General features: G+C 38.8%; 4 protein-coding genes across 4 annotated transcripts; 2 read left to right on the forward strand and 2 right to left on the reverse strand.

Annotated features, from left to right (window-relative positions):
- Positions 1–20,154: 20,154 nt before the first annotated feature.
- LOC104212108 (uncharacterized) lies at positions 20,155–25,688 on the forward strand. Its single transcript, XM_009761295.2, has 3 exons — positions 20,155–20,527; positions 21,381–21,645; positions 25,276–25,688. The coding sequence occupies exons 1-3, from the start codon at positions 20,375–20,377 to the stop codon at positions 25,341–25,343; spliced, it is 486 nt and encodes a 161-aa protein (XP_009759597.1). The 5' UTR covers positions 20,155–20,374; the 3' UTR covers positions 25,344–25,688.
- Positions 25,689–26,519: 831 nt separating this feature from the next.
- Positions 26,520–30,517, reverse strand: LOC104212107 (probable small nuclear ribonucleoprotein F). Its single transcript, XM_009761294.2, has 5 exons — positions 30,427–30,517; positions 29,491–29,578; positions 29,337–29,374; positions 27,817–27,881; positions 26,520–26,879 (listed from the first exon to the last, which is right to left on the reverse strand). Exons 1-5 carry the CDS (start codon positions 30,430–30,432, stop codon positions 26,810–26,812), a joined length of 267 nt encoding a protein of 88 aa, XP_009759596.1. The 5' UTR covers positions 30,433–30,517; the 3' UTR covers positions 26,520–26,809.
- Positions 30,518–32,167: 1,650 nt separating this feature from the next.
- LOC104212105 (co-chaperone protein p23-2) lies at positions 32,168–39,718 on the forward strand. Its single transcript, XM_009761293.2, has 6 exons — positions 32,168–32,320; positions 32,403–32,586; positions 36,382–36,538; positions 39,121–39,143; positions 39,226–39,271; positions 39,520–39,718. Exons 1-6 carry the CDS (start codon positions 32,316–32,318, stop codon positions 39,552–39,554), a joined length of 450 nt encoding a protein of 149 aa, XP_009759595.1. The 5' UTR covers positions 32,168–32,315; the 3' UTR covers positions 39,555–39,718.
- Positions 39,719–40,554: 836 nt separating this feature from the next.
- LOC104212104 (ABSCISIC ACID-INSENSITIVE 5-like protein 2) lies at positions 40,555–47,261 on the reverse strand. The gene is made up of 3 exons (XM_009761289.2): positions 45,484–47,261; positions 45,329–45,400; positions 40,555–41,108 (listed from the first exon to the last, which is right to left on the reverse strand). Exons 1-3 carry the CDS (start codon positions 46,327–46,329, stop codon positions 41,028–41,030), a joined length of 999 nt encoding a protein of 332 aa, XP_009759591.1. The 5' UTR covers positions 46,330–47,261; the 3' UTR covers positions 40,555–41,027.
- Positions 47,262–71,865: the final 24,604 nt, after the last annotated feature.

The raw sequence follows: 71,865 nt of genomic DNA on the forward strand, positions 1-71,865 counted from the left end.
TTTGAACTGCACAGGTTATTTGGAGTCTGGTCCTAGCCTCGTCACTATTTCGCCGAGGTTAGGCTGGACACTTACCAGCACATGGGGTCGGTTGTGCTGATACTACACTCTGTGCTCTTTTGCACAGATCCAGGTCTTGGACAACAGCAGTAGCGCGGGGAGGGAGGCAGCCTTCAGTCCAGTGATACACTGAGGTAGCCTTGCAGGCGTCCGCAGGCCCGGCGTCTGATCGCAGCGGACTCAACCTAAGGAAGAGTGGGCGCTAATACTTTTACCCAATAGCGGTATCGGGGTCAATTTTCCACAGGGAGCTTCAATTTGGAGTTGAGTGTTTGTATGGTCTAGGACTATGTTTTAGCTCCTAATTGATCTTCTAACATTTTCGGTTTTCTTTTGACTATCAACTACAATTTATCAACTACAAGTTTAAAGCTAAGTTAGGCTAAGATATAGATTCTAAGTTGTATGCAATATAGAGAAAGGCACTAGGGTCGTGGCATGTACCTAGGTGGTCAACTAACGGGTAGAGATTACTAATGCAAGAATGATGAATATGGGACTTATGCTATAACCGTTGCACTTTTGCACCCACTCTCACACCTCTCGGTAGAGAGAGTGAGTTTGCCCAATTGACTCTCTCGAGACCAATTGGGTAGGCCAATTTACCCAAGCAACTTATGGTTCAAGTTGGGTAATTACTCTCTCGAGGTTTAACCCGTTAATTGGGACTACCATCCTCATGGGTCCATCCCAATTCCTCGTTGGAATTAATTTTGGGGTCATAGACTCTCTTTCTCAAAAAGAGTCAAGACTCACTAAGCTAGACTTAGTGTTTGCAACCACCAAATCTTAATGAAAATATAAGATTAATCCAAATAACAAATACCCAACATCATTTATGTACTAAACAATCACACCCATTAATTACCCACACTAGGGTTGAGCCACAACCCTAGCTAATGGGTTTAGCTAGCCATAATAGAAATAGAAATTGAAGAAATAGTAGATGAAATTGACATAATAATTAACTACAATGTTGATCTACTCAAATCCACATTAATACTAGAAGAAATTGCCCAAAACAGGCTAAAACCATGAAGTCTCGAGTTCAGCTGCTATCTGATAAAAACCAAAACTGAAAACTACACCTAAAAAGTAAAATGTTCTATTTATACTACACAGGAAAAACCGGACAAAAATACCCCTGAGGGTCTGGCGCTGACCGCGCACAAATGACGCGCGACCGCGTAGGGGTTTGGGTCTTCATATCTTGCTTCTGACACTTGGGGATGCGGACCGCGCAAATGCGACACGCGGCCGCGTAGGGCGTTTCCACGCGGACCGCACTGATTAGGTGTACGGCCGCATGGGCTTTTGCCTTGAATGACCGAGTCTCTAACACTCTTGGGCGCGGACCGCGTGGAAAGGAGCGCGGACCGCGCATCTTGACTTGAAAATTGCATGGTCTCTGAACTATCCTGCGCGGCCGCGTGGCAAAGCAGTGCGGACCGCGCAGGTTGACCTGGAAATTACCCAGCCTTTGAACTCTCCTGTGCGGCCGCATGACAAATCAGTGCGGACCGCACAGGTCATTTTGTTCCCCACTTCAGTTTTCTTTTGACACTTGATAGATTTCACTCCTTTTTTTGCCGATCTTTGGTATTTGTCATCTTGTCGCTCAAACCTGCAATCAAGCGCAACTTGTAAGCATTTTGGGACTAATTTATGGCAGTTAATGCACAAAGCTTAGGTAAGAATGGGTATAAAACATGTAGAAATCACAGTTATCGGCGTCTTCTTTATCTTTTATTCCAGTTTGTTATCTCCTGTATTTCGAGACAAACAGCTTATATTTTTTTTTCTTTCTTTCAAACGGTTGTATTTAGTACTCTTAGAAGTTCGTGAGTAATGTGTCACCAGCTCTTGGGTAAAGGCATATGTTAATTCTCGCATTATTGTCTCGTGTTCTTTAATTTGAGTCTTCCGCATAATTATTTAAATTTTGTTGCTTTCATGTTGCCACTGATAATTGTTAAAAGAAGAAACTGTTAATGAAGTAAGCAGTTAATGATTGACTTGCCTAGCTCGCATTAGTAGGCGCCATCACGACTCCCGAGGGTGGGAAATCCGGGTCGTGACACTTTCTCCTCTGATTGTTGTTAATGGATGCAACATTGTTGTTGCTGGATGGAGAAGTCTTAGTTTTTGATGCACTCCGATCTCCCCAACTTTTGCTTGGGCCACTATTGCTAGGATGGTTCCCGTTGAATCCCCCTCGGACAGGTGATTGGGTCCTTGATCGCAGCGGACTCAACCTAAGGAAGAGTGGGCGCTAATACTTTTACCCAATAACGGTATCGGGGTCAATTTTCCACAGGGAGCTTCAATTTGGAGTTGAGTGTTTGTATGGTCTAGGACTATGTTTTAACTCCTAATTGATCTTCTAACATTTTTGGTTTTCTTTTGATTATCCACTACAATTTATCAACTACAAGTTTAAAGCTAAGTTAGGCTAAGATATAGATTCTAAGTTGTATGCAATATAGAGAAAGGCACAAGGGTCGTGGCATGTACCTAGGTGGTCAACTAACGGGTAGAGATTCCTAATGCAAGAATGATGAATATGAGACTTATGCTATAACCGTTGCACTTTTGTACCCACTCTCACACGTCTCGGTAGAGAGAGTGATTTTGCCCAATTGCCTCTCTCGAGACCAATTGGGTAGGCCAATTTGCCCAAGCAACTTATGGTTCAAGTTGGGTAATTACTCTCTCGAGGTTTAACCCGTTAATTGGGACTACCATTCTCATGGGTCCATCCCAATTCCTTGTTGGAATTAATCTTGGGGTCATAGACTCTCCTTTCTCAAGAAGAGTCAAAACTCACTAAGCTAGACTTAGTGTTTGCAACCACCAAATCTTAATGAAAACATAAGATTAATCCAAATAACAAATACCCAACATCATTCATGCACTAAACAATCACACTCATTAATTACCCACACTAGGGTTGAGCCACAACCCTAGCTAATGGGTTTAGCTAGACATAACAGAAATAGAAATTGAAGAAATAGTAGATGAAATTGACATAATAATTAACTACAATGTTAATCTACTCAAATCCACGTTAATACTAGAAGAAATTGCCCAAAATAGGCTAAAACCATGAAGTCTCGAGTTCAGCTGCTATCTGATAAAAAACCAAAACTAAAAAAACTAACACCTAAAAAGTAAAATGTTCTATTTATACTACATAGGAAAAACCGGACAAAAATACCCCTGAGGGTCTGATGCGGACCGCGCATAAATGACGCGCGGCCGCGTAGGGGTTTGGGTCTTCATATCTTGCTTCTGACACTTGGGGACGCGGACCGCGCAAATGCGACGCACGGCCGCGTAGGGCGTTTCCACGCGGACCGCACTGATTAGGTGTGCGGCCGCGTGGGCTTTTGCCTTGAATGACCGAGTCTCAGACACTCTTGGGCATGGACCGCGTGGAAAGGAGCGCGGACCGCGCATCTTGACTTGAAAATTGCATGGTCTCTGAACTATCCTACGCGGCCGCGTGGCAAAGCAGTGCGGACCGCGTAGGTTGACCTGGAAATTGCCCAGCATCTGAACTCTCTTGTGCGGCCGCGTGACAAATCAGTGCGGACCGCACAGGTCATTTTGTTCCCCACTTCAGTTGTCTTTTGACACTTGGCAGATTTCACTCCTTTTTTAGTCGATCTTTGGTATTTGTCATCTTGTGGCTCAAACCTACAATCAAGCGCAACTTGTAAGCATTTTGGGACTAATTTATGGCAGTTAATGCACAATGCTTAGGTAAGAATGGGTATAAAACATGTAGAAATCACAGTTATCAACTCCCCCAAACTTAAACCTCTACTTGTCCTCAAGCAAATAAAATGAGACCTACCCCTCAATGGAAAACACCAAAGTAATTCCTGTTTATCCTAAAGTAACCTCAACAAGCATCAATTGGGACTAACAATTGCCCTCAATGCGAATGCATCATTAACACATTTAAACTTTGAAAACTTTTGGATCAAGTGTGACACAAGAGCATCAAGAGTTGACACATTTCATCAAGGAACCTTTCTCAATTTTTTTGGTCATTATGGAACCCAAACTCACACATCCTCGACTTTACCTAAGTGAACCTCACCTTTTTTGAGTATTTGCACACAAATCGAGGTGAATGGACTTCTCTCTCATCTCTCACAAAGAAAAGGCCCTATGTCCGGCTCTAAGTACCATATGCTTGCCCCTTATGTAAGTATCCACTAATGTAGGCTTCCCCTAACTCAAGATCATATAGAGCTTTTGAGAAGTCATTGTGAAGGCTTTGGGTAAAGGTAGAACATGTTTTTGTTCAAATGGGTTCAACCTTCCCTTAAACACTTCTTTTGATTTATTTTGGCACACTTTTTTGACTAAATTGAGTAATTCACTTCTTTCAAGGGGTTAGAAAGACACATTGTCATTCTTTCTTTTGCAATTCAAACCTTTTTTCCTTTTTACCACTTTTCCACACCTTTTTCACTTTTTTGTTGTCCTTGGATTCCCTTTTTGGTTCTTATTCATTTTTGTCTTTCTTTTTGTCTTTTTCTCTTTTTCATTGCCTTCCTTTTCTTTTGCTTTTGCGCCTTTTTACCACATTGATGCCTTTCTTGTCTCTCCCCCCAAACTTAGACATTTGTCATTTACTCAAGGGAAGATTTGGGTGCCAAGAGAGGGTCTCATTAAGAACGGGTATAGGCTTGTAGCTTGGTTTATGAAAGAAAAAGGTTTAAGGCTCAAAAGGGGTGAACTAGGGATTATTTCATTGGTAGGTCATGGAAATTGTTCAAGTTTTGCATTTTGGATCAAGTAGAGCCTATAATCACGTCTCAAGTCAAGTTCCACCTATGATTTCGCCTCAACAAACCTTCAGGGCAAGTTCTAGACCATCGGCTCAGTACTTGGGCTCACGATTCGAATTCTCACTACACACACTCAAGGATTGCCAAAGACTGAGTCAAGGGCCCACAACGACCTTAGATATGATTCAAGCGCACAATGGCCCAAAATGACCACATGATGATTGTTTAGTCAACACAAGAGTCTCAAGGCCACAACTTTCACCATCCTAAACACAACATAATGTCTTTGACCATAGGATCAAAGGCAAATGTGCTAGGCCCAAGTGAAACTTTGCCTGAGGTACCCTTAACTACAAAAACTTGAAAATCAAAAAGAAAAATCACAAACAGACTCAAACCCTTAAGAAGATTGTCACGCCATCTATCATTGGGAAGAGCCAGCCGGTTCGCACAACACTCTACCCTTGGAAAGAACCATGGCATTAAGAAAACCAAGGGCTTATTGCAAACACCAAAACAAAACAAAAAGGCTACGAGCCTGACTTTGCAACTAAAACAAAAAATTTTAACGAAAAATAGAAAACCAAAATGAAAACCGAATAAATATGTACAAAAGGGGAGTAGAATATACAACCAGGGGGGATGAATATATACATAGAGTTTAAGAGCATCTAGAATGAACAGTTATATACAAGCCATCTACAACTACGAATGTGCTGAAAGTAAAAGAATATATATAGTAATCCAACAGTCAATCAAAATAGTAGGGCCACACCCCCACGAATAAAAGCTAGCATTATCCCCAATGCTAACTATCAAAATAAGCACCAAAATGAAAGAAAGGATATATAAAGGCCCCTCAAGCCTCATCCGTCACCCTGTGCTGGTCAGTGGATTCTAAGTCCTCTATACTGGCGGGGACCTCAGATTGGTCCCCGGCCTGCTGCGGTGCTGCTGGGACAGGTGCCTGCTCAAGAACTGGCTCATCAACTGGTGGGGCAGTGGAGTGACTCTCCTGAACAGGTGCTACCTCAATCACAACTCCCTTAGTGCTAGGGAGTTTCCTCTTCTGCCTCGGCCTCCGCTCCTCCTCCTATACCTGTGCTACTGCTGGCTCTACAGCCGGATCCCCAAATAGTAGGTCAATTGGCAACTGATCCGCCATGAGCTTGTCTACATCCACTCTCAACTGTGTCACTGACTCCTTGGAAGCCTTCTGCTTCCTCAGCTTCTTGTGCTCCCGAGCTAATTTCTCCAACGCTTTGCTATATGACCCAACCGCCTTAGTCAAGGCATCCTGCGTCGCCATCATCTTTTCCTGGTTGGCCAGGATCTTCTTCAGTGCATCCTCAATAGAGAAAGGAATCTCAACAGTAACTGGTGCTCCCTGTGCCTGTACAGCAGTGGTCAATGTAGACAACTTGGATGTCGCAACTGACATCCAGTTGTTCAAACTGGCAAGGGAATGGGTGAGCTGGTTTGCGGTGAACCGGTGAGTCTTTGATAAAGGGACTATCGGGTCAGCTACAATAGAAGGACCACCTGCTGACGACGGACCTGGAGGCAATGCCTCATCAGTAGTAGGAATGGTGGAAGGCTCACTGGGCTGCTCAATGACCGCTGGCTCCTCAGACTGGCCAGGTGCGGTGGAAGTGGATGCCACATTCTTCTTGCCCCTCTTCGGGTTGTCTGGACCCAACTGACTATACCATGAGTACGGGGCCACCGGAGGTACCTTGACATCATATTTCTTTTTCTTCACTTTCAATTCTCTGAAGTACAAAGAGAGTGTGTTTGGGAAGGGGTAGTTTGTTTGGGTCTCATTACCAACTGTAGAAATCACTCTCGACATAATATTACCCACATTCAGAGGGAAACCCTCCATGATAGATGCTACCAAGACAGCACGAGGAAGGGGAATGGAGTGGTCATGTGTAGACGGGTCAAGTCGAATACACACGAAAGTCAACCACCCTTTGGCTTCAAAGTTCAGGGTGTTCCTAAAGATCTTTTCCTCTGCTTTCAACCAGACTGGGACTGTACCCAGGGCTGCCAAGTGCTCGGCCAACCAAGGACAAACCTCCTCTTTCATTTCTAGCTTTTCTAAATATTTTTATTCATCCTCTTCTTCGAACCCCAGGAATTCATTCAACGATTTGCCATCAAACACAACTGTCTTGTCCCTCACTTTAGTTGCTTTTGAGTCCCGAACTACATGGTGAACATTGCTGTAGAACTCCTTCACCATATGCTCATTCGCCATCTCAACACGTTCTTTGAAGAAGCTCCAACCCTCTCTAGTACGGAATTGTGCTTGCACATGAGGGTTGAGAGGGACAAGATCAGCATCTATGAACTGCCTCTCCGGAATCAGTTTCCTTTTAGGCCACCACTCCCGGAATCTGTGGAAAGCAACCTCACTAACAAACCTGTCTGCCCATGCCTTCGGTTTTCTAGTACGCTCTATCCCCCCGACCTGTGGCTCACCTCCCTCAGCATACCCTCCACTCTCCTCTGATAATGAAGTTGTGGAGTATTGCTCTTCTTCTCTTGCTACGAACTCATCAGACGAGTCCGAGATGACATTAACCAGCTTCTTGGAGGAGGCTACATTACCATGATCCGGGGAAGGGGAATCATGGAGCTGAAATGAAGTGGACATGTGGGTGGGGGCAGACTCCGAGGTAATGCTCCATGAAGGTGCATACTCACTCCCCGTGGAATGAGATGCAGCTCTATCAGCTTCCCGGATTATCTTCCGGGTTTTCTTTATCAATTCCCTGGTTTTTGGAGTGGGTTTCACAATCCTCTTGCTTTTCCCCCCTCGGGAGGAACCACCTCTCCCGGGTTATTTTTCTTTGCCCGCTCATTTTTGAACTATTGTCTGCAAGGAATACATGTCTAACATTGTTAGTAGAAGCACATAAGGTGAAGTAGACAGTTCAGTTGAATGCAAAGAATGCAGACACAGTGACACAGACAGAGGGGCGCAGACCGCACCAAAAGGCACGCGGTCCACGCAGTATACTAACACCCATACATACCTTTCTGAATAAACCGATGCGGACCACACAGAAATGGTATGCGGCCGCGTTGGTTCAGCGCGGACTGCACAGAAATGGTACGCGGTCCACGTAGGTGAAATACCCAAATGTTGACCTCTCTGAACGCTTCACACGCGGTCCGCACTGTTTTGGACCACAGTCGCGTTGGGCTCACGCGGACCGCACACAAATGGCATGCGGACCGCGTAGAGAGGTTCATCATCTCTTAACCAGAGTCACGCGGACCGCGCACAAATGCTGCGTGGTCGCGTAGGGATAATTTAACTGAGTCGGGTGTTTGTTCAATTAAATCCAATTTTTGTTCACCTTTGTGGGTCCTAAGTGTCCCTACTCAGTTATTTAACAAAATTCCATGCCCATGATTAAACAAAAACACACAAAAATCTAAGCTAACAGTTAAACTAAGAAGAAAAAGATGAAAGTAAGAAGTTACACTAGTAAAAAGCAATTAAACGAAACAAAAATTAGACTATTATTGAAATGAATGAGAGTTGTTACCAGGGATTAATGAGATTTCAACTATGTGCACAATTAGTCTTGATGAACAGTGAAAACTATAGCTTAGGTGCAAATTTGGCGAAAAGGTTAAAATGAGGCCCAAGGCCTCTATTTATAGAAAAACCTTGGGACCAAGTACCTACCTACCAGCGCAGCCGCACAAAAAGGGACGCGGACCGCGCTGGATTTTGCATCCTATACATTAGTTGTTCAATCCACGCGGACCGCACTGTTTTGGTGCGCGTCCGCGTGGGACTTTGTCAGAGACTTTGTAATTTCAGCCATCCCAGCGCGGACCGCACTGCTTTGGTGCGCGGCCGCGTGGGACTTTGTCAGACATGTAATTCTGGGTCCTCCAGCGCGGACCACACAAAAATGTCATACGGCCGCGCTGGGTCTTCTGGGCCTTAACCTTTCAGCTGCTCAAACCTACGCGGACCGCACTGTTTTGCTGTGCGGCCGCGTAGGCAATATTCAGAGACTGACCATTTTGCACTTTTGCCCTACACTGGTTCAACATTATCCCTGCAACACTTCACAAACTATCAGCTCAAACATCCTACTCTACAACAGAAAAACAAAGAAAAAGAAAAAGACATGGGTTGCCTCCCAAGAAGCGCCTTATTTAACGTTGCAGTACGACGCATGTTACCATCACAGTCATTTCAAATGAATGAGTACCACCACGTGGCTGTCATCAATCTTTCCCAAATAGTGCTTGACACGATGCCCATTGACCCGGAAAACTTCACCATTCTTATTTTTGAGATCAATGGCACCAAAAGGAGTTACACCAACCACTTCAAATGGGCCGCTCCACTTAGACTTCAGCTTGCCCGGAAATAACCTCAACCGGGAGTTGAAAAGAAGAACCATGTCACCAACTTTGAATTCCTTCCCTCGTGCATACTTGTCATGAAGGTACATCATCTTGTCCTTATACAAGGACGAGCTGGAGTAAGCATGAAACCTAAACTCATCAAGTTCATTCAATTGCTCAACCCGGAGATTTGCAGCGACATCCCATTCTAAGTTCAACTTTTTCAGGGCCCACATAGCCTTATGTTCCAATTCTACCGGAAGATGACAAGACTTCCCAAACACCAATCGATACGGCGACATACCAATCGGAGTCTTGAAAGCTGTACGATAAGCCCAAAGAGCATCATCCAATTTCTTCGACCAGTCGGTCCTATTTGCATTGACAATCTTGGACAAAATACTCTTGATCTCACGGTTGGACACCTCAACTTGGCCACTCACTTGAGGATGATAAGGAGTGGTCACTTTGTGATTTACCCCATACTTGGCTAGCACAGAGTCAAAAGCCCGGTTGCAAAAATGAGAACCCCTGTCACTGATGATAGCACGTGGAGTGCCAAACCTCGTGAAGATACTCTTTTTCAAGAACGCCACCACACTTCGAGCTTTATTATTTGGTAAAGATATGGCCTCGACCCATTTCGACACATAATCAACCGTTACCAAGATGTAGGTGTTGCCACAAGAACTTACGAATGGTCCCATAAAGTCTATCCCCCAAACATCAAAAATGTCAACCTCTAGAATCGTGTTAAGAGGCATCTCATCTTTCTTCGAAATCCCTCCGGCATGTTGGCATTCATCACATCTTTTCACAAAGTCACCGGCATCCTTGAACAAAGAAGGCCAATAGAAACCACAACTCAACACTTTAGACGCCGTTCTCGCCCCGCCATGATGGCCACCATAGGGCGAAGAGTGACAAGCTTCCACAATACTCAATTGCTCTTCTTCGGGTACACACCGGTGAATTACACCATCGGTGCAAATTTTGAAAAGATACGGCTCATCCCAATAGTAGTCCAAACAATCCCACTTGTGCTTCTTCCTTTAGTTAGAAAGAGCTCATACGGAACCACGCCAGTAACAAGATAATTGGCAATGTCGGCAAACCATGGCATGTCTAGCATTGAAACCGAGAGGAGTTGTTCATCCGGGAAAAGCATCATTTATCTCAAGGCCGTCCAAAGGCCTCCCTTCCTCCTCCAATCGAGACAAGTGGTCCGCCACTTGATTTTCATTACCCTTTCTATCAACAATCTCCAAATCAAATTCTTGAAGAAGAAGCACCCATCTTATTAACCTCACTTTTGAATCTTTCTTCGTCATCAAGTACCTAAGGGCGGCGTGATCGGTATGAATAATCACTTTTGCCCCCATAAGGTATGGGCGAAACTTCTCCATGGTAAAAACAATAGCAAGCAATTCCTTTTCGGTGACCGTGTAGTTCCTTTGAGCTTCATTCATTGTCTTACTTGTGTAGTACACCGGATGGAACATTTTGTTGATTCTTTGGCCCAAGACCGCCCCCACCGCAACATCACTAGCATCGTACATGAGCTCAAAGGGCAAGCTCCAATTGGGGGTAGTCATCAACTTTTGCTTTAGAAGCTTGAAAACCTCTATACATCTCTCATCGAACACATATTTGGCATTTTTCTCTAGCAATTTACACAACGGGTTAACTACCTTAGAAAAGTCTTTGATGAATCTTCGGTAAAAACCCGTGTGTCCAAGAAAACTCCTCACCCCTTTGACAGAAGTAGGGGGAGGGAGCCTTGAGATAACCTCAATTTTTGCCTTATCAACCTCAATCCCTCTTTTTGAAATTTTGTGACCCAACACAATTCCTTCTTCTACCATAAAATGGCATTTCTTCCAATTGAGAACCAAGTTTGTGTCTTCGCATCGGGCCAACACACGATCCAAGTTTTACAAGCATTCACCAAATGAGTCCCCAACCACACTAAAATCATCCATGAAGACCTCCAATAAGTCCTCCACCATGTCGGTGAAGATTGCCATCATACATCGTTGAAAGGTCGTCGGTGCATTACATAATCCAAATGGCATTCGAGAGAAGGCGAATGTGCCTTAAGGACATGTGAAGGTTGTTTTTTCTTGGTCTTCAGGGGCAATGAGAATTTGGTTATAGCCTGAATACCCATCCAGAAAACAATAGAAAGCCCAGCCCGCAAGACGATCGAGCATTTGGTCCAAGAACGGCAATGGGAAATGATCCTTTCTAGTCACCTTGTTCAACTTCCGGTAGTCCATGCATACCCTCCAACCCGTCACATTACGAGTCGGAATAAGTTCATTGTTGTCATTGGTCACCACCATCATTCCTCCCTTCTTTGGCACACATTGTACCGGAGAAGTCCACGAACTGTTAGAAATTGGATACACCACACCGGCATCAAGCCACTTGATGACTTCCTTTTTGACAACCTCTTGCATGTCCTCATTGAGTCTCCTTTGATGTTCAAGAGACGGCCTATCATCCTCCACCAATATTATCTTGTGCATGCAAAATGCGGGGCTAATACCCCGAATATCCGCCAAGGTCCATCCAATCGCCCGCTTGCGCTTTTGAAGAACCGCCAAAGTGGCGTCAACCTGCACGTTAGTCAAGCAAGAAGAAAGAATAACCGGTAAAGTGAAATTAGGACCAAGAAATTCATACCTGAGGTGAGGAGGAAGTGGTTTCAACTCCAACACCGGTGGCTCCTCAATAGATGGCTTGGTGGGTGGAGTTTTGCGATTTTCAAGATCAAGAGATAACTTCCTCGGTTCATAAGAATATGAGCCCATGCCATGTAATGCGTTCACACACTCCACCCTTCTAGCATCATCATCAACATCCATGTTCAATAGCACGGCCTCAAGTGGGTCCTCAACATTTGCCATTGCGCTTGTGTCATCCACTATCACCGTCGTGACAATGTCAACAAACGAACATACCTCAGTGCTATCCGGTTGCCTCATTGATTTGCACACGTGGAACACCACCTTTTCATCTCCAACACGGAAGGTCAACTCTCCCGCTTCCACATCAACCAAGGCCTTCCCCGTAGCTAGGAAGGGCCTTCCAAGAATGATAGGCACCTCGAAATCCACTTCGCAATCCAAGATCACGAAATCGGCCGGCAATATGAACTTATCAACACGAACAAGGACATCATCAATAATCCCCAAAGGCCGCTTCATTGACCGGTCCGCCATTTGAAGCCTCATAGAAGTTGGACGAGGTTGTCCGATACCCAAGGTCTTGAAGACCGAATATGGCATGAGATTGATAGTTGCCCCCAAGTCACATAGGGCTTTTGCGAAATCGTCACTTCCAATGGTACATGGGATAGTGAATGCGCCGGGATCCTCAAGTTTTGGAGCCATAGAATGCACAATTGCGCTCACTTGATGGGTCATCTTGATTGTCTCACACTCCATTGATCTCTTTTTTGTAACCAAATCTTTCATGAACTTTGCGTATCCCGGCATTTGCTCGAGTGCCTCCACCAAAGGCACGTTGATAGTCAAACTCTTCATCATTTCAATGAATTTCTTAAATTGGTTGTCACCCTTTTGCTAGGCCAACCTTTGAGGATATGGCGGAGGAGGTCTAGGCAACGGTGCCTTGGCTTTTGGCACCACCAATTCGGGCATATCAATGACGTGTTCCCTACACGGGTTCACGGCCTCTTGAGTCTCCTTCTCACCCTCATCAATTTCAATTCTCACATCATCACTTGCACTTTGTTCAACAAGATCCTCAACTACCAACAGGATCTCATCATTTCGTAACTCATCTTCATCTACCGTAACTTGGTTTCCTCGTGAGGCATGCACGTCACCGCCTCTTCCACTTCGCGTTGTCACTGCCATCACATGATTATTGTGCCCACCCTTGGGGTTTACTACCGTATCACTTGGTAGAGCACCCTTTGGGCGAGTATTTAAAGACTGAGAGATTTGGCCTAATTGCACTTCCAAGTTCCGAATAGATGTGTTATGCGAAGCTAATTAGGCCTCAAAATCTTGGTTCTTTTTCATCATCTGCTCGAACATGCTTTCAATTCTCCCCATCTCGCTTCCAGATGAACTTGGACCTTGAGAAGGAAAGGGGGTGGATCGTTCGGTTGTTGGTACATGGGGCCCCTTTGAAAACCTTGCCCCCGGTTGCCTTGGTTCCCTCCATTGTTCCACCCTCCTTGATTGTTGTTGTTGCCCCAATTATTGTTATTACCATGCCAATTTCCTTGGTTGCCTTGATTACCCCAATTGTTGTTTTGGTTGTTGTTATTCCAATTACCTCCGCCTTTTTGTTGATTTCCCCAATTACCTTGAGGACGCCATTGTTGGTTTGAGGTGTTACCTCTATTCCCTTGATAGTTGTTGACATATTGGACCTCTTCGCTTTGATCCTCATAGCACTCATTTGAATAACCACCGCCATCATTGTTGTTGTCATATTGTTCACAATTACCTTGAGGTTGTTGCCCTTTTTGCCACCTTTTCAACATAGAAACACCTTCCATTGAGTTGACTTGGCGCGGGTTTTGGACTTGTTGCAATTGCGCCTTTGCCAATTGATTCATAGTTGTTGTAAGCTCGGCTATAGCTTGGCCATGATCATGCAATTCCTTGTGCAAATGGATGACCGTGGGATCACCTTGGGGCACGTTTGCCATGCCGAATGCAACCTAAGCAACGCGCCAAAAAGTGATCGCAGCGGACTCAACCTAAGGAAGAGTGGGCGCTAATACTTTTACCAAATAGCGGTATCGGGGTCAATTTTCCACATGGAGCTTCAATTTGGAGTTGAGTGTTTGTATGGTCTAGGACTATGTTTTAGCTCCTAATTGATCTTCTAACATTTTTGGTTTTCTTTTGATTATCCACTACAATTTATCAACTACAAGTTTAAACTAAGTTAGGCTAAGATATAGATTCTAAGTTGTATGCAATATAGAGAAAGGCACTAGGGTTGTAGCATGTACCTACTTGGTCAACTAACGGGTAGAGATTCCTAATGCAAGAATGATGAATATGGGACTTATGCTATAACCGTTGCACTTTTGTACCCACTCTCACACCTCTCGGTAGAGAGAGTGATTTTGACCAATTGCCTCTCTCGAGACCAATTGGGTAGGCCAATTTGCCCAAGCAACTTATGGTTCAAGTTGGGTAATTACTCTCTCGAGGTTTAACCCGTTAATTGGGACTACCATTCTCATGGGTCCATCCCAATTCCTTGTTGGAATTAATCTTGGGGTCATAGACTCTCTTTCTCAAGAAGAGTCAAAACTCACTAAGCTAGACTTAGTGTTTGCAACCACCAAATCTTAATGAAAACATAAGATTAATCCAAATAACAAATACCCAACATCATTCATGCACTAAACAATCACACCCATTAATTACCCACACTAGGGTTGAGCCACAACCCTAGCTAATGGGTTTAGCTATCCATAATAGAAACAGAAATTGAAGAAATAGTAGAAAAAATTGACATAATAATTAACTACAATGTTAATCTACTGAATCCACGTTAATACTAGAAGAAATTGCCCAAAATAGGCTAAAACCATAAATCTCGAGTTCAGCTGCTATCTGATAAAAAACCAAAACTGAAAAAACTAACACCTAAAAAGTAAAATGTTCTATTTATACTACACAGGAAAAACCGGACAAAAATACCCCTGAGGGTCTGGTGCGGACCTCGCACAAATGCCGCGTGGCCACGTAGGGGTTTGGGTCTTCATATATTGCTTCTGACACTTGGGGACGCGGACCGTGCAAATGCGACACGCGGTCGCGTAGGGCGTTTCCATGCGGACCGCACTGATTAGGTGTGCGGCCGCGTGGGCTTTTGCCTTGAATGACCAAGTCTCTGACACTCTTGGGCGCGGACCGCATGGAAAGGAGCGCGGACCGCGCATCTTGACTTGAAAATTGCATGGTCTCTGAACTATCCTGCGCGGCCGCGTGGCAAAGCAGTGCGGACCGCGCAGGTTGACCTGGAAATTGCCCAGCCTCTGAACTCTCCTGTGCGGCCGCGTGACAAATCAGTGCGGACCGCACAGGTCATTTTGTTCCCCACTTCAGTTGTCTTTTGACACTTGGCAGATTTCACTCCTTTTTGAGCCGATCTTTGGTATTTGTCATCTTGTCGCTCAAACCTGTAATCAAGCGCAACTTGTAAGCATTTTGGGACTAATTTATGGCAGTTAATGCACAAAGCTTAGGTAAGAATGGGTATAAAACATGTAGAAATCACAGTTATCAGTCCTGTCATTCTGAGTTCCCAAGTGATAATCGCCAAGGCATTCTACAGCTTGAATGGCCTTGGGCAGGGTGTCTACCCGTTGTCTCTGTAGTTCTATACGAGCATGAGGTTTCAAACCTTTTATGAATGCGAAGAGCTTGTCTTTGTCCCCCATGTCGCGTATGTTTAGCATGAGTGCGGATAATTTGCGCACGTACTCCCGCACTGATCTGGTGTGGCGGAGCTCCCGTAGCTTTCTCCTTGCATTGTATTCCACATTTTCGGGGAAGAACTGCAGGCGTATGGCTGCCTTCAGCTCATCCCATGTCTGGAGAGTATCTTCACCAGCCCTGATGGCTTCGTATTTGACCCGCCACCAAAGTTTGGCATCACCCTGAAGATACATAGCAGCAGTTGCTACCTTTTTGGATTCTTCCAAATGGCCCACGACATCGAAGTATTGTTCGACGTCGAAGATGAAATTTTCCACTTCTTTAGCATCCCGGGATCAGTCGTATGTCTTTGGCTCCGGTATTTTAAGTTTTTGTGGAATGTGGGTGAGGTTTGCTGCATCCCTGATATGGTTGTCGCCTCCTCAAAGTAGGCTCTGTAGGGCAGCATTGACAATATTGAGCTGGCCTGTCAAGTCGTCTATGGTTTGCTGCATGGCAGTTAGTCTGTCTGCTTCTTATTCCCGATGGGCTAAATCGTCGACACGCTCCTGTTGGAGGTCCTCAAATTTGCCATGAATATTGGCAGTTTCGATGGCTGCCGTTTGTCGGTCATCCTCAGAGTCACGACTGATGTTTGCAATGTCATTTTCCGCCTGCCGCATTCGGCGGTCCAGGTCGTCCACCCTTTGCACTAGGTTGTTGTTTTGATCAAGCACCATATCCACGATGGGTCGTAATCGGTCAACCGTCTCTTCTAGGGATGTTAGGCGCTCCCCGTGATTCACCATGGTCAGAAATGGTGATGATGGCAAATGTGTTCCCTCGTCCGATGTCGAGCCTAGGCTCTGATACCAACTGTTACGCAACGCCTTCCTGATGTTCCTTGGAAGGGCAACGTAAGGCTAAGCAACCGATGTCAGTGCGGTTGTTGTCCGCCAATGAGGTCCCCTCCGCACGCTAGACTAGATTGTCAGTGTCGTGCAGGAAAACCAATGTCACGAGCAATTGCAGAAGCTGAGAGAGAATTGAGTTTTGAATGATGATGATGATTTTATTGATGAATGAAAGCTGATTACAAAAGATGCGGTGTCGAGGGGGAGAGATACCAGTACAAAAAATTGATTGCTTGAAAATGTTTGATTGCTTGATCCCCCCTAATAATGCTTAAAAAAAATAAACCAAAGTTACATGACTTGCCCTAATAAAGCTGTAGAAGCACACTGAATGAAAATAATGTAAACTAGCCTAAAATTACAATAAAAAGGACTTAGTTTATTACAATGTAGAAACAAGTCCGATGGCAGCAACTTTGTCTTGCGGGTCAGGGTCTGCGCGCGCGGTGCTATTGGCGCGCGCGACACTTGTTGTGTTTGCCTGAGGCTGGGCGCTGGTGCTTGGCATCAGGGTCTGTGCGCGAGGCGCTGCTGGAATGGGCTTGCAGCTGGGCGCTGGCGAGGCATCAGGATCTGCGTGCGCGACATTGTCAGTGCGCGTGGCGCTGTTGTCATTGGCCAGCCGCTGGGCGCTGGCGAGAGGCATCAGTGAGGCGACAGAGGCGCATGCGCGCTTGTCACTTGGCGCAGCCAAGACCACGGGGCCGACCATGGCGCTAGGCATTATGAGGCTTGCTAGGCCGCCATGGGGCGGCCAAGGGGTCATGGGGCGTGTCTGGAAAGCAGCCCATGACATATATATATATATATATATACAAATTTTATACATTTTTTAACTACCGAATATAAATAATTTCTAACACGGATTAAAAATTGTCCATAAATAATTTTGCATATTGATATTCGTTTAATATCACGACTTCATTTATGCATGGGTTTGAATATTTTTTCCACCGTTTGAGATAAGATTTTGATGCAATTCGAAGTTGTGCTACTTCTGCAAACTACTTCAATTCAACTCACATCACGTTTATACTATTCCCTCCGTCTCAATTTGTGTGGCAAAGTCCGAATCTTCAAAGTCAAATGAATTTTTATTTTACTGTAATTTTTTCATATGGCTTTTAGATATTTTGAATTATTAATGCCGGTGATTTATAATATTTTTTACGTAATTTACAAATATATAAATTTTGTTTTAAATTTTTTACAGACCCTATGTCCGAATTTAAAGTCAAAATTAAGAATTTGACTCACAAAATCCGAGCTCCAACACATAAATTGGGACAGAAGAAGTAATTATTATGTCGGGGGAATTCTTTTTTTTATTTCGAATGTATTTGATACGAAGAAAAATGTTATTTAAAAAATACAATCCAATTTTTATGTTTGGTTGGTGAAAATATTTTGAAAAATGGTTTTCTTAAAAATCAACAAATTAACTCCCTAGTTGAATTAGTGGAAACAAGTTCTCGAAGTGGCACTCGGCATTCCACGCTGATTGTTTTCTCCCAGCCCCCAACACCCCCCTCCAATCCCTACCCCTCAATAACCCATTCCTACCCTCGAAACCTCCGTCCTAACTCGCGCTTTTTGTTCCCGTTCAGAGGCGGATTCATGATTTAAATCTTAAGGGTTTAAGTTTTAAGATTTTTAGTATTGGACTCATTATATTGTTAAAATTATGGGTTTATATCTCCTATTTTTGTAATTATTATAAATTTTTATATATAATTTTTTACCCCGTGTCAAAAGTTATGAGTTCGGTTGAACCCATTAGTTCAACACTACATTCGCCATTGGTCCCATTCACATAATATTTACTAAAATTTTATAAAAATACTTTAAAATAATATTTTCTATTTACTTGCCAAACATTAGAAACATTTTCGTTTATACTAAAACACATCCCTTCTTCTTGTTTTTTCCTTATGTTGGGGGCGGTGCAAGGCCGGGAAGATACCCGGGCCCGAAATTAAGATGGACAAAATACAAAATTGACCGTTGGATCAAAATTAATTGGATTCCCTAGTTAAAAAGTACATAAAATATGTTAATTTTTGTATATAGTGTATAAATTATTTTTGGAATTTTTACCTCCTATAGCAAAGGTTCACACCTTATTTATTTTAAATAAATACCATTTAAATAAATTATATTCTATAGATACATTTTAAGGTTTATAGCAAAATATTTAATTTTGGTTACCTCCTAACCCTAAGCCACTAAATACGCTAATCAGTTACAATATTTTCTTTTTCTCTCTACTTTGATACATCACATTCTCTTCCCCATCCCATTAAAATTTCCGATTCTCTTCCTCTTCTCTGTCTAGCCAACGATTCTTTCCCTTTCATAAAACAACCAAAATCCTTACGAAATATTCGAAGACCAAGAGGAGTAAATAAAATTTTTGACAGATGAAATATGGAGAACCCAATGGCCATAAACGGAGAATCTCCCCTGGATAAAGAAAGTGAGGTTTGTGGGCCCACGGCTTGACTTTAAAGAATCACTATATGATGATTATGACTTAATTGAGCCTCCTACCAACTTTGATTTGGATGATGATGTTGCTAAGAAGACAGAAGAGCTCATACGTGATATGTACGGGAAGATCGTTGCTCTGCTTAGGCAGCACGATGTGACAGTGGCAGCGGGGATTATAACCTAAAGAAGATGCAGATGCTCATCATGAATTTGAAGTATTTGAAATGCAAGACCCATCGCCTCCACCAGATTGTTATCTAAAAAATTTCTATTTCTTATTCATCATTTTCTTTCTTCTACAACCAAAATCATGCTCTAAGATTTTTTTTTCATTGTAATTCAATGTATCTCGTTGTATTTCATTGTATTCACTGTCTTTTTTTCCCATTGTATTTCAATGTATCCCGCTATATTCTATGTATTTCATTGTATTCACTGTCTCGCTATATGCCATGAATGTATTCATAAGTTTTTTTTAATTAATATAATTTATGTATTCAGATGTATTATATAATTTCTCTGAAGATTGCTATGTTTTTGGAGTATTTTTTTCGGTTGAGAATCTTTTTTATAACTGAAAATACAAATTTTGTGTGTTATAATTGAGTTTGTTGAGTTATATTAGGAGTCTATTATGTTAATTGATTCACTTTCCCTTTTAAAAATAGTGTAATCCCCTATTTCATGTCGTGAATACAGTCGAATACAATAATTTGTCCAGCTGTAATCCCATATTTCATTCCATTAATACAGTCGAATACACTGAATACAACAACTGATTAGTTGGACTTCCCTGATTCACGCCTATTTTTGCTACTGTATTCATGGATACAATAGCTTAAATACATCTTATAACTACATAAAAGGTATCTATAATCCGTAATATAGCAAATGGTATCTATAGATGACTAATTACTACTAAAAGATAGTGCTTTATGAAAATTTCCCATTATTTTTAGGCGCTATTAAAAATATACATTGTTCAATTAGTGCTCCACTTACGGAGGTCCAAAGACTAAGTGGGCCAATCCAGCCCACTTGCCAAATTTATCCATAACGAGCCTCATCTCTCTTGAGTTCGAGTCGTAGAAATAGAAACAGAGAATGCGAAGACAGGTCGATTTGTCGTTAAATACAAGGTGAGAGACAAAAACTGGCATGAATTTCATCGACATATGAATCAAAAGAGAAATACATTACTGTCGGATAAAAAAGAAGAAAAGCTTTCGGCTGTGTTTGGTGCATCTTCTTAATTTCAACAACTCTCGCCTTTAGCTGGGTCTAAATTCACTTTGTGAAAATGGATTGTACGTTAAAGATATCATCTTCCTCAGTTTGCCTTCCCAAATTTTCGCCAATTTCGATTTTCAACAGGAGCACAGGCTTGTTCTTTCCAAGACCCATTTTCAGAAATACCCCAAACAATGTTATTTCTCAATCTCCCTCACCACGGGTAAGTGCTTATCTTGTTCCCAATTTTATAGTATATGTTTGATGCCGATATTTTTTCAATTCTTCAATTTTCTGAATCCATATTACAATTGTGTTAAGATGTACTTTAATAGGATTTTTACACAAATAGCCGGCCAAATTTACGGTTTACTTTTTCTAGCCGGTATGCATAAATTATAGGCCGATTATACAGATTATGCACATATTATACATATATTATACATACATTCGTCCTCTATTTTTAGTTTAACCGGTTGAGTGAGTCGCTGTTTTGGTTAATTCTTCTACTTTAATCATATTGTTACCCTAATATGTCGAAGAAGTAAATTGTACTCTTGATGAGGCATAACCACATGCTTTTATTCAGAGAGATGCCTATATTTAGAGAGTGGCGGATCCAGGATTTATTGACCAGTTCAATATTTATGTTCTCGCCACTGAATCCATTCTACTTTGGCGATCATGGGTTCAAAACTGAGTATTTATTCAAAATTTTAGTGATTTTTCATATCTGTAGTTATGCTCTCTGTGAAAAATACTAGGTTTAGTTGAACCCATTGAAGCTACACTGTGTCCGCCTCTGAATTGAAAACTAGAAGCAAAACAAATGGATGGCAGCTTACATCGTAACATTGAAAAAACACTAAGCAAAAAAACTTAGAGGGAAAGAATTCAGCTTGGCCTGCCAGTATCAAAATTTATTTAAAGACCTCTTGCATCAATTTCTCAAAGCAAATATATTTCATTTGTTTTCGTGATCATAACGAAAAATGTGATTGAAGATAATCTAGCACAAGCCTAAATTTTACATTTCTCTTAATATCTTAATAAGAGTATGCGCCTGAATATTGCAGGCAATGCAAATAAATGGTGTAGGTGATGCTCACAAACGAATAAGCAGTCTTGAATCTCTGTTTTGCTATGATAAGTCTGTACCAGAGGAAAGAATTGAGAAGCCAACTGGATTGTCCTTGGCCAAGAAAAGTATTGGAGATAATCCTCATTGTCCCGGATGTGAAGCTAAAGGTGCTGTCCTTTGCACCACCTGCTCCGGTACAGGGCTATATGTTGATTCTATAATGGAAAGTCAGGGGATAATTGTCAAAGTTAGATGCTTAGGTAAGTTCTTTTCTTCTCTCTTTCCCTTCACATTCTAGATTTCCTTCAATCTTTGTCAATGTGTGCTGGTTGTTGGACATATTTTTGACTTGTATCCCGTATATTTCTGCTCTTTATGATGCAAGATCAAGAATGCTAAAAATTCATGAAATTCAAGAAGCGAAGAATCCATCCAAGATTAGGATTTCTTTTCCTTAAAGATTATGATTTGTTATTTCTTATTTCCTAGTAATTTAATTCTTGTTTTAGTAGGATTATATTTGTAGTTCTAGTCAAACTAGAATTGTTAGTTGGTATCCCATTCTTACTAGAATTCTTTTTCCTATTTTAGTTAGGATAGATTTTCTTAGCCTTATTCTTATTCTAGTCTAATTAGGATTAGTTTTCCTTAACCTTACCAATTTTACTCATTGTAAGGCCTATTTAAAGGGCTTAATATGCTGAAAATAAACATTGGTGATTAGTTTTTCTAAGCTATTGCTTCAAAAACGTGATTTACTTTTTATTTCATTGTTCTTCCTTTATTCAACGCTTCTTGCAATCTTGCGGGATTGGGGAACGTGTGGGTGAGGTTTATTTCCATCTTACATTCTTCTAACATGAGTTTGAAGAACGCTTTCGCTAGTTTTGTGAAAAACTTTAGCGGGGTGCTTTTGTTTTTCTCTCTTCTTTGTACTTGAGGGGTGCAAAACCTTGAAAGTACATCAATTTGGTATCAGAGCTCATGTTCCAGGTCCGAATTCTTGATTTGCTACTTTATTCATCGTGTCACCAAACAAGAAAATACCAAGTTCAGGATCCTTTTCAAGATCCTCTTCAATGGATCTTCAATTACAAGTTCATAAATTAAGAATTAGAATTCTTGAACGAGACAACGAAGAAATTAAAGTGCAGCTAAATAACTTGAAGGAATCAATGGAGAATCTGACTAAATTAGTTGAAGGTTTGGTGTTTCAATATCAACTACCAACTCCGCCACAACGCCTACAACCGCCACATCTACCACTTCTATATCCACCAATTCATTCACAAACAACTGAAGAGGTTGAAGCTGACCAAGGCACAAGAGAACCAAGGCACTATGCCCATTATGATAAATATTCAGATAATCAGGGGCGTGAAGAAGACAAAGCTGATAAAGACCAATATTAAAGAGACGAGGAACATGCATTAGATCCAAAACTTGAGGAATTACCACCAAAGTTTTGTGACGGTCCATTGGATTATCCAGCCATATGTGTTGTTGACTTTTCACTGTCCAGAGATGCTCAACACAATATTGACTTGATTGTTGACTCAATCAATCCAAACAAGGCAACATATTGCGTTAATTCTAAAGTTCATAGAAATATGCTAGAACAAGAGGAAAAATTACCTATAAAGGAGTGGGTAATGGAGAGTTTGAGACCAGATATTGGAGAGACAAGATGTCTTAACGTCATAAGTATATATGGCTATCATCAAAGTGTCTGTTGGTGTATGAGCGATGCAATTGATGCATTCCAAAGAAGAGCGTTGATCTCCATGCTTAACTCAAAGCTAGACATGGAGTTAGTTAAGTCTATACCAATAACTTCATATCGTAAGTTGAAGTTTGAGAGTCCATATAGAAAGATTACATGGAGAAGACTTGGTAGAAAGTTGAAACATAGAAAGTGGGATTTAGTTCGACCATATGCCAAATTTGCTTATAACGTGAAGAAGCTCTATGATAAACTAGCAAAATGTAACTTAAAACCTGGTGAGCATTGGGTCCCCATTTTTTTCCCCTTGGGTCTCCGTTCTTACTATAGCAAATCTTGCGCCATCTATGGAAGCTGTTAGACTCGAGGACGAGTCTTTTTCAACCAGAGGAGAATGATGCAAGATCAAGAATGCTAAAAATTCATGAAATTCAAGAAGCGAAGAATCCATCCAAGATTAGGATTTCTTTTCCTTAAAGATTAGGATTTGTTATTTCTTATTTCCTAGTAATTTAATTCTTGTTTTAGTAGGATTATATTTGTAGTTCTAGTCAAACTAGAATTGTTAGTTGGTATCCCATTCTTACTAGAATTCTTTTTCCTATTTTAGTTAGGATAGATTTTCTTAGCCTTATTCTTATTCTAGTCTAATTAGGATTAGTTTTCCTTAACCTTACCAATTTTACTCATTGTAAGGCCTATTTAAAGGGCTTAATATGCTGAAAATAAACATTGGTGATTAGTTTTTCTAAGCTATTGCTTCAAAAACGTGATTTACTTTTTATTTCATTGTTCTTCCTTTATTCAACGCTTCTTGCAATCTTGCGGGATTGGGGAACTTGTGGGTGAGGTTTATTTCCATCTTACATTCTTCTAACGTGAGTTTGAAGAACGCTTTCGCTAGTTTTGTGAAAAACTTTAGCAGGGTGCTTTTGTTTTTCTCTCTTCTTTGTACTTGAGAGGTGCAAAACCTTGAAAGTACATCACTTTATCTTTTAGTGTAGGTCCATAGCTAATCAATTTTTCTTTTCTGATTAAAGGATTTAACTCCCAACAACAACTACGCCTCAATCCCAAGCGAGTTGCGGTAGGCTGTATGAATCCTCAATATCATAAATGCATTGTTTAGGTCCATAACATTGCAATATTCCGTACTTGAGGATTATCCAAGGCTGAGGGATTTAATTCCTTGTGGTGGAAATTGATGATATATTACTATTTTGCTGTTACAAGTGAATCACTTAAGAAATTTTGAAATGAGAAAAAGTAGACAAGTTTAACTGCTTTTCAAATTCATCCTATCCTGGATAGTTGGAACTTGAAAGCTATTGCCTGGGCATTTCTCATTTTAATTTCTTTCAGCTAGCCTAATCAGTAGAAACTCATAGCTTTGGGGCAAGAGGCTTCAGCCTCTGACGAGTGACGACCCATGAATATAGAAATTTTATGGCCATACAACGAGAGAATCATAACACAGAGACCACTAACTTCTAGGGAACAAATGAACTTGCAAGCTGAGTTTTCACACCATTTTTCTAGAACTTGGAAGCCATGACAAAATGTAGGTGTTTTGAGAACTTGGTAATCTCATCTAGAAAATGTGGTTGAGATTACACTATGCTAAAACATAAAATAAGGTTCAAGAACCCTATTGCTGTCAATTACTGTAAATCCGCACTTAGAATGATAAAATTAATTATAAGATTGCTAAAGCAAAACTATGCCTTAATCTTAAACTATTTGGGGTGTCTATGTGAATCCCCCGTATACATTTTGTTCTGTTTGCATCCATTTCATCCCAATAGTAGATGCGTTGTCTTTTTAGGGTTTCTTTAAAACTAGAAGCTCACTATATCTGACAATTATCCCTACATTGACATAAAAGTCTCTAACCAGTCTAAAAAGACCTTTTGCTAATACTGGAACTAATTTGATCTGAAAAGATATTCTGAATCTGCTCCTCGTCAATGTCCAAACTTCAAATCATTAAAAACCGTGGATGCTCTTTCTTAACAATATTTCTTCTTTTGTTGAAACTACTCATGTATTTCAGTTCCTGCTTATATCGTTCCTTTTTTCTTTAAATTTCACCTAAATGATTCTAGAAGCATTTTTATTGAGTTCTGAAAGCGGCCAGATAGTTTACTCTTACAATTTGACATTGCAGGTTGTGGGGGTTCTGGTAACATAATGTGTTCAGACTGTGGAGGACGAGGTCATCTTGCACTTGCTTGATTCTAACGGTTTGATCTTGTGGCTTTTTGTCACGACGTAGTTGGCTTTGTCAGGTAGCATGAAAATGCAGAGGTTGTTACATATATTCAAGAACAGCTGATTTGAGTTATTACTGTGTATCAGTTGATTGTTTTTGTGGAAAAATAATGTTATCTTTACATACAGCTAGATTTCCCTTTTTAGGATATCATTTTTGTTCTTAATTCTTATCAAGTTGAACGCTGAAGAATGTAAGGATATCTGAATGGATGTAAAGCAATGTAGAGTTTTAGGGGAATAGTTTGCCTAAAACAGGCCACATTGATATCCATGCAGTTTCTATATTTATAGTTTCTTTCTGCTATATATCTTACTTTCTTTGTGCTTTCTGTGACATTTGGTGATACAATATTACTGAATTGTCTATTCTGAGCATAACGTCAGGTAACATTTGAACCTTGTTGAGCAGCACTGCAATTTTCCAATGGTAAGAGGCTTTCTACACATTGATAAATGCCTTAAATTGAATTCTTTCCGCGAGATCCTTGGATTTCATAGAGCTTCACTTTAGCAACAACTATAATCTCTCCATTGTATGTCTGGGGACAAAAATGCATTCTATGGAATTGCATATCCTTATAAACCAAGTGAAAGCCAGTAATGAAATGCCTCTCCCATTCTTCAAGTTGGGCTAATTTTCCCTTTACTTCTATTAGGTGATAATTATTTAAATCGTGGTGTAAAGCTTCCCGTAATATAATACTCCTTTCTGAAACTCTCGGCTTTCACATCAAATGCAACTATACTTTTCTTCCCAGTAAAACCATTCAACATATAGATAGCTCCGTTAATGCAAACTCCCTCCTTCAATCGATTAAACTGGGAAATGGTTTCGATCTTCTTCCAAGATTTGTCTATGCGTAAAGTGAAAATTCAGTTTCTTTTGTATGTTTCAAAATACCTTCTCGTATTTTCGAGTCTCATGAAAAGAACTTTATAAATCTTTTCTTCTGGTTTATAACCTAATGAAAAGTGACAATACCGGTCCATATCTATGTCGGAAAGAAATCTTCTCATGTACTGGGATTGCAAATTTTAGCAGGTTGCTGCCACGTGGAGAAACAAAATAGACCATTAACACACTCCAAAAAGCTACTTGAATCCACAGAGTCGTAGAGTATATCAAGTTCCTCAATATGAAGAAGGGAGGCGTTTCCATTTCATTTTGTTCTATAGTGAAAAAAGCTTCTCTTCCGCGTGCAAGCAATTTGGTTCTGCTAATAGAGCGGTATTGATGAGTATTCATGAAATATGATTCGGATATTAAGGCCATCAACATCTTCCCTAACTATCCATCATCATACATTAGATAGTAGCATCTAGGAAAGTTCACACATAATGTATAATACATTCAAGGAGACGAATATGTTGTTCCATCATGATCAATGAACCAGAAATCTGATTGCACTAAAAGAACGATCACACTACTAGTCGCCGTCGGCATCTTCCAATTCTTCATCCTCAGGTACACCACGAAGATAGAGGACATTATTACATCTGCAAAAGCGAAATCACTAAGGTTAAGAAGAGAGGTCACATTTTAGTTAGGGAGCAGCCATTTCACTCGTAAATGCTTTTACAAATAAAGTTATATAACTATATGAAAAGACTGCCAAAAGTAAATTGGTAATTTGCCATGACACAATTGATTCTTCCAAATTAACAGGTAAATTTGTAAGAGCTAAATAGATCGCTATCATAGAGTGATGTGTCAGACAACTACCAAATAGATAATTCCAAATCATGAACTTATAAACCAATCAATAATCAATATATATTTAAGGTGCTCTTTTTACGAGAATTGAAAATAAAAAAAATGAAAACAGGGAGGCAACGTTTATGGTCTTAATTGTTCCAGCCTTATGCTAGAAGGAAAAGGATGTAACTGATCCAATTGGAGAATGGTATTGTGAGGAAGATGGAACATCAAATCCGCAGGTAAGGATTACATTCCTTAGCAATAAGAGATTACTTTTGAAACGCTACGAATGTCTGCATACTCACTCATATCACGAAGGCAGCAGGGCAACTAGAGTACATCAAACATTTGTCATACTGGCCTAATACTTGTCATTCACATGAGACATGCAACTAATTTAAAAGATGAAAAACAAAGAAAAATCTCCATATTTCCACCTCCTAAATTCAACCAAGTATAGGAACCAATTTTTTTTAAAAAGACGTCAACCAAGGAAGAAAGAGGATGAGCTCCATTTACAACTCTACACATGTTTCTTCAGCTTTATACGCCTGCTACCTGATGCAGGCAGAAAAGAGAGCCAGGGGGAGGGGAAGAAATGAAGGTGGCTTTTGAGCTATTACGATTATTATGTTTTTTTTAAAAATAACCATGATAGTATTATTATTATGTTCAGCTGTTGGCATTAATTTCAAATAAGATTATCAAGATCAAAAGACGAAGCCACGAAGGTACCTAATCAGGATCTCTCCAAGAGAACCAGTGCATTGTCCATCAATGTATTCTTCTGCGTTTGCAAGCTGCAAAAAGAATAACATGATTTCAGAAAATCACACACAGAAAAACACGCACGCATGTACACTTCTATAAAACAAGCAGGTTACTGGGAGCTTGCAATTACTTCTTTGGACAATGAATGTAAAATGCTTTTACTGTAAATTTTGTTTTTTTGATGCTCATTATTTTTCTGGTTTTAGTTGTAAAGCCATTTGTAAACAGACTCTCCTCCCAAAGTCAGGTTTTTTATGTAGTCAGGATACATGAATCTATCCTTATCCAAGATAATCTTCAAAGGCGCACCTAAGATTGGGAAGCATATGTTTATGTGCTGCAGACAATTAAATGAGCTAATCATCTCCTACGTCATTACTGTGCAGGACCTTTGAGAATGGTCTTTGCGTTGCTGCATAGTTGACTCCTTGAGCAATTTGTACGTCACTAAGATATAGGAAAGGCATCATAAGTTAGCAAATTCAAATGCAAAACTCGGATTGGATGGCATCCCCACTGCATCTTCAGGTTTGTATGAAAAGAAGGACTAACAGAAGTTTCTGAGATGAAACAACTGCCTTATAGCCCGTTTGGCCAAGCTTCTAAAATCAGCTTATTTTGAGAAGTGCTTTTCTCAAAAGTACTTTTTAAAAAAGAACTTCTGGTGAGAAGTAGTTTGTGTTTGGCTAATTAATTTGAAAAGCACTTTTGAGCAGTAATTAGTGTTTGACCAAACTTTTGAAAATTGCTTCTAAGTGTATTTTTCTCAAAAGTGCTTCTCAGAAAAGTGCTTTTGGAGATAAGCTACTTTTTTCTGCTTCTCCAAAACTGTTTCTGCTTCTCCTCAAAAGCACTTTTTTCCTTCCAAAAGCTTGGTCAAACACCTCAATTTTTGGCCAAAAACACTTTTGGCCCAAAAAAAAAGCTTGGCCAAACAGGTTATTAGTCAGTGTGAAGCTGAGATCTCCCAAATAGCTACAGTTCAGGTACAAGGAAATACTGTGCAAGGGGCTCCAAACATGTAATAGCTCACTAGCTTTGTTTCTGTTAGTTTTGACATTTCATTGCATCCTTGATCAATCTATATTATTGCAAAAAACATAGTGCTACTTTCTCTTGAACATAGCTCTGAGTTTATTGAACACAGTCCATCCCCACCCCAGATCCACATACAGAAAAAAAAAAAAAAACTAAAAAGCAAATGTCCCCACAACTGCAAAGTCAACAACAAAAAAAAAAACAGAATTGGACCAACAAAGTTTGATATTAGGAAAAAATCTTTTCAACTTGCTTGCATAACAAAATTCTTAATACAGTAGTAGTAAATGCGGTTATCTAGACAGCACTCACGCCCCTGATGGATAGCAGTAATAGTAATATTGTCAAGCATATCATAAAGATATAGATGCACATACATCCACTTAATAATGTTCTTTAGACAATTTGAAAAGGAAAAGGGCAGAAACTCAAATTAACATTATTACCTGCAAGTTCATGTATGAATCCACGGAGACCAGATACCCTAGAAAGAGACAAGACAAAAGGAGTTAGTTAAACAATGTTTGCAGACATCTCAATCTAAAAAACCTTAATGCAGAGCATAATATTAGGAACCACTAAGTCCAATCAGCAGAGTACCTTTGTACTCCATTCCCCACTTTAGCTTTACCATCACAGGCTTTCCAGTCAAATTGTTCAAAAAAGGCTTGGGATTAACTGGCACTGTCTGCAATGACCACATATTAAAAGCTATTCAGAATCAGAACCCCAAAGTTTCTAAATACAGTACATTACTCTATTTGTATTTCCAATCTCAGCATAGACTAAATGATAGAACACCATGATGATTAATATAGCAAAGATACAAACTTTAGTGCCAATAGCCCTGGTCTGAATTTTTTTTACGACCGAGAAACCCATCTGGGGCCAATCCTTAGGACCAACTGCAGCCTTCGAAACTAAGGGATAATAAGTGCACCCTCTACCCTTCACCACTTAAATACCAGGCTTAGTTCACATGGTATAGCTACGACCTAAGTCACAAGTCCCCTCAATCTTTGCCACTTGAACTAAGCCCTTGGGGCTACCAACAAGCTTCTAAAATAAGCTGCACCAATACTTAGGATCTACCCTCTATGTTTCAATTTGTTTGGTAATTCTGCTGAACTAGAATGAATTCGACAAATTGATTAAACTAATTCAGACTAGATATATTAATTTTTTCCCAAATTAAAATTAAGAAATTTAAAGGAAAAAACTAAAAGTACTATTCTCATATCAAATTGACCGAAAAAAATACGTTATTTAGAATGTTGGTTAAGTTAGCTTAGTTAGACTCTCGATAAAAAAAAATGCTGAGCACGGTGCATCACATGTTGCAGGTTTATTATCCAGAGAAACAGTAAGAAGTATAATACAACTATTCAGCAACAAATAAATATACTTTTGTAATAATAAGGTAAAACAATAATATTAATTAATAGCACCAGATAGCAAAGAAGAACAAAGTAACAGCACTATAAGGAGGATATAAAAGCAAGAGCAACTATTGAAGAATGGTATTTGAGTACTTACCGCCATGGAAGCTTTTCAAGGGTTTAAGGTTTTCTGGAAAGTGGGAAGAGAAGGGAAACTGCCTTTGTTAGTCGATATGTTTCTCCTCTACGCTGGAGATGAATGGGCTTATAAAACTTTAATGGGCCAAACTCCAATTAGATGTGGGTTGGCCCATGTAAGGTTATGATGCCCAAGTCCAATCCTCTTACATAATCAAGAAGAAAAAAAAGGAAAATTACGCGACACATAAAATTTTTATACTGTATTTATCATTTGTAGCTATACCTTCAATAAATTTATCATTTGTAGCTATATTTAAATTTTATAACAAATCCATAAAATAAGAGACTAATTATTTTGAACTGAAATAAGAGAGCAACAAGCTCTCGTAACTCAGTTGGCTCTAAATCCATGAAATAAGAGATTAATTATTTTGAATTGAAATAACAGAGCAACAAGCTCTCATAGTTCAAAGTTACGAATGGTAATTAGGCAAATTATAGTTATTAGACTCTAAACTATAGTGAACTGCGAGAGCTTGTTGCTCTCTCGTTTCAATTCAAAACAATTAATCTCTTATTTCATGGATTTGCTATAAAATTCAATTATAGTTACGAATGGTGAATTTGCTAAAAATATAATTACGAATGGTAAATGGAGTTTAAATATTTGATGTGTCGCGTAATTTTTTTTTTTAAAAAAAGAATGGACATTTTATATAGTAAACTTTAGCCTCTTTTTAATACGAAATGAAATTTAAACACAAATACTCTTAGAAAAAATACAGAAAACCTCCAGCAATGTATAGGAGTTTGAAATTTACTCCAACATAAAGTTGCAAACTCCAGAAAAAATTCATAAAGTTTAAATCGCCTCCTTCTTGTATTCTAGGAGAATGTGATGTAGTTTTATTTACATAAGTGTAAACTCCAGGACAGTATTTTCGACTTTTACTTTTAAAAGTTTGAACTCAAGAATATTGTGCTTGAGTTTGATGATTCGATCTAGTATGAGTAACTTTTTGTATGTGGACTAATTTTTTAACCTAAACAATAAAATAATAATATAATATAATTTCTTGCTCTTATTTTGTATGTGGAATATTGTGCTTCGTCGTGATTCAAATGTATGCTGATGTTGGTCAAAGAATGAGATTTCTTGCTCTTGTTTTATAACTGCTCCAATTTTCTTTAGATATCGCTCTAATTTCTAAACAATCCAAGAACACGTGCCGAAATATGTGCGGACTAACGTTTTTTTTTACATGCAAGCAAACTTGCATATGTATGTGTTAAACCCAATTTAACAGTAGATTTTACTCGTTAAACTATCTCTTGTTTGTTAAGTTTTGATACTTTCACTGCACCTACGGGAGGTGGTAAGAATACGTGAAGCAATCAAGTAAATTGTTTTTGGTTTGATAGGATTGAAAAGAATGCGCGAAGCAAGCAATTAAAATTTGTCTAATAGTAAATTAGTAATAGAGAATAGAGATAGAGTAGTGGAAGTCGAAGAAGAGTTTTGATTATTTAATATATATATATATATATATATTCTTAACGGGTTAACGGATTATCCGAGAAAATTGAATAATCCGCCCCCAAATCGATAAACCGTTACTAAAAAAATTTTAATATGTTCCCCGTCCGTTAAACCGTTAACTCGATATGATTAAGCCATTAAACATTTCGATTCAGATTTTCGGTTTCGTTCAGTTTTGAACACCCCTAAATAATAAGCATTTCGGTTCGATTATTTTGGATTGTCTAAGGACTTAAGTCACAAGGGTAAGTGCGAACTAAGGACTGCTAGTCGAAAAACTTTGGTTCTAAACTCGAAAAGTAGGGGAAGAGGCGACATCAACTGATTCAATAGACGAAACAAACCTGCAATTTCTCTCCAAAAAAATGAGGTACCCATTTTGGAGAAAATTCATAATTTGCAAATCTTTTCTCCTTTCCGAGTTGTATTTAAAATTTTGAAAAAATGTGCAGTCGTCAACCAGAAGTTCTTTGGGCTCAACGATCTGAGAAAATTTACTTGACCATATCATTGCCTGATGCTAAAGACGTAACATTGAAATGTGAAGGAGATGGTGTTTTTAATTTCTGTGCTGTTGGTGTCCAAGGCGATTCCTTTACCTTCACTCTCCAACTTTATGGGAATATTTCCCCTGAGGTTCACCTCCTATTCTTTTTACTATTTTCTGCATAGATTTTTTTTGGGTGGCTAATTTGTTGAGAAAGGAGTTGTTGGTACGTGTAATGTTAGTCCTGTGTTTGCTAGGAGCTCTTTTAATAGTTTGTTTAGGGTTTTGTATATATATTATAGAAACCCTAAATTATTGAATGAAACGGGTACAAAATGTAGTAGCTGTAGTAAAATAACACGGGAAGAATAACAATAACACTGATATAATATTATTTATAAGCAAATACACGAATTGGCTTGGCTTGAGTCGTGATGGGCATTGTCCTAAGAAACTATTTCAACAATGTGAAATGTTTCTCCAGGATTAAACAAGCCTACCTCTACTTGCTATACAAAAGAGGGGAACAAAAGAAAATAGACTACTAAATTTTTGAGAAGGATAGACAAGGGAAGCTGGTGTAGAGAGAAGAGGCAAAGGAAAGTTGCTAATGATTGATGCCTAATTTGAATGCCTATTTATAGTCTTTAAGGGAGGTTTGACGCATGACAAGTGTATAACACTTGTCTTGAATTTTCCCTGCAAGATTGCCACATTCATTTCTCCATTGCCACTTGGAATGACATTTGTCCAATTTTGAAAATATCACAACAGTTACCCCCACAATATTTTCAAAAAATTCATACAAAAAGGAATAAGATTTGATGGATTTGTATGGTCCACATGCAATAGATTTGGTGTCTTTTGGACTATGAACCAAACATAGACTGATAAAATTTAACTTACCGAATTACTAGAGAAAAATAATATTTCTGTGAGCACTACTTTTGATGCTAACTCTCAGTTGAAAAAGCATAATGGTGATCTAGTTGCTCAGTCTAGATATGCTCAGATTATTGGGAGTCTGATGCATTTAATGAATTTTACAAGGCCTGCTATAGCCTATGTTGTGTGTAGACTTAGTAGATATACTCATAATCCCAACAGAGAACATTGGTCTGTATTAGCTAGACTAATGAAATATTTGAGAGGAACCATGAATTATGGTATCCTAATAGTGGATTTCCTTATACTTTAGAAGGGTACAGTGATGCAAACTGGATCTCCGATTCAGATGAGACAAAATTCACTAATGGTTATGTATTCACCCTTGGTGGTGGTGCAATATCGTGGAAATCAACTAAATAGATGATCATAGCTAGATCGACTATGGAATCAGAGCTTGTAGCTCTAGAGTTAGCGGGTTCTGAGGCTGAGTAGCTAAGAAACTTCTTAGCTAATATTTCTTTAATAAAGGACGTACCGTGTCTATTCATTTTGATTGTCAAGCGGCAATAACTATTGCAAAGAATAAATCATATAATTGTAAAAGTAGACACATGAAATTGAGACATGATGTCATAAAACAGTTGTTGAGAGATGGAATAATTTCCATTGACTATGTGAAGTCAGAAATAAATTTCGTCGATCCTCTGACTAAACTTGTGGGAAGAAAATTAATTCTCCAAACCTCAAGAGAGATGAGGTTAAGGCCGACATGTTGTCAATAGAGATAGTAACCCAACCTATGTGATTGGAGATCTCATGAAGTAGGTTCATATGGGTAATAACAAGTCGATATTGACACTGAAACACTAAAAGAGAGTGCTTGACTACTACTAATTGAGAGATTGAGTTATAACTCTTAATGAATTCATATTCCTTATGGATGGTGTATTTAAAAGCAGTATATACTTGATGAATTCACCTATATAAGAGTGGAGTGGGGCCGTTCCTATGAGATTTTGACCTAGTCTCTAGAGTTCTCATGAATAACCAGGCATGCGTATGGCTTATTGGGCGCAAAACCGCGTTGAACAACAAAATTATGGGGGTCAAAATGTGATTGATAAAATCTCTAACTTACAATAGAATTATTAGTTCATAGCAATGTTATATTTCACATGTGATTCTGTAAGTTAAATTTTATCAGTCTAAGTTTGGTTCATAATCCAAAAGATACAAAACCTATTGCATTTGGACCATACAAATCCAGCAAATCTTACTCCTCTTTGTATGATTTTTTTGAAAATATGTGAGGGAACTATTGTGATATTTTCAAAATTGGACAAATGTCCTTCAAGTGGCAGAGGAGAAATGAGTGTGGCAATCTTGCGTGGAAAAAGTATTATATACTTGTCATGCTTCAAACCTCTCTTAAAGCCTATAAATAGGCATTCAAATTAGGCATCAACCATCAACAACTTTCCTTTGCTTCTTCGTTCTACACCAGCTTCCCTTGTCTTTCCTTCTAAAAAATTTAGTAATCTATTTATAGGCACATGTGCATGGATCCATCATGTTGAGGGGAAAGAACGTGGCAAATGCAATTGCCACTTTTCAAAAGCATTTTGCCATTTATCTTATAGATTCTAGAAGGGCTGCCACATGGTTTTGGTTAAGATATTTGTCAACAAAAGGCTTTAATATATTGTCACAGTAGCAATTATGTTGCCGTTAGGGCTTTGGTCTATTGGTAAGATCGAGCACTTCACGGGTTCGAACCCTGTCGCAGATAAAAGCCTAGCATTTATAAGTGGAGAAGGGTAGAGGAGCAATGACCCATTATTCACTGATTTTTGAATCGTGTATCACTGGCCCTCCGTAGAATCTTGGTTATCAAAAAAATGTAGCAATTATGTTGAGTTTGATGAACATGGTTGTTGGTACATTCACGTTACGACCAGTGTTTGCTAGATATTTTTAATAATTATTTTTTGTTTGTTCTGGAATTTGTCTGTTATAAAATGTGGCGAACTTCAAATGTTAGAGAACCCCAAAGTATTGAATATTGGAATAGATTGGATACAACTGGAGTCAGGCAGATATTGAGGATTCATATAGCCGACTATAACTAGTTTGCAATTGAGGTGTTCTTCTGACAAAAAGGGTTCTAGTTTCTGAATCAGGATGTTTGGTTTTATGCTGTGATTTCTAATGGGTTTCACAGGGTTAGTACATTGGTCGCTCAATCATAGCTGTTGTAACACCTTTTTTTTTTGTTTTGCAGAGGAGTAAGGTAGATCTACCCACTGCTTGGTCTTGGACTATATAAATGGATAGAAAAATTTATCATAATGTTACGAAGTGCATATCAGACCGTGCACCTACTGGCCTATGTTTGTGACTTTAAGTTTTCTTTGCTTTGCTTGTTTCAATATTCTTCTATAGTTTGGTATCATGTATGTAGTTATGTTTTGCATTTATATGTGATTTACTTTTGGAAGTGAATTTATAAATTAAGCTAGAAAAATGCTTAGTGTACATATGCTCTATCCATGTTAATCTATTAAAAAGTGAAAGAAGAATTTGAATTTTACATTATGTCCTCAAACTGTATATATGTCGTGATGGTAGTTTAGAGTGCATCGTATGAAAGCACGCTTATCGTGAGTTTCTGTTCCTTTATACCTGATGATACTAGCAGTTACAAAGTTGAAAGGGATTTGCAACCCTAGTGTATGCACCTTATTAGCAGTATCTTGTATGCACCTTGGTATCATTGTTTGATTGCTCTTCGCTATGCATAGTTGGATATTTTATTTCCTAATTCTGATATGTGCATTGAGGCTTGAGCTGTGTTATGTCTATCGTGACTTAAAAGAATCTTTCTGTTAATTTTTGCTTGAATAATAGTATACTGTCTTACTCCTTTTAGATGAGATATGAATAGTTTATTCTCTTACAGAAATGTTATAGTTGAACTGGACATTTCTTCCTTTTCATATTTGTTTCAATGTTAGAGAATCCTCATGGTTGATATTTTAGAGTGTATTTTGGTCCAGCGGTGTAAAACTAATGTGGGGTTGAGAAACATCCTCTGCTCAATCCAAAAGGAGCAAAAAGGCTGGTGGCCAAGATTATTGAAGTCTGAAGAGAAGCCCGCCCCATACCTCAAGGTCGATTGGAACAAATGGTGTGATGAAGATGATGAAGAATCTTGTGAGTTGGCTGCATATTACTTGCTTCCTTAAATTTCCATAAATTTTTATGGCTATCTTTCCATTAATTTGAGACAGTGAGCAGATCAGAAAACTTAAGTATTTAATGAATCCTAATGCTGGTAAGCCTCCTGTCGGTTCAGCTAATCTTACTACTGTTTTGCTGTTGACTCTTCCTTTAATTTGTAATTCAACTCCATCTCCGCCCTTCCCTCTTTTTTTCTTTTTGTGCTTTGGAGTAGGTCCTAAGTGGCAGATGAAATATTAGCAATACTTTTGATTTTCTTTTCTTTCTACTTCCCCTGCAAGACGTTTCATTTGATTGATCAAAGGCAACTTTTGGTAATTAGACTGCAGGTTGAGTGTATTCAGTCTGACTGTCTGTAATCAGACTTTTCATGCCTGATTAAAGGAGTATGGCTTTTTTGAAAAAAGGAAAGGAGTAGAAGAGAATGGAAAATCAGAAGAAATAAGTGAATGAGAAAGTAAAACCATTTTCTTTCTTTTGTCTGGTTTGAGACAAAGTGGGGAAGTACCCTTTTTCCTTATATTTGACTATTGAACCTGGTGCCGGTAGGACAGTAATCTACTTCTTTCTATATTTTCGTTCTTATTTTAATGGTAAGAGCACATCGCGTGATGTGTGGGTTAGGCACATGTCACAGGTCTGAACCGTCTTGGGACAAAAGCTTGGTATTTAAGTCGAGAAGGTAGAGCGGCGGGCCCATTATCACCGACCTTTGAATCGTGTGCCACAGCCCTCAGGAGTTTCTCGATTAAAATAAAATTAGGCAAAGAGGACTTTTTGAACTTCCCTTTCCATGTCTTAGTTTTGAGTCGAAGTGTTAGTTTGTCTAAAAAAAGTTTTGATAATGGAGAAATCCCTGAGAGCCAGTGGAACAAGGTTTGAAACTCGAAGGATAATGGGTTGACCTCTCTATCATTCTCCACTTATATAACAGGCATTTACCTACGGTACGAACCTGTGACTTGTGTCTATTTCAGACAACCAGTTCGGGTTCATGCCGGGACGATCTACCACAGAAGCTATCCACCTTATTAGGAGGATGGTGGAACAGTACAGAGATAAGAAGAAGGATCTCCACATGGTGTTTATTGATCTGGAGAAAGCGTACGATAAGGTTCCTAGGAAGGTCTTATGGAGCTGCTTAGAGGATAAAGGGGTCCCGAGTAACTATATTAGGGTGATTAAAGACATGTATGATGGAGCTAAGACTCGGGTTAGGACAGTAGGAGGCGACTCTGAACACTTTCCAGTTATTACGGGGTTGCACCAAGGGTCTGCGCTCAGCCCATTCCTATTTGCCCTGGTGATGGATGCACTGACTCATCATATTCAAGGGGAGGTGCCATGGTGCATGCTATTTGCTGATGACATTATTCTAATTGACGAGACACGAGGCGGCGTCAACGAGAGGCTAGAGATTTGGAGACATGCTCTTGAGTCTAAAGGTTTCAAGTTGAGCAGGACGAAGACGGAATACCTCGAGTGCAAATTTGGAGTTGAGCCGACGGAAGCGGGAGTTGAAGTGAGGCTTGACTCTCAAGTCATTCCCAAGAGGGGTAGTTTCAAGTACCTTGGATCGGTTATTCAGGGGATCGGGGAGATTGACGAGGATGTCACACACCGTATAGGGGTGGGGTGGATGAAGTGGAGGTTAGCGTCGGGAGTCTTGTGTGACAAGAAAGTGCCACCGTTACTAAAAGGTAAGTTTTATAGAGCAGTGGTTAGGCCTGCCATGTTATATGGAACTGAATGTTGGCCGGTAAAGAACTCACACATCCAGAAGATGAAAGTAGCAGAGATGAGGATGTTGAGGTGGATGTGGGCATACAAGGATGGATAAGATTAGGAATGAAGATATTCGAGAGAAGGTGGGCGTGGCCCCCATGGAGGACAAGATGCGGGAAGTAAGACTCAGATGGTTCGGGCACATTCAGAGGAGGAGCACTGATGCACCGGTGAGGAGGTGTGAGCGACTGGCTGTAGTGGGCACGCGGAGAGGTAGAGGAAGACCTAAGAAGTATTGGGGAGAGGTGATCAGACAGGACATGGCGCGACTTAGGATTACTGAGGACATGGCCCTTGACAGGGAATTATGGAGGTCGAGCATTAAGGTTGTAGGTTAGGGGAAACTTGTGAATATTTCTACAGCACAATAGAGTGAGACTAGCCAGTTAGGAGTTAGACTAAGAATGTCATTGGTCGTCTATTGATGCAGGGCTTTACCTGCTAGTTGTACTATACCAACCATCTATTTTGTATTTCGTATTGTGTATTTCATATCTCTTATATTGCTGGTATTTTATTATGCATTTTTATGGTACTAATATATCGGCTCCTGTTGCTTTTTTTAGCCGAGTGTCTCCTGGAAACAGCCTCTCTACCCTTCGGGGTAGGGGTAAGGTCTGCGTACATATTACCCTCCCCAGACCCCACTTGTGGGATTATACTGGGTCGTTGTTGTTGTTGTTGTTGCACTAACTTACCTTCTCATGTATTACTGTACATGTTATTTCCTATTATACTCATAGAGTAATCTAGATTTCTGTTCCATGCAGCGGACTCTGACGATGATGTTGAGGTAATACCTACCCTGATCTAGTTAAACATTACATGCAATGACTTTGATCATAGTAATTTGACTTGAATGTATCTTCTTTTAGTACACTGGAGAAGATGATGAGAGCAGCGACGATGGAGGAATGCTCTGTGAGTTATTCCTATCTGATAGCACTAATATGGGGATGGATAGCTTTTAATTTGTTGTATATATCAGTTGCAATGTTTAAGTTTTTCAGTCAACTCATTTATCACTACACTGCTGCTCTCAGATACTTGTCTAGGTCTCATTTCCTTTAACAGAGGAATAGCACCAACATGTCAGCTAGATAGAAGTGAGTTATTTATTAGGAGATGGAGTTTCCCAGTTGTGACATTAATTCGTCTCTTGATTACAGATCTTCCGGACCTGGAAAAGGCTAGAGGAAATTAGAACCAGCTGCTGAAAACTTTCAAAAGAGGCTGATCGCCGGAGGTGTTTAGGATTTAGTCTTTAGCAAACAAATGTAGTAATGACTTTCTTGCTCAAGTATTCACATGTATAGAGCTTGTTGGAAGACTCATTTTAACCAATGTGTTTCACCCTTTCAGAAGAAACACTACTTAGGACTATACTTTTTTTTTCTTTCAAAAATGTGTTTGTCCATGAAATTTTGCTAGTTTTTGGACAATTTTCAAAATTTCACCACTTTTTCAAAATTTTCAATTTTTTTCCCCCACTCACAAAACTACAATATTTTTTCGTCCAAACATAATTTCACTTTTCAACTTATCTTCAAATACTATTTTTTGTCAAAAATTATAGTAATTTTTATGTCCAAACGTCTGCTTAGTGTCTCTAAATCTTTGCTTTCCTTTCCTTTCATTAGGGCTTGGAAAATAGATGGGTTTGTTTATTAGGGCTTGGAAAATAGATTGTTAACCTCAAAGAGTATTTTCATTACGTCAAAGCAACTTTTGTACTTGAGGAGTATAATTTAGGGAAGATGTTCAAATGTACCATTTGAAATGTTTTAAAATTACCTTTTGTTTTATTTTCGGCTTGATATCCTTACTGTTAACAAATGGTCTTATATTAGCCTTTCACCTTAACAAAGCTCCAATGTTAACTTACCTACACGCGGTGTTGCACCAGATCGATGACACATCCATACACACACACACCAGATACAATACAACAACAACAAATTCAGTAAATTTTCACAAGTGGCTCTGGGAAGGATAGTGTGTACACGGACCTTACCCCTACCTAATGGAGGTAAAGAAGTTGTTTCCAATAAACCCTTGACTTAAAACACACCAAATACAATAAAGTTCCATTAACCGACCCCTTTCAACTAACAGAACATAGAATTTTGTGCTCTCTATAGAGTAAGATGAACTAGCTCACATTTAACAAAGCTACACTATAATCAAGTTATGCATCTAACATATTTATATCAATAATAAGTGCTTCTTCCAACATAAAGGAGGACAAAAGATGTTGATCCACATGGAACACGTACATCTCCCAATTGAACTTAGAAAACAACCGAGCAAAGCTTCAGCTTAATCCAAATATGAGAGTCGTAAACTTCAGGTTACCCCTCTCCCTTTGTTTTAATACAACTGGAAACATACAATACTTCATTTTGAACTTGTCCAGAAATCATTCATACTGGAAATGCTTACAGTAACGGAAAGGAAACTACCAAAACTATGTGTCTGCATAATTCCAAGTTAAAACTATAAAAATGTACATACAAGGAAACTTATCTAGAGAAGTAGAGACAGCCAAGGGCAACCTCCTGAACAAAGATGTTAACCGAGAACAAGGAGATGGACGGATGATGACTAGCTAACATAAAATTTCAATGACATAACGAACACTATGCATCTACATATTCATCATACATGAAACTGGATGTTAGAAAGGGGCGGAGCTTGTTCTACGCAGCTGATACTTAGGCTCTGGAGGTGGAACACTTGGTAACACCTTCTCTATCTCCTGCAAGTAAACATAATATTCAGTGAAACAGATAGCTGAGAACAACGAGAATGGAGGCAACAAAGAGTAGTCTCAAAATACTTTCTAATTTTGAAAAGACAACAAACCATCAAGAACTAAGTAATTTTTGCTATTTGACCAATATATATGACATATTAGTCAGCATAAGTGACTTCTGAGAAAGCATTTCAAGGATTAAATCGGGACATCTTTCAGACAGAAAATAAGGAAGACCATGGGAAGCAGGGAAAGCATGAATTTTGCTTTCGAGATGGCCAAGATCCTGTAACCAAGCAGTGAGTCTGAGACTAAATATATTCTGTTCCATGACTTTGCAGCATGACTTATGTAGCACAAAGTTATGGGGTTGGTTCTATTTTTTAAGATATCAATCAGTCTAGAAGATCTTCCTCCCTCTGCACCCACCCAAGAGTCTCAGCTAACGGTCACCTCAAAGTAGTGTACAACGACCATGATTTCAGTTGCTTCTCTTCTTTGCAAGATTGCACTATACTCTGATAGTCAAATCAAAAGGATAAACACATGTGGAAGAAGACATGGAATTCTTTTCTTTCATTGGTGAATAGGTGTTAGCAAGAAGCAGTTAGCAAGAAGACAAGATTCTCGTGCCATAAATGAGCTTACATAGGAGAAGTTACTCATGCAAATCATTACACATTATTTAAAATAGGAAGTGTTGGACTTTCCTCAACGAAAAATCACGATGGCTTCGAAATATAACAAGATTGCATGAACATGGGCAAAATTGAAATGGATTGTGATCTCTATCAGTTTCATACAAAATGCTTGCTTGTCGAGCTTCCCCTCCTATTTCTTGAAAGAAACAAAGGATAAATTTAAGAGCTGATACCTTCGCACCCTTCAATTTAACTTAAGGTGCTGTCTGGATTTGATTTGGTTTAATTTTTCCAAACTAGTAAATGTGAAAAGTTGTTTTGGGAAAATAACTTTGGGGGACAAGTGTGTTTAATTAGTTTTTGACAACATGTCTTTGAAAACCTTTTGTGTTAGTTTAGAGTGTTAGTATAGTGAAAACCTACCATTTGGTGTTTTTGATTTTTGAAAAACTTATTGTCGGACACCAGAACCTGCTATTTAAACAAAATGGTGTATCTTTTTTATTTTTTCGATAAATACATCCTAAACTCCATCTTTGAATTTCTCTTTTCGATAATTGAGAAATCCCCGAGGATCAGTGCCACACGGTTTGAAACTTGGTGGATAATGAGCCTGCCCCTCTATTTTCCACTTAAATGTCAGGCTTTTGTCGGTAGCAAGGTTAGAGCCTGCGACGTACACCTAAGCCACACATCACACTATGCACTTTCACCACTAGATCAAAGCATTGGGGGCCACCCATCTTTGATTTTTACAAAAAAAATTCAGAAAAAATATCTAAACATGACGTCCCTGAATTTTCCCGTGACATTGCTTAAAGTGGCGAATTTTATGATTTTTATACACTTAAGTTTGCGGAAAGCTTAGTAGTGGTTCGGACAATAGCATAACTAAGAAAAGATACCTCCTCTACTTGTCACCAAATTACATCCTCGTATGATGAAGTCCAAAATTCTAATTCACGTGATCACAAGCCTTCTTAAGGTCCAACTTGCGTAAGATCCTTCGCTCTTCCTTCTAGAGCCAACCACTTCATTTGCCACCAAAAACCACATCCAATATTTGTTATTCTTCCAAAAATAGATTTTGAGAAATAGACAGTCAGTCTAGCACATATGTCATAGATGCTTCAAAGCATACTAATAGCCGTATAACCCTTGATGCTCACTACTCCCTCTTTAGGTATGAAGGATATGTTTAGGCTTCTTTCAAACTCCATAGTTTCTTGAAATTCCGCGATGGTCTCCAACTACTCTCTCTCAATAAGTGCTCAACAATGCAGGAGAAGAAAAAGCAATGTGAAATTCATTTGATCCCAGGGTTTTGTCTCCCCCATCACCTCCCTCGTCTCCTCTTTTCCTATAAGCCTCTCCAACTTGAATCCCCCCCCCCTTCTCCTCCATGTACAGTTGTTTGTAAAATCTGGCATTGCCCCTCTCACTTCCTCCTCACCCTTCATCACCGCCTCATTGACTTAATACTCTAGGGGTGGGCATTGGTCAGTTCAACTCGATTTTGCAAAAGTTTACTTCGATGTTTCTGTTTTTGGTGTTTGGGTTCTCAATTTTGATAACCGATGTAGTAATTTTGATTTGGTTCGAGTTTTTCATGTTAGTTTCAGTTTAATCGTTTCTGTTTTGGGTTCATGTAAGAATAAATCTACTTGGATACGGCTACATAAGTTACAAAGAGTTGTTCAATAAAATTTAGCTAAGTTCGCTACTTTCAAAACTAAATAGACAAAACAAAAAAGAAAAGAAAAGCGAAAACCAAACACTTGAAACCGACTACCGAACTGAAGTTATAAAAAATTAACTGTGAACCAACCAAATAAACCTAAAAACCAAAATCGAAAATTTCAATTTGGCTGGTTATTTCAGGTTTTATGCCAACCCCTATGATACTCAAAGAAATTCCCCGTCCTATTCGCTACCGCTAACATGTGAAAAAACTTAGTATTACCATTCTCCTCCTTTAACCACCATGCCGTCAAACTCTGCCTACAACTGGTCTTGGGTAATCGCCAAGCCATCTCTCACTTGACCTCCTCCTTACACTCCCTTTCCTTTGGATCCCTTACCCCTTCCAATCTTTCTATTTCTCCAAAACTCATTCATCGACTCTTTCATCTTCATCTCTATCCTCCCAAAGACGACTGCATAATTACTCCTCTACTCTTTGACTCTACCTCCAAAGTCCGCAGCCTTGAGCCAACCAGAAAGGAGTACACTTGCAACACAGAAAGAAGATGCATACTACTTTCATTCTGATTCAGATGGATGAAGACTAACAATCTGCCTTTATTTTCATGTAGTGGACCATCCCCTTTTTGTATACAAAGGAAAATGATTCTCTCGAAACACTCATTCCTCTTTGCTCCTAACCCGTTAAGTAAGCCATAAACTGTTAGAATGTTAAAAATTAGTGTTAGAATGGTAAAGTTTAGAATATCTTTATTGATGAGGTAAATATTTGTATTAATGTTGGGAAAAGCTCTGGTACACAAGCAATGTAACAAAAAGTAGAGTACATACACCAAATGCCAAGTTTAAAATATTAGTATAAGAGTTATGTTCTTAAGTTGAATACTATCCCACATCGGGACAAATATCATTTGCGTACTGTGTTTGAAACCTAATATGTGTGTCTTGTATTCATCAGATGATTAAGTCATCTCCTTTCTTCTTTTAGTTTCTCACGTCAACAAACTTGAATGAGTGCAGTGAGTTTTTACATAGATACATTGTTGTCTATCTCTTCCTTACCCCACCTTCTCCTATTCAATGAACCAAGGGACACGAGAATTAACGTAAAATTTCAGAAGATTGCCTGAAGGTTTTAAACTATTAAGCTATTTTCTTCTCCAATGTGAATAAGCAGTGAACTTTAGCCATCAGGTAGCTACAGAACCTTCATGCAACTCAACCAGCAAAATGGAAACGTAATAGTATAGAGGTTTTACCAAATGAAATGCAGTGATACAAGGATGAATATAAAGTTATAAAACTAAACTGTAATTCAGTACTAGATCTTTTTTGTTGAGAAAGGATTCAGTACTAGACCCTCAAAATTCATTTTCTTTACGTATGGGGTAAGGGAAATTAAACAAGACCCAGAATGAGAAAGAGAGACTGTTTCATTTCACTGCATAAATGATCAACATCATTTTGTTTCTAACCTTAATAAATACTCCTATGAGATATAAGCAACATTCTTTCAGGAGTTAGAGCTTCAGACAGTAGCATTAAGACGATTGTTAGACTGGATTGAATGAGAGGTTCTTCTGCAGAGCAGTGAAAAGCGTACATATCTGGAAAAATATAGGTTTCAATAGTAAACGGTTCAACATTAAATGTCGGAAATGGTATAAAAAAATTGTTACATTGAAATTGTTCTTCATTTCTTTCACATTTGTTTCTCATGTGTTTTAGAATTTGTATTCATTGACACATTTTAGTGATGACCACATCAATGCAAGTAAATGCAAATGACACAAAGTACCAATAACCACACACTCTCAAATAACGACTAGAAGGATAAGCATATTCACCGACGAGAAAATTTGCTATCACAAAACATACCTTCTGTCTCTTGAGCCTTTCATTCTCCTCTTCGAGGCGTGAAACCTTGTTCTCCAGTTCATGGGTGTAAGCCTGTTGATCAAAAGATAATATTTCAATAGCCATAGAGACGATATACTATATTCAAGACTCAGCAACATATTTCAAAAAGTCACCTGCTTCCTTGCTCGTGACCTAGCTGCAGATTCCCTATTCTTAATCATCCTCTTTTGCCTCCTTTCAACAGTCTTCTCAACCACATCTTCTGGTGCAACTCTCTTTCTTCCAAGTGTTTGTGTGTCCGATAATGTGCCCAACAGAGCAGTTGGGGACATTGTCATCTGAGATTCAGGATAAGCTGCATCCATTATTGGATTTGCAACAACAGCCAATGGCTGTTGAACCGAATGTCCAGGCATAAAAACAGGTAGCATATTCTGCTGTTGTGGTTGCTGCGGTGGTATCTGAGGCATTGCATAATGTGACCACTGAGCTTGCTGTTGTGGCAATGCCATTGAATCACCCCCTAAACCAGAGCCTGAACTACTTCTCTTGCCCGGAGTCGGCTCAGCAACCACTCCAGCCTTAACCAAAAAATCCTCGAGTGTCATCTCACCAAGAGTACGCTGCCTCTCCTGAATTTTCCTATCACTATTATCCCTTTTCTGCCCCTGCTGAATATCCTGCCAAACCTGATCAACAGTCTTCTTACACAGATCACCGGTTAGTGTAATGCTCGACTGTCGATGCAGAGAACTCCCCGAAGCAACCTGGCTATGCTGCAACACCCCGTAATCTGTTCCCCCCATTCCTTGACTAGCTTCAACAGTCCATACAGTCTTAAGAAGCTCATCAAGATTCATACTGCTTAGTGGTTTCCCCAAATCCCCCAATTGATTCTGAACCTCATCAAGTGTGAGGCTATATAATGATCCTTGCCTAGCCAAAGCATTGGGCTTCGGGTCTTGTGCTTGAGTTGCACCCATACTATTACCACCACCACCACCACCCTGAGATCCCATCACATAAATTTTCCACTCCAGAAAATCAATGCAAGACAACTTTTTTAACAAACCAAGAAACTAAAGTTCTAATCATTCAATGCTTTTAGCCAATGGTTAACATCACATAAATTTTCCACTCACCAGCCTGAATATACCCAACTAATCAACCACTCCAAAAATCAATCAAAGACTCCTTTTTTAACACACCAAGAAAGTAAAGTTCTAATCTTTCAATATTCTTTTAGCCCAATGATTCACATCAAAAGACATTTCAAGAAATCAAACCCCATTTATCACTTCCACTGAGAATCATAAAACCCATCAACAGATTTCAAAAATAATAATAATCAAGAAACAGAATACCCAGATCAAATTCAAGAAAATGCTAGGGATTGAGGTTAAAAAAAGAAGGGAGAAACAGTGTTACCAAGAAAATAAAGAAATACCCAAAAAGGGAAATAATCTTAGGGAATGAATTAGCTTGCATGCAGCAACATATGTCCAACATTCAGCCATGAGAGTACAAAAAACCCAGAAACCATATGCTGCTTTGCTGCCAAAAACCTGAGGCTCAATCTAACTTCAGGAAAGAATAGAAGCAGACCCACATTCTATTCTCTCTAGAAAAAGAAAAAAAAAATGTGCACTCCTATATAAAATTAGACATCCAAGACAACTTTCAAATAGATAATTAAACAATTAAATTAATCTTAACCCTTAGTTTAATATGCTAAGTAGTATTTATAATTGTCCAATTTTGACCTCACTCTTGCCTATGTCATCATTTTTATAGGATTGGTTTGGAACAAAGTTATTTATATGATTATAATTCCACATTTAATATGGATAAATAATATGAAGATTTTTGTGTAGAATTTATATCAGTAATAGCTTATACCTATAATCAAACACTAAAAAAGTTAAAAAGAGAGGTAGTGATCAATTAAAAAGTTATTTCAATTAAAAAAGACAGAAGTAAATCAAATTCGACTTGTTTAGTGGAGAAACCAACCTAGGACAAATAAAAGTTTAAAATATACCCACTTTGTTCTGTTTATTAATTAAAAAAAATAAAGACAATGGGGTGAGTGTTTGAAGAGAAAAGGGCCCCATAGTATTCCCACATTTGGCACTTGATTCTCTACTTTCTTAAAACTTTACAATACCTAGGCCCCAGAGACCTGGTCTGTGCTGCTTTTCTCATCTTTTTAGGCATAGTCTTATTATATTGAGTAAAAACTGAACATGCTAATGTGACTTGGCAGTGACAACAGCTGATTGAGATGTAGTATATTTTATCTCATAACCACATGTATTAGATACATACTTACTCGACTATTTTAGATTCACTATTTTAGATTCACGTTGCGTAAATCATTAAAAGGGTTCCGATTATTTCAGATTTGTGTCGCATAGGGTCATTAAAAGGAAGAGCCTTTCTACCGAGAGTTTTTTTATTTTTAGAGCTCGATGAAGGAAGGTCATTCATCCTTTCATACTTCGAGGTGGTGTTGAGATGTGATTCTAACAAAACCTTAGTGAAATTGGTTATTTGCAAATGGATGGTTTTTCAGTTTCACTTTTCTGTTTCTGTTTGCTAGTAGGCATTTTGAATCTTTGATACTTCATAACTTGGAAAATCATATTGAGGGTCCACTACAAATCGTTTGGGAAAAGGTTAATTGATTCTTTTATCATTACCTAATATGGAAAGGATCTCTATATGTTCACACCTTTGTCGTTTTTTAGTTTGGCAATAGTAAAATAGTCTAGTCCACCATTGAGGGATAGCCGATAGGGACGCACAATTAAACGTGATATGAAATATGCTTAGTGTATTATGGAAGCTTGTGATTCTTGAATCATTTATGGACTTGAACCATGGACTTTCAAGTCAAAAAGATTGTCGATGCTCTTAGCTAACCATATCTGGCCTTTTTTCTTACTTTAAAAAGAAATAGGAGGTATGAAATATGAGACATCTAGTAAAAAGTGTATGATACAACGTAACTATATTATCTTAAAGGAACGGTAACACTTTTAGTGAAAGAAGGTCTCCCCTCCCCTCTAGAATAACTACATGGACACAAACATCACACCACCAATTATCCCACGGAACTACCGAACAAGGCGACTTTTGGGTAAAACCGCTAAAGCCCAAGCTTTAGGCCCCCAACTTTAGGGGCCCCATTTTTCACCCTATAATTTTTTTAATTAAGTATTTTTACTCTTATTATATGTTTTGATAAAAAATAAAAAATGAAAAAAACATGTTTCTTAAAAGTGGGCTCCTAACGTATAAATGCAAAATTTATGGATGGAATCAAATGATTATTCTTTTTTTTTGAAACTTTTTTCTCGTTAAATATTATGTAAACCTTTTTCACTTCCTTTCTTGGTTTGCACAATATTCGATTTCCTTTTTAATTTTTATCAGTTCTCACAAAACGTTACTACTATTATATTTTTTCTTTGTGCCTCAAACAGATTATATTATTCCATATTTTTCGTCAATCAAGATAAAGCCTACCAGAAGTATATTGAAAGCAACAAATATTTATTTTCACATCAAATTAATGAATCAGGTTCTTCTGTTCCAACTTTTTAGTATTAGTTTTCATCTAACGTTTGTATTTCTTGATACTTTCAATATCTACGCATATATTATCCTTTTAGTATTTATTAAAATTTAAATATGTCAAATATAAAGTATGAATTCGGTTATTCAAAACTTAAGGAAAAAAAGTTGAATCTTTGATACAATCCAAAAAAGAAGAAATAATAGTACTCTAATTGATATACCCAATCCGATAAAGAGACTTGATTCTTTTTCAATACTTATATTGCATATAGAATAATGATAATAGTTCCTGTAACAGTTATAACTGGTCGTCCTCTATCACAAACTAGAAATTTGAAAGAAGTTTTTAAATTAAAATTGATAAATTTTTACGTAAGATCAACCATGGCGCAAGAGATTGAATGGATTAAATATATTATCAATTGAAAAATAACTATTAGAAGAAACTGAGTATAAAATAAATATTCAAAATTTTGCATCTGAAAAAACTAGAAAATTATATTTCAAATAAATAATATATATGAAAGTCTTTTTATTATAAAAAAAAAATTAAAAGGTCAGTTTGGCTTTAGACCTTCAATAGTATTGAGTCGCCCCTGCCACCGGATAAAAATAACCAAATGGACGTGGACAAACAGGCAGTAAGCCAAGCAGAGTATTACGAAGAGGAACCCCCCTCAAACATCAAAGATGATAAGAGGAAAGGAATTGATGGCCCAATTGCCTTATCTCAGGAAAACAATAAACGTCTATACCATCCATGGATATTTTCAGTAATCATAAAGGTCTTTGGTCGTAGAATGCCCCACCATGATCTCTGATCTAAGCTAACTGAACTCTGAAAACCATCTGAATAGTTAATTTTGATTGACTTAGGATGGGATTCTTCATAGTCAAGTTTAGTTTAGAGGAAAACATGGCTAAGGCGCTACACCTAGGCCCATGGTTCATCTCTAGGAGCTTCCTTTCAGTACATAAATGGGAACCAAAATTCGTTCCACAAGAAGCTACATTGTAAGCACGTGATTTTTGCGCTATACGAAATACTCCTATTAAATCAAAGAAAATAGATTTTTTCAATTATTTGCCATTTTATAGGATTTTGTAGGATTTTTATTTAATTGTTTGCATTTTGTGCATGTTTACCTTTTATCTTAATCATGAAAAAATATCAAAAATATCATGCATTACATTTAGGATTTGTTTTTACATTTTTAGAATTAACCAGTAATTATTTGTTTTATAGAAATTCGAAAATCATAAAAATAGCTCATTTTTACATTTTTGTCTTTTAATTTTTAGCTTATTAATTTTTCTCTTTTAATTTAGGATCAAGTAGCTTTTATAATTTTTATAATTATCTAATTAGTTTAATTTCACACTTTTGGATAATTTAGGATTTTTAATTTGTAGGATTTTAATTAAAAAAAAAGGAAAAATTAGAAAAAATAAAAGAAAGAATTGGAAAAAGGTTTGCCTTGTGAAATTGAATCAACTCACCCAACCCATATCTGATCCAAAACTCCCCTTGACCCAATCCCAAACCACCCATGACCGACACGGTTTGACCCAAGACCCTTTTAATTAAAACCTAATAAAAGCTAAGACCTAGAAAAAAAAGAAGATCAGAAGAGGAGATGGGGCAGACCCCTTAGAAATAGAGAGAAACGGCGCATCCAGCCCATTTTCTTCTTCTCCATTTCCATTTGTTCCTTCTTCTTCTCAAAATCATCTTCATTTCCCACACACTCCGTCGCGCTATCAATTTCACACGGATTCTAACCCTTTCCCAAGAGATAAAACAAAATCTTGAGTTCGAACCCTGTGAATCTTAGATCTGAAAGTAAGAAAACAGAGGAATTTTTGGGAGTGACAGGAACAGGAAATTTTGGGACTGAAATTCGAGAAAAGGGGGAAAAGATTTTTGTTTGGTTCTTTTTTTTTGTTAAGTTTCGGATTAATTTCAGAATTTTCTTTCAATTCCTAGAACAAAGATACAACAAAAAAATCGAGAAAAAGAAGAAAAGTTTGAGTTTAGTTCTTCGCTCCAGTTTTGTTTCTATTTCGAAATCAGAAAACAGAAAAAAAGAATAAAAAAAATTCTCATTCCCCGGCTTCCCAATTTCGGATTCTGTTCCAAAAAATGGAGTCGGATTGAACGACCTTGTCGCTATTCCCGTTGCTGGAGTTCACTCTTATTTCAGACCTTATTTGGTCAATTTCGCTGCTGCTGCTGTCTGTCTCATCGCTGAGCTCCCTGCTCCTTTCTTTGCTTTTAATCGGGCTAATTTCGTGATGTATTACTGCTGATTGAGGTATGAATTTCAGTCCAAAAATGATGTAATTAATTGTTGACGGCTAATTGTTTGTGACAATGAGTTAAGCTTTGAAATAATTCGTTGAGCGTTTGTATGACCTGCTGTTTGGGAATATTATTTATATGACATGTTGTTTGGCATTATATGCTCAACCAGTAGTTATGAAGTTAATTCAATGTGTTTCTATAACTATAAAAGATTATGGAGCTATTCGTTGTTGTTACAACAAATTGGTTAAGCCCCAATGTAATTGTTCTATTTAGTTTCTGCACCATATTAGGGTGAAAGTTAATGTTTTGTTGGTGTTAGTCCGAAAGCTGATGATGAGGCGATAAGGAAACAATATAGGAAATTAGCTCTCATACTTCATCCTGATAAGAATAAGTCATTTGGGACTGAAGGAGCTTTTAAGCATGTTTCAGAAGCGTGGAGCTTATTGTCTGATAAGAACAAGAAATCAATTTATCTATATAAGTGTATAACGTTCTGTGTTGAAAATCCTTGAGTGGAAAGGTTGTGCTCAAAGAATTTTTGTTAAAGACTTGAAGTGTTGGAAAAACTTTGGATCGTGTAGAGATAAGCAGTGCTTTAAGGAAACAACAACAACAATAACAACCCCGTATAATTCCACAAGCAGGGTCTGGAGAGGATAGTGAGTACGTAGACCTTACCCCTACCCCGAGAGAGTAGAGAGCTACTATAATCCATGGCCTTACAATAATCATGAACATTTGTAGTTTGCTTTAAATTGAATACAGTCCTTTTAGAATAATCGAGGCGCGCCATGCCAAATAAAATCTCAAAAATCATGGCCCTCATTTAATTTAATCCTTAGAAATTGAGGCGTTCCATTTTGTTGAATTTTCCATGGCCCTCACAAACTTGAAAGTGCGTAGTTGCTTTAGGCACGCTATTTAAATTAATTTCCTTAAACTCGGGTGTGCATTTCATGTGACCCAAATCCAAATCTCAACAACGTTAAATAAAATGTGTCGTGGACTGTGGGTGCATTTCATGTGGCGTGGTTCAAGACATGTTTTAGATAACGTTGAATCTTCCTAAAACTAATTAAAAACGGCTAATAAGTTAAAAATGTACCATAGGCTAAAACATGTAATAAATCAGATAATAGACCAATTATAATAGTTTAAGCGACCATGTTAGAACCACGGAATCCGGGGGTGCCTAACACCTTCCCTCGGGTTAACAGAATTTCTTATTCAGAATTTCTGGTTCGCAAACTTCAAAAGGAAAGTCAAGTTTTCCTCGATTTGGGACTAAAAATAAACCGGTGACTTGAGACATCAATTAAAATATTCCAAGTGGCGACTCTGATAAATAAATAATCTCAATTTGAATAATTTTACTTAAATTGGAAAAACTCCCTATATATACCTTCGGGTGTGTAAAAAGGAGGTGTGACAGCTCTGGCGACTCTGCTGGGGATCGCCAAACCCAGAACTTCGGTTCATGGTTTAAGAATTCGAGCTTAGGATAGCTGTTATGATTGGCTTTATCTGTTATCTGATTTTCCTACATGTTTGAGCCTAATGTGCTAAATGTTTTTACCGCTTTGATATTCTGTGAACTGTATATAAACTGCTACGAAACCCTTCCTCTCTGTGAGTCTTCTAAATCATGGAGAAGGGTGCACTTCGTGTGACTTCTCTTTTGTGTAGAGTCTTATCCCATTTTAGAACGAGGTTCGGACAAGTTGCTAAGCCGGTGAAGCTTCTGTATTCCCGGTACGCTGCCCCCTCGGCTCGAGTTGTCCGCTCGGGTAAGCCAGGTCTAGAACAATAAACCCAAGTTTTAAACCTAGTATAACAAAGCCTCATGCCGGATCCCTAGTAGGAACGTTTGTTTGCATCACGGACATTTGACTTAAGAGGCTCAACACAGGGGTTGGATCTGTTTAGGACAGGTGTACCTGAAATGAAAGACCATCCTGATGCATTCTACTTGCTACTTGTGCATTTATTTGCTTCGAATTTTCATGTTGACTGGCTTGTGGATAATAGAAGGAATTGGAAAAAGAAAATAGCAGTGTGAGGGCTCAGAGAGATAGTTACTTGTTTTGAGAAATCAGTGTCCAAAATATACCGAAACTCTGCCAAAATTTGAAAAAAAAAAGAAAGAAAGTTTTGTCTTTAGAATTAGTTGGTTTTCATTTCGTCAAATCTGGCCGAACTACGCTAGTCTGATTCTCACCGGATGTGAGATACGTAGGCAAACCTCATCGGTTTCGACCCCAATTTTTAAAAAATCCAAAAAAAAAAAAATTCATTAGTTCCTTCTTTAGAATTTTTCCTTATAAAATTCAAATAAAAAAAAGAAGTTTTTTTTAAAAAGAAAAACTCAAAAAAAAGTAGTGTCCTTCTTTCTGAAGTTTTTTCATACGGAAAAAGAAATAAAAAGAAAATCAACAAAAATCAAAATCCAAAATACGGGTTTCCTTCATTTTTAAGTATTTTTCCCAAAAATTCAAAAAAATAAATCAAAATCAAAAAAAAAATCCAAAAAATATACTCTTTAGATGTCTTTCTTTTGTAAATGTCCATAAAAATTTTTTGAAAAAATTAAGTCCAAAAATATTTTCGCCTTTCTTTAGAAGTGCTTTTGTAAATAAATAAAAAAAACTCAGAAATCCAAAATATTTTCTTAAAAGTCTCTCTTTCGAAAATTAAGAGGCAACATCCAAATTCCAAAAATATTTTTCTTTCTTCTTTAGAAAAAGAGAAAACAAATGAAAATTCAAACAAAAATATTTTCTTTTTACTTTTAAAATTCCCAAAGTTCAAATCAAAAGCAAATGAATTTTTTTAGAAGTCTTTCTTTCAAAAACAAAACAAAAATCAAATTTCAAAATAAAAAAAATCAAAAATATTTCCTTTTTTCTTTTAAAGCATTTCTTTCAAAGATTCCAACAAAAAAAAAAGTTAGTTTATTTACTCCATTTTCGATCTTCCCGAACTACGCAAGATCTTATTCATGCGGCGTCATGATACGTAGGCAATCCCCATCGGATTCGATCATAGCTATAAAATAAATTGAGTGAAAAAGTAAACTGAAAAAAAAGAGAAAGAAAATTGAGTGAAAAAGAGAAAAAGAAAAAAATAGTGAAAAGAGAAAAAAAAAGAGTGACAAAAAATAAAAGAGTGAAAAAAAAGAGAAAAAAAAAGAGTGCCAAAAAATAAAGGAGCGGCAAAAACAAGAGTGATTAAAGAGAGGCAGAAAAAAGAGGTACAGAGTGAAAAGGGCTAGTTAAGGCCGGCATGAAACATGCAACCGTTCAAACACACGGTAGAAGCGTTTAACTATTAGGTGCATTGCATCCCAACGTGCGATTTTCTATATGTTAAATGTTTCAAAACAAACAAGGTTGTTGGATGTGCAAGCATTTAGCCAGGTTTTGGTGGTTGGTTTTGTTGGTAGTCTAGTCTCCTCTCCTTCACAAAAGCACATATGGCCTCCGCAAGCAATCTACCAATCATCGGTCTTGAGGATAGCCCAGCATCGGCTATTCTACAGCTAGAATCAACAGCTGCTGAAGAGAACAAGATGTTGTGTCTCCGCATATTGGAAATGTGGGACGCCTTGTCTAATGGTAGGGAACCGCCAAGTGCAATCCCTGGGTTCCCTGAATTGATCCCCAGGTCAGGTGAGGTTACCAATGCCCTTGTGCCCAACCCGCTCATCCCATGCGGGCACCCTCCAATGCCTTCCAATGATCCTGGCATGCCTTCTGTGGTTCGCCCCCAGGCACCGGCTTCAAAGGCACCGCCTCCAATGTTCATCTTTCAGGGTACACAGCTTCAACCAGAAATGACATATGTGACCCCATACTCTTTCACTCAACCTCCGCAATATGACCTCTCGGCGGAGCAAGAAAAGGTTGTTGAAAATCCCGAGCAAGAGGAAATGGCTCGGAAGATGAAGAGCCTAGAACAAAGTCTGAAAAACATGCAAGGTCTGAGTGGCCAAAAGAGTATGTTTCCCTATGTCCACGTGCCAGTTGGCTTCAAGATGCCAAAATTTGAAAAGTACGATGGGCATGGAGACCCGGTCGCTCATCTGAAACGATACTGTAACCAGTTGAGGGGTTCTGGTGGGAAAAGGAGTTGCTAATGGCCTATTTCGGGAAAAGCTTCACCGGAATCGCTTCTGAGTGGTATACAGGTCAAGAAACTACTCATTGGCACGTGTGGGACGATATGGCCCGAGATTTTGTTTGCCAGTTCCAGTATAATGTGGACATCTCTCCCAACAGAAACACTTTGTCCAATTTGAAAAAGAATATCACGGAAAGCTTCCACGAATATGCTGTCAAATGGCGTGAGCAAGCTACGAGGGTAAAGCCTTCGATGGACGAAGTTGAAATGGTTACGGTCTTTCTGCAGGCCCAAGAGGCTGACTACTTCCAGAACATGATGGCCGTTATGGGTAGGCCGTTCGCTGAGGCTATCAAAATTTGGGAAATGGTTGAAAACAATTTAAAAACGGGCCGAATCTTGAGTCATGCTACATTTAAAGCCACATCACAGGCTGCTCAGAATGGTTTGTTGGAGGGTTTGATGAACAGAAATAGGTTCGAAGAGGGAGCCATGATGGTGTCAAGCTCGAGGGGGCCCGCAGGTCATTCAACCAATCATATGTGCCTCCTGTCGTCCCACCACATTATTATCCCCTTCAAGATGATGCTTATACCGTGGCAGCGCCTCCCTATGAGGTGATGAGTGCGCAATCTTACACGCAACCACAACATTATACACAAAATCAAACTTCAACTCCCATAAAAGCCCATCCTTACCAAGCTCCATATAATCCCCAACCAGATCTTCCCCAGTACAATCCTCTCCCAAGAGAGCCTTTCCGAAAGAATTAGTTCACCCTATGTGTGAATCATATTCAAGCTTTTTCCAAAAGCTAATCAGGCTAAATCTATTGCAGCCAGTGGCCCCGAACCGGCCGAACCCCGAGTCCCCCTTGCAACGAGCTGATGCTATATGTGAATACCACTCTGGAGCAGTGGGACACAGTACAGAGGACTGTTGGACCCTCAAAAGGGCAGTTGAGGGTTTGATTGAAGTTGAAAGAATTATTTTTCGGGATGAAGAAACTCCTGATGTGATGAACAATCTGTGGCCTGCCTACAACATCGGGTCAATATTCGGAATGATTTGTGAAGCTGAGGAATTTGATCCGACATTGAAGGCCATTGCAGCCATTGCCGAGACAGGAGAAAAGCCAGAAAATGATCGCCAAACATGAAAGTTCCCCATTAGACGGGAATCTCGGTAGCCAGTCTTGCTATCCTTTCTGCATCCGGATTATCTCAGGGTGTGATGCGGACGTTTTACTTTATTGTCTTACTTTCTGATGTAAGCCCTTCTATCTTCAAAAATTAAAAAAAAATCAAAAAAATCAAAAATCAAATGAAATTAATATTTCATTGTCTAGGAATGTCTCTTTTCTCAATCTTGTCATTTTTCTTTCTTATTCTCTTTTTAGTTCTGTTAAATGCAGGTTTCAAAAATATGACATGCTTGCGGACTTCATACCCGGATCCTGAAAGCTGTCAAACCTCGAAATAATGAATCAAGGATTAGATCGCAATGAAGATAAAGTTTAAGAAAATAAAACAAAGAGTTGGAACATCTGAAGGAAAATTGGTTCTAGATTGGAAAGGTCCATACATTGCAACAAGAGCACTGCCAAAAGAGTGCGTTGTACTTGGGACACGTCAAAAGAAATGTCCCTGAAACAACTATCAATGTAAATGCAGTCAAAAGGTACTATGTTTGATCCTCCATATAGCATTAATATTCTCCGGTTAGAATGAAGAAGGCTTTTATTCTCGCTACCCAAACACTATCAACCCTTTACAAACCCTTTGAGTCGGTTACCGTTCCTTGACTACCCTCATTGGAACCTAAAAGTGTCATTGAAAAAAAAAAGAAAAAATAAGAAGATAAAAAAGAAAGAATTGGAAAAATGAAAAATGAAATAGAAGGAAAAAAAAAGGAAGAAAAGACAAAGAAAATGAAATGAAAAAGGAAAGGAAAAATAAAGAGAAAACAAAATAGAAAAAAAAACAAAAAAAATCCAAAAACAAAAGTTTCCTGAACTACGTTCGACTTGATTCTGAAAGGATACGTAGGCAGCCTCTCTCTGGGATTCAGTCACACCAAAATAAAAATTCAAAGTCCCCCAAAAAGTGAAACTGGGGCAGAAGTTATAATGGTTCGACAATGATCCCGCCCAAAAGGTTCCAAAGTTATAATTCAATCCAAATTCTTTTTACCCCAAACCTTGTTCAAGTCCTTCTGATCAATCGGCAAAGAGGTTCAAAATGGGAAGATGGAGTTATTTGGATCTGATACAACAAAATGAGAGGAATAAATGAGAGAGTCTTATTGGTGAAAAACCACACGGGCACCGTAAGACGATGGTAAGCAAAGAAAATCAAAATGAGAGAGTCTTGTTAGTGAAAACCCACACGGGCACTATAAGACGCTGGTGAGAAGAAAAATGAGAGAGGTCAGCTAGTGAAAACCTGCAAAGGATCCCACTAATCGAAAAGAAGATCCTCACAGCCATCGGCATCGACAAAATCCTGGCAAGGTTTCTCGAATTTTGAGGCAAAGTTGTGATGAATTTCTGAGAGTCGGACGGTTTACACAGATCAGACATTCAGTCCAAAAGACATGTCATGTTCATTGAAGTCCGCATGTACTCCACATAAGTCCTTCTTTCCTTTCCCCGAAAGGGATACCTCTTGTCTAAATTCGTTTATCAATTCCTTTGTCTGTTTTCTTTGAATCCCTTTCGGTCTAACACTGTTTCAAAACTAAGACAAATAAAGGATGGCAAGATTGATTTACAGGGCTTTCGTTTGATACAAGCTAATGTTCAAAAGGCACCCAGCCTCGTTAGGGGCATCAAGTTGACCTCGACTGGCCATGGCGGCCGATGCTCCGAAATTGAAAACTTTTGGAAGGAGAAAATCAAATCGAAGTGCCTATAAAGACAAATGGAGTTGAAAACGTTGACTCCTATGTGGCCAACCATCTCGGCAAAAGTTTGAAAAGCCAAGGTACCAAAATGACCTGAAATTAAAGTTGGAAGAAAGAAGCCAAAATGAAAGGTCTACGAAGGCGAAATAAAGTTGGAAAGGTTAAGTCCCACGCGACTAGCCGTTGCAGCAAAGTTTGAGGAGCCAAAAGTTCCCCAATGTTCCGAAGAAAAAAATGAAAAAATGAGAGAAAAAAGAAAAAAAAGAAAAGTAAGTCAGAAAGGAAAGGCCTACGAAGGCAAAATAAAGTCGAAAAGGTTGAGTTCCACCGACAAACCATCAAGGAGAAATCTGAAAAAAAAAACAGAGGTTCTCAGCGCCTGAAATGAAATTGGTCCCCAGGAAACAAGCAGTTGCAATTGAGATCTTCATCAAAGAAGCTGGGCCGAGATCAAGCGATTGAGACAATCAGGGCCACAAAACCAACCACCGTTTCAAAATAACAATTGTTCTTTGTTTGAAAATTTGAAACAGGTGCAATCCAAAGCAACCGTGCAAGAAGTAGGTGCAAACAAAAGGAAAAAAAGTGCGCAAGTGCTAGAAACGACTTTGCAGCAACAATCCATAAAAAGGAAAGTCCCCTCCAATTTTTCTTTCCCGCATTTACTCATTTCAAAATAAAAAGAAGATAAGAAGAAAATTCAAAAAAAAAATGGTAGCTTAGGATCCCCAACCTCAATCCTTTGCGCTTTTACCAACATTAGGGCTCCAATCCCTGAGTTGAGCTTTTTAGACATAGGGTCTCCATTCCCTAGTCGCCTTTTGCCAACATTAGGGCTCCAATCCCTGAGTTGAGCCTTTTTAGACATAGGGCCTCCATTCCCTCGTCGCCTTTTACCAACATTAGGGCTCCAATCCCTGAGTTGAGCTTTTTAGACATAGGGCCTCCATTCCCTAGTCACCTTTTTGCCAACATTAGGGCTCCAATCCCTGAGTTGAGTCTTTTTAGACATAGGGCTTCCATTCCCTAGTCGCCTTTTGCCAACATTAGGGCTCCAATCTCTGAGTTGAGCCTTTTTAGACATAGGGCCTCCATTCCCTAGTCGCCTTTTGCCAACATTAGGGCTCCAATCCCTGAGTTGAGCCTTTTTAGACATAGGGCCTCCATTCCCTAGTCGCCTTTTGCCAACATTAGGGCTCCAATCCCTGAGTTGAGCCTTTTTAGACATAGGGCCTCCATTCCCTAGTCGCCTTTTGCCAACATTAGGGCTCCAATCCCTGAGTTGAGCCTTTTTAGACATAGGGCCTCCATTCCCTAGTCGCCTTTTGCCAACATTAGGGCTCCAATCCCTGAGTTGAGCCTTTTTAGACATAGGGCCTCCATTCCCTAGTCGCCTTTTGCCAACATTAGGGCTCCAATCCCTGAGTTGAGCCTTTTTAGACATAGGGCCTCCATTCCCTAGTCGCCTTTTGCCAACATTAGGGCTCCAATCCCTGAGTTGAGCCTTTTTAGACATAGGGCCTCCATTCCCTAGTCGCCTTTTGCCAACATTAGGGCTCCAATCCCTGAGTTGAGCCTTTTTAGACATAGGGCCTCCATTCCCTAGTCGCCTTTTGCCAACATTAGGGCTCCAATTCCTGAGTTGAGATTTTTAGACATAGAGCCTCCATTCCCTAGTCGTCTTCTTTTGCCAACATTAGGGCTCCAATCTCTGAGTTGAGATTTTTTAGACATAGGGCCTCCATTCCCTAGTCGCCTTTTCTTTGCCAACATTAGGGCTCCAATCCCTGAGTTGAGATTTTAGACATAGGGCCTCCATTCCCTAGTCGCCTTTCTTGCCAACATAGGGCCTCCATGCCTCCATTCCCTAGTCGCCTTTCTTGCCAACATAGGACCTCCATTCCCTAGTTGAGAATTTTAGATATAGGGCTCCATTCCCTAATCTTTCCTCCTAAAGACGCACAATCCTTATTTTATCGCTTTAAAAAAAAGGTTTAGATTTTAGTTACAAATAAATCACGAAATTTTCCTAGTGAAAAGTGGGGCAGAAAAATTTCATTCATTTATTTGTTTTGGTGTCTGAGCAGGTTTGACCTCGAGGCACAAGATTCAGATGATCAAAAGAATGAGTCTCAATCCAGAATAAAGAAAAGAAGAAAAAGAACAAAAGTAGTGAATCCAAAGTGCTGAAGCGGAGAAAGAAGCGGACTGCTCAAGATATGATCGAAGTCACAAGCTTCGCGTGTCCCGCCTTGATCCAAAGCTGAAGAATGAACCAACGGTTACAACTGACGAGCATCAAGATTCAGATCGGAGTCTGCAGCAAGAACCAGCCAAGACTCGAGATCAAGCTTCAAGAGATTTATAGATAGGAATCTTGTAACTCGTAGTTGATAGGTTTAGCCAGCTTAGCTTTTATTTTTCATTTTGGTGTAATAAGGAGCTCAGCAAGCAGAAACAACAGCAAAAGTAGTGAAATCACAGTTTCTGGTAGACCCAGCTACCAAAACTTCCAGAACTACACTGATCTGATTCCTTTATAGCCAAGGATATGTAGGCAACCTCTGAAGCAGGGTTCGGTCAGGCTCTTTTCAAAAATGCTTCTCATAGAGTTTCAAACGGGCAAAAATCCCTCATATTGCTCACTTTATCTTTGCCTGAAAACTCTTCATGTTTCCGAGCAAAGAGGGGCAGCTGTAAGCACGTGATTTTTGCCCTATACGAAATACTCCTATAAAATCAAAGAAAATAGATTTTTTCAATTATTTGCCATTTTATAGGATTTTGTAGGATTTTTATTTAATTGTTTGCATTTTGTGCATGTTTACTGTTTATCTTAATCATGAAAAAATATCAAAAATATCATGCATTACATTTAGGATTTGTTTTTACATTTTTAGAATTAACCAGTAATTATTTGTTTTATAGAAATTCGAAAATCACAAAAATAGCTCATTTTTACATTTTTGTCTTTTAATTTTTAGCTTATTAATTTTTCTCTTTTAATTTAGGATCAAGTAGCTTTTATAATTTTTATAATTAGCTAATTAGTTTAATTTCACACTTTTGGATAATTTAAGATTTTTAATTTGTAGGATTTTAATTAAAAAAAAAGGAAAAATTAGAAAAAATAAAAAAAAGAATTGAAAAAAGGTTTGCCTTGTGAAATTGGGTCAACTCACCCAACCCATATCTGAACCAAAACTCCCCTTGACCCAAGCCCAAACCACCCATGACCCGACCCGGTTTGACCCAAGACCCTTTTAATTAAAACATAATAAAAGCTAAGACTTAGAAAAAAAAAGAAGATCAGAAGAGGAGATAGGGCAGACCCCTTAGAAATAGAGAGAAACGGTGCATCTAGCCCTTCTTCTTCTTCTTCTCCATTTCCATTTGTTCCTTCTTCTTCTCAAAATCATCTTCATTTCCCACACACTCCTTCGCGCTATCAATTTCACACGGATTCTAACCCTTTCCCAAGAGATAAAACAAAATCTTGAGTTCGAACCTTGTGAATCTTAGATCCGAAAGTAAGAGAACAGAGGAATTTTTGGGAGTAATGGGAACAGGAGATTTTGGGACTGAAATTCGAGAAAAGGGGGGGGGGGAAGGATTTTTGTTTGGTTCTTTTTTTTTTTTGTTAAGTTTCGGATTAATTTCAGAATTTTCTTCCAATTCCTAGAAGAAAGATACAAAAAAAATCGAGAAAAAGAAGAAAAGTTGAGTTTAGTTCTTCGCTCCAGTTCTGTTTCTATTTCAAAATCAGAAAACAAAAAAAAAGAATAAAAAAAAAATTCTTGTTCCTCTGCTTCCCAATTTCGGATTCTGTTCCAAAAAAATGGAGTCAGATTGAACGACCTTGTCACTATTCCCGCTACTGGAGTTCACTCTTATTTTAGACCTTATTTGTTCAATTTCACTGCTGCTGCTGTCTGTCTCATCGCTGAGCTCCCTGCTCCTTTCTTTGCTTTTAATCCGGCTAATTTCGCGATGTATTACTGCTGATTGAGGTATGGATTTCAGTGAGTTAAGCTTTGAAATAATTCTTTGAGCATTTGTATGACCTGCTATTTGGGAATATTATTTATATGACATGTTGTTTGGCATTATATGCTCAACCAGTAGTTATGAAGTTAATTCAATGTGTTTCTATAACTATAAAAGATTATGGAGCTATTCGTTGTTGTTACAACAAATTGGTTAAAAAACTGGGCTTAAAGTTTCTCCATTCACTGACTACTACTCACTACCGCAATGTAATTGTTCTATTTAGTTTCTGCACCATATTAGGGTGAGAGTTAATGTTATGTTGGTGTTAGTCCGAAAATTGATGACGAGGTGATAAGAAAACAATATAGGAAATTAGCTCTCATACTTCATCTTGATAAGAATAAGTCATTTGGGACTGAAGGAGCTTTTAAGCACGTTTCAGAAGCGTGGAGCTTATTGTCTGATAAGAAGAAGAAATCAATTTATGTATATAAGTGTATAACGTTTTGTGTTGAAAATCCTTGAGTGGAAAGGTTGTGCTAAAAGAATTTTTGTTAAAGACTTGAAGTGTTGGAAAAACTTTGGATCGTGTAGAGATAAGCATTGCTTTAAGGAAACAACAACAACAATAACAACCCCGTATAAATCCATAAGCGGGGTCTGGAGCGGATAGTGAGTACGTAGACCTTACCCCTACCCTGAGAGAGTGGAGAACTACTATAATCCATGGCCTTACAATAATCATGAACATTTGTAGTTTGCTTTAAATTGAATACAATCCTTTTAGAATAATCGAGGCGCGTCATGCCAAATAAAATCTCAAAACTCATGGCCCTCATTTAATTAATTTTAATCCTTAGAAATCGAGGCGTGCCATTTAGTTGAATTTTCCATGGCCCTCGCAAACTTGAAAGTGCGTAGTTGCTTTAGGCGCACTATTTAAATTAATTTCCTTAAACTCGGGTGTGCATTTCATGTGACCCAAATCCAATTCTCAACAACGTTAAATAAAATGTGTCGTGGACCACTGTGCATTTCATGTGGCGTGGTTCAAGACATGTTTTAGATAACGTTGAATCTTCCTAAAACTAATTAAAAGCGGCTAATAAGTTAAAAATGTACCATAGGCTAAAACATGTAATAAATCAGATAATAGACCAATTATAATAGTTTAAGCGACCGTGTTAGAACTACGGAATCCGGGGGTGCCTAACACCTTCCCTCGGGTTAACAGAATTCCTTATTCAGAATTTCTGGTTCGCAGACTTCAAAAGGAAAGTCGAGTTTTCCTCGATTTGGGATTAAAAATAAACCGGTAATTTGGGACACCAATTAAAATATTCCAAATGGCGACTCTGATAAATAAATAATCTCATTTTGAATAATGTCACTTAAATTGTAAAAACTCCCTATATATACCTTCGGGTGTGTAAAAAGGAGGTATGACAGCTCTGGCGACTCTGCTGGGGATCGCCAAACCCAGAACTTTGGTTCAGGGTTTAAGAATTCGAGCTTAGGATAGCTGTTATGATTGACTTTATCTGTTATCTGATTTTCCTACATGTTTGAGCCTAATGTGCTAAATGCTTTTACCGCTTTGATATTCTGTGAACTGTATATAAACTGCTACGAAACCCTTCCTCTCTCTGAGTCTTCTAAATCATAGAGAAGGGTGCACTTCGTGTGACTTCTCTTTTGTGTAGAGTCTTATCCCATTTTAGAACGAGGTTCGGACAAGTTGCTATGCCGGTGAAGCTTCTGTATTCCCGGTACGCTGCCACCCCTTGGCTCGAGTTGTCCGCTCGGGTAAGCCAGGTTTAGAACAATAAACCCAGGTTTTAAACCTAGTATAACAAAGCCTCATGCCGGATCCCTAGTAGGAACGTTTGTTTGCATCACGTGCATTTGACTTAAGAGGCTCAACACAGGGGTTGGGTCTGTTTAGGACAGGTGTACCTGAAATAAAAGACCATCCTGATGCATTCTACTTGCTACTTGTGAATTTATTTGCTTCGGATTTGCATGTTGACTGGCTTGTGGATAATAGAAGGAATTGGGAAAAGAAAATAGCAGTGTGAGGGCTCAGAGAGATAATTACTTGTTTTGAGAAATCAGTGTCCAAAATATACCGAAACTCTGCCAAAATTTTGAAAAAAAAGAAAGAAAGTTTTGTCTTTAGAATTAGTTGGTTTTCATTTTGTCAAATCTGACCGAACTACGCTGGTCTGATTCTCACCGGATGTGAGATACGTAGGCAAACCTCATCGGTTTCGACCCCAATTTTCAAAAAAATCCAAAAAAAGAAAATTCATTCGTTCCTTCTTTAGAAATATTTCCGTAGAAAATTCAAATAAAAAAAGAAGAAGTTTTTTTAAAAAAACAAAATACTCAAAAAAAAGTAGTGTCCTTCTTTCTGAAGTTTTTTCATACGGAAAAAGAAATAAAAAGAAAATCAATAAAAATTAAAATCCAAAATACGGGTTTCCTTCGTTTTTAAGTATTTTCCCCAAAAGTTCAAAAAAAAAGACTCTTTAGATGATTTTCTTTTTTAAATGTCCATAAACAAATTTTGAAAAAATTAAGTCCAAAATTATTTTCGCCTTTCTTTAGAAGTGCTTTTGTAAATAAATACAAAAAAAACTCAGAAATCCAAAATATTTTTTAAAAATCTCTCTTTCGAAAATTAAGAGGCAACATCCAAAATCCAAAAATATTTTTCTTTCTTCTTTAGAAAAAGAGAAAACAAATGAAAATTCAAACAAAAATATTTTCTTTTTACTTTTAAAATTCCCAAATTTCAAATCAAAAGCAAATGAATTTTTTTTAGAAGTCTTTCTTTCAAAAACAAAACAATAGTCAAATTTCAAAAGCAAAAAAATCAAAAATATTTCCTTTTTTCTTTTAAAGCATTTCTTTCAAAAATTCCAACCAAAAAAAAAGTTAGTTTATTTACTCCATTTTCGATCTTCCCGAACTACGCAAGATCTGATTCATGCGGCGTCATGATACGTAGGCAATCCCCATTAGATTCGATCATAGCTATAAAATAAATTGAGTGAAAAAGTAAACTGAAAAAAAAGAGAAAGAAAATTGAGTGAAAAAGAGAAAAAGAAAAAAATAGTGAAACGAGAAAAAAAAAGAGTGACAAAAAATAAAAGAGTGAAAAAAAGAGAAAAAAAAGAGTGCTAAAAAATAAAGGAGAGGCAAAAACAAGAGTGATTAAAGAGAGGCAGAAATGAAGAAAAGAGGTACAGAGTGAAAAGGGCTAGTTAAGGCCGGGATGAAACATGCAACCGTTCAAACACACGGTAGAAACGTTTAACTATTAGGTTCATTGCATCCAACGTGCGATTTTCTATATGTTAAATGTTTCAAAACTAACAAGGTTGTTGGATGTGCAAGCATTTAGCCAGGTTTTGGTGGTTGGTTTTGTTGGTAGTCTAGTTTCCCTCCTTCACAAAGGCACATATGGCCTCCGCAAGCAATCTACCAATCATCGGTCTTGAGGATAGCCCAACATCAACTATTCTACAGCTAGAATCAGCAACTGCTGAAGAGAACAAGATGTTGCGTCTCCGCATATTGGAAATGTGGGACGCCTGGTCTAATGGTAGGGAACCTCCAAGTGCAATCCCTGGGTTCCCTGAATTGATCCCCAGGTCAGGTGAGGTTACCAATGCCCTTGTGTCCAACCCGCTCATCCCATGCAGACACCCTCCAATGCCTTCCAATGATCCTGGCATGCCTTCTGTGGTTCGCCCCTGGCACCGCCTCCAATGTTCATCTTTTAGGGTCCACAGCTTCAACCAGAAATGATATATGTGACCCCATACTCTTTCACTCAACCTCCGCAATATGACCTCTCGGCAGAGCAAGAAAAGGTTGTTGAAAATCCCGAGCAAGAGGAAATGGCTCGGAAGATGAAGAGCCTAGAACAAAGTCTGAAAAACATGCAAGGTCTGAGTGGCCAAAAGAGTGTGTCATACTCTGACCTCTGTATGTTTCCCTATGTCCACGTGCCAGTTGATTTCAAGATGCCAAAAATTGAAAAGTACGATGGGCATGGAGACCCGGTCGCTCATATGAAATGATACTGTAACCAGTTGAGGGGTTCTGGTGGGAAAGAGGAGCTGCTAATGGCCTATTTCAGGGAAAGCCTCACCGGGATCGCTTCTGAGTGGTATACAGATCAAGAAACTACTTATTGGCACGTGTGGGACGATATGGCCCGAGATTTTGTTTGCCAGTTCCAGTATAATGTGGACATCGCTCCCAACAGAAACACTTTGTCCAATTTGAAAAAGAATATCACGGAATGCTTCCGCGAATATGCTGTCAAATGGCATGAGCAAGATGCGAGGGTAAAGCCTTCGATGGACGAAGTTGAAATGGTCAGGGTCTTTCTGCAGGCCCAAGAGGCTGACTACTTCCAGAACATGATGGCCGCTATGGGTAGGCCGTTCACTGAGGCTATCAAAATTGGGGAAATGGTTGAAAACAGTTTAAAAACGGGCCGAATCTTGAGTCATGCTGCCTTTAAGGCCACATCACAGGCTGCTCAGAATGGTTTGTTGGAGGGTTTGATGAATAGAAATGGGTTTGAAGAGGGAGCCATGATGGTGTCAAGCTTGAGGGGGCCCGCAAGTCATTCAGCTAATCATATGTGCCTCCTGTCGTCCCACCACATTATTATCCCCTTCAAGATTATGCTTATGCCGTGGCACCGCCTCCCTATGAGGTGATGAGTGCGCAATCTTACACGCAGCCACAACATTATACACAAAATTGAGCTCCAACTCCCATAAATGCCCATCCTTACCAAGCTCCATATAATCCCCAACCAGATCTTCCCCAGTACAATCCTCGCCCAAGAGAGCCTTTCCGAAAGAATCCGTTCACCCCAATTGGTGAATCGTATTCAAGCTTGTTCCAAAAGCTAATCAGGCTAAATCTATTGCAGCCAGCGGCCCTGAACCAGCCGAACCCCGAGTTCCCCTCGCACCGAGCTGATGCTATATGTGAATACCACTCTAGAGTAGTGGAACACAGTATAGAGGACTGTTGGACCCTCAAAAGGGAAGTTGAGGGTTTGATTGAAGTTGAAAGAATTATTTTTCGGGATGAAGAAGCTCCTGATATGATGAACATTCTGCGACCTGCCTACAATATCGGGCCAATTGTCGGAATGATTTGTGAAGCTGAGGAATTTGATCCGGCATTGAAGGCCATTGCAGCCATTGCCGAGACAGGAGAAAAGCCAGAAAATGATCGCCAAGCATGAAAGTTCCCCATTAGACGGGAGTTTTGGTAGCCAGTCTTGCTATCCTTTCTACGTCCGGATTATTTCAGGGTGTGATCCGGACATTTTACTTTATTGTCTTACTTTCTGATGTAAGCCCTTCTATCTTCAAAAATTAAAAAAAAATCAAAAAAATCAAAAATCAAATGAAATTAATATTTCATTGTCTAAGAATGTCTCTTTTCTCAATCTTGTCATTTTTCTTTCTTATTCTCTTTTTAGTTCTGTTAAATGCAGATTTCAAAAACATGACATGCTTGCGAACTTCATACCCGGATCCTGAAAGCTATCAAACCTCGAAATAATGAATCAAGGATTAGATAGCAATGAAGATAAAGTTTAAGGAAATAAAACATAGAGTTGGAACATCTAAAGGAAAATTGGTTCTATATTAGAAAGGTCCATATATTGCAACAAGATCACTGCCAAAAGAGTGCATTGTACTTGGGACACGTCAAAGGAAATAATTCGTTGAGCATTTGTATGACCTGCTATTTGGGAATATTGTTTATATGACATGTTGTTTGGCATTATATGCTCAACCAGTAGTTATGAAGTTAATTCAATGTGTTTCTATAACTATAAAAGATTATGGAGCTATTCATTGTTGTTACAATAAATTGGTTAAAGATCTGGGCTTAAAGTTTCTCCATTCACTGACTACTACTCACTACCCCAATGTAATTGTTCTATTTAGTTTCTGCACCATATTAGGGTGAGAGTTAATGTTTTGTTGGTGTTAGTCCAAAAGCTGATGATGAGGCGATAAGGAAACAATATTGGAAATTAGCTTTCATACTTCATCCTGATAAGAATAAGTTATTTTGGACTGAAAGAGCTTTTAAGCTCGTTTCAGAAGCGTGGAGCTTTTTGTCTGATAAGAACAAGAAATCAATTTATCTATATAAGTGTATAACGTTCTGTGTTGAAAATCCTTGAGTGGAAAGGTTGTGCTCAAAGAATTTTTGTTATAGACTTGAAGTGTTGGAAAAACTTTGGATCGTGTAGAGATAAGCAGTGCTTTAAGGAAACAACAACAACAATAACAACCCCGTATAATTTCACAAGCGGAGTCTGGAGAGGATAGTGAGTACGTAGACCTTACCCCTACCCCGAGAGAGTAGAGAGCTACTATAATCCATGGCCTTACAATAATCATGAACATTTGTAGTTTGCTTTAAATTGAATACAATCCTTTTAGAATAATTGAGGCGCACCATGCCAAATAAAATCTCAAAACTCATGGCCCTCATTTAATTAATTTTAATCCTTAGAAATCGAGGTGTGCCATTTAGTTGAATTTTTCATGGCCCTCGCAAAATTGAAAGTGCGTAGTTGCTTTAGGCATGCTATTTAAATTAATTTCCTTAACTCGGGTGTGCATTTCATGTGACCCAAATCCAAATCTCAACAACGTTAAATAAAATGTGTCGTGGACCGCGGGTGCATTTCATTTGGCGTGGTTCAAGACATGCTTTAGATAACGTTGAATCTTCCTAAAACTAATTAAAACGGCTAATAAGTTAAAAATATACCGTTGGTTAAAACATGTAATAAATCATATAATAGACCAATTATAATAGTTTAAGCGACCGTGTTAGAACCACGGAATCCGGGGGTGCCTAACACCTTCCCTCGGGTTAACAGAATTCCTTATTCAGAATTTCTGGTTAGCAGACTTCAAAAGGAAAGTCGAGTTTTCCTCGATTTGGGATTAAAAATAAACCGGTGACTTGGGACACCAATTAAAATTTTCCAAATGGCGACTCTGATAAATAAATAATCTCATTTCGAATAATGTCACTTAAATTGGAAAAACTCCCTATATATACCTTCGGGTGTGTAAAAAGGAGGTGTGACATACATTATCTTCCACTGCCATCTAGGTTCGTCTGCCATAGTTGCCAACAGAATTCTATGGTAAAATAATTCTAAAAAAAGTTGGAAGGAAGCTTAGTAAACTACTTAAAATTGATACTTTCACAACCTCCACCCGAAGAGGAAGGTATGCACGCATCTGTATCCAAGTTCCACATGAAATTTTGGTAAAAACATCGGTCATTATGGGAGATCACAAACAGGCAGTGATCTATGAAGGAGAATGAACCTTGTGTACAGACTGTGGCGGGATTGGCCACACATTTAAAAATTGCAAATACAGACAAGCTACAACAACACCATCACAAGAAAGCCCCAAAATGCTCAGAAACGCGTAGTCCTAAAGAAGACAAGGACGGATGGAAGACAGTAACCTTCCTACGAAGAAGATAGCTAAACCACAAACCCACGCAGGGAAGAAGTGATGAAGTAGGAATTGCATCATCCTGATAAAAAATCACAAAAGATACAGAAAAAATATTCGATGCAAAATCTAGTAAGCTTCTGGAAACTCAAACCTTTCAATACAAATCCAAATTGAATAATACCCAGGCTAATAATCCTAATCGGCTCAATGTTTTAACTAATTAACAAACACAAATTCATTCATCATACCCCGCTAGCCCAACCCAAAAGGCCTCAGCCCAAGTACAATGCTAAAAGGAAAGCGGGGTCGGGGTCTGAAGAGACATGAATGGACGCTACAATTGGGCAAGTCCAAGTTGTATCCAACGAGGCCCCATCACTAACACAAATTCAGGCATAGACATGACAAGCAACGTTGGATTGGGCCACCACTCCCCAACCAAATCGGCCAATGTGGTCCATACCCAATCAGACTTCCCTAGCCAAATGATTTCCCCTGCCCTAGTACCTACACGCCCCTTACTCACCCCCTAACAAAAATATCTACTGTAAAACCTTCATCACAATCCATGATACTCAAGTGCCTCACCTGAGAAATCACCCAAACTCAGGTGACATGACACCCTACGTCAACTCAAATAGATCCATAATTAATTCCAAATCTATGATATCAGATGCAATTACCAATGCTCAATCCGCTTAATCTGATTTGATTCCTATGCCAAATCACATCATTATGTACCAAACACCTAACCTAACCCCAGTTTTACCCAAAAACACAAAAATGGAAAACCCCCAACAACCACCCATCATCGTGACCTCACTCCCACTACCACTAGACCACACACTGACATCATTGCTAGAGGTGGCCCTACAGGGCCAGGGATTAGCCTTAAACTTCATCTTAGAGAACCAGCCGGTAACCCTAATCATCCAAAATGCTGCGCACCTAGCGAAGGTAATGGTGGAGGCCTTAAACAGGGCCTTGGCAGCCTTTGCCCCAAAATTCTAACAAGCAATGACCCTCAACGGCAGCATGCACCCCAATCTAGACTCCTCATTGATCAACAACTTCATTTCCTAAGAATTCCAGTCAATTCCCTTCTTCCCAAACCCAATAGCGGAAGACCCGACAAAGACTCCATAATTTGCAACTATCAAACCACCATCCCAACAAGCTCCATCATTTTCAACTCTAGTAGGGAAGAGCCAAACACCACCGCTAGGGAATATAACAAAAGAGATCAACAGAGCACTAGATCTGTTGAAAGGGAGAACAACCATGGAGGTGGAAGGGGACGGTTATGGACCACTCCGAATGGACTCTCTTCTACTGGACTCTGTCATAACGATAGAGTTCAGTATGGAGAGCAGTGAAATCCTGGTTCTTCTATGCCCCAGGACCTTGACAAAATATGGAGTGGGTCTGGGTTCTCACCACAGTCAAGGAGTGATCAAGCCCTCGCTAACACTAACCCTTGTAATTAACATGAAAAATCAAGCACAAATGAAACCAGTGACGCCTCCTCAAGGGACAGAGAAGACACACATAACACAATCCCCCTAAGCCAATACCCCTAATGAATTACATTGTATGGAATGTTAGGGGTGGCAACAATGCTGAGTTCAAAAGACACTGCCTTGCCATGGTTCAAATGTATAAATCAGCCATGCTAGTGCTGTTGGAAACCAGAATGGCCGATCATAAGAAGCTGACTAAGGAAATGCAGTTTCACATGCTCATTCAGTCCCTATTAGTGGGTCTCTCTGGTGGGATTGTCACGATGTGCAAGGCAGACTGTGTGCAAGTAGCTGCTGTATCCACTACTCCTTAATGTATTCATGCCAAGATTAATGTACTACCCTCTCATACTCCCTAGTTATTTTTAGCTATTTATGCCAGCAACCTGTTAGTTGATATGAGACTATATTGGGATAACTTATTTACTATCTCTAGGAGTTATGTTGGAAACTGGTTTGTATGTGGTGATTTTAATGAAGTGTTAAAGGCTAGGGATAAGTTTGGGAGAAATTCCATTAACCCCAATCGAAGTAACCTCTTTTGGAATTGTCTTAATGAAAGCAAACTGGTAGATCTAGGGAACA

This window comes from Nicotiana sylvestris, chromosome 12 (genome assembly GCF_000393655.2).
Source record: "Nicotiana sylvestris chromosome 12, ASM39365v2, whole genome shotgun sequence".
NCBI lineage: Eukaryota > Viridiplantae > Streptophyta > Magnoliopsida > Solanales > Solanaceae > Nicotiana > Nicotiana sylvestris.

What these genes read in the sequence shown, in the direction of transcription:
- LOC104212104 (XM_009761289.2), bottom strand. Translation starts at nt 46,329, where the DNA reads ATGGGATCTCAGGGTGGTGGTGGTGGTGGTAATAGTATGGGTGCAACT. An exon ending in GGTCACGAGCAAGGAAGCAG is followed by an intron (nt 45,401 to 45,483) that starts GTGACTTTTTGA and finishes TTTGATCAACAG; the next exon opens with GCTTACACCCATGAACTGGA. An exon ending in AAAGGCTCAAGAGACAGAAG is followed by an intron (nt 41,109 to 45,328) that starts GTATGTTTTGTG and finishes GTTTACTTGCAG; the next exon opens with GAGATAGAGAAGGTGTTACC.
- LOC104212107 (XM_009761294.2), bottom strand. An exon ending in GTGGGGAATGGAGTACAAAG is followed by an intron (nt 29,375 to 29,490) that starts GTACTCTGCTGA and finishes GTCTCTTTCTAG; the next exon opens with GGTATCTGGTCTCCGTGGAT. An exon ending in CTTGGAGAGATCCTGATTAG is followed by an intron (nt 26,880 to 27,816) that starts GTACCTTCGTGG and finishes TCGCTTTTGCAG; the next exon opens with ATGTAATAATGTCCTCTATC.
- LOC104212105 (XM_009761293.2), top strand. An exon ending in ATGGGAATATTTCCCCTGAG is followed by an intron (nt 32,587 to 36,381) that starts GTTCACCTCCTA and finishes ATTTTGGTCCAG; the next exon opens with CGGTGTAAAACTAATGTGGG. An exon ending in ACTCTGACGATGATGTTGAG is followed by an intron (nt 39,144 to 39,225) that starts GTAATACCTACC and finishes ATCTTCTTTTAG; the next exon opens with TACACTGGAGAAGATGATGA.
- LOC104212108 (XM_009761295.2), top strand. Translation starts at nt 20,375, where the DNA reads ATGGATTGTACGTTAAAGATATCATCTTCCTCAGTTTGCCTTCCCAAA. An exon ending in CTCAATCTCCCTCACCACGG is followed by an intron (nt 20,528 to 21,380) that starts GTAAGTGCTTAT and finishes TGAATATTGCAG; the next exon opens with GCAATGCAAATAAATGGTGT. An exon ending in TGTCAAAGTTAGATGCTTAG is followed by an intron (nt 21,646 to 25,275) that starts GTAAGTTCTTTT and finishes TTGACATTGCAG; the next exon opens with GTTGTGGGGGTTCTGGTAAC.